This window comes from Oncorhynchus clarkii, chromosome 8 (assembly GCF_045791955.1).
Source record: "Oncorhynchus clarkii lewisi isolate Uvic-CL-2024 chromosome 8, UVic_Ocla_1.0, whole genome shotgun sequence".
Lineage (NCBI taxonomy): Eukaryota > Metazoa > Chordata > Actinopteri > Salmoniformes > Salmonidae > Oncorhynchus > Oncorhynchus clarkii.
This window is the reverse complement of record NC_092154.1, coordinates 21,720,608-21,781,555: the sequence shown is the minus strand read 5'-3', so window position 1 is coordinate 21,781,555 and position 60,948 is coordinate 21,720,608. Positions and strand designations below refer to the sequence as shown.

At 41.3% G+C, this 60,948-nt stretch overlaps 5 protein-coding genes across 5 annotated transcripts; 4 read left to right on the top strand and 1 right to left on the bottom strand.

Moving 5' to 3' along the window:
• The first annotated feature begins 4,659 nt into the window (after window positions 1–4,659).
• Window positions 4,660–6,469, top strand: LOC139415581 (gap junction Cx32.2 protein-like). Its single transcript, XM_071163692.1, has 2 exons — window positions 4,660–4,694; window positions 5,277–6,469. Exon 2 carries the CDS (start codon window positions 5,300–5,302, stop codon window positions 6,176–6,178), a length of 879 nt encoding a protein of 292 aa, XP_071019793.1. The 5' UTR covers window positions 4,660–4,694; window positions 5,277–5,299; the 3' UTR covers window positions 6,179–6,469.
• A 711-nt stretch (window positions 6,470–7,180) lies between these two features.
• On the top strand, window positions 7,181–10,457 carry LOC139415101 (gap junction Cx32.2 protein-like). The gene is made up of 2 exons (XM_071162915.1): window positions 7,181–7,330; window positions 8,458–10,457. The coding sequence occupies exon 2, from the start codon at window positions 8,472–8,474 to the stop codon at window positions 9,258–9,260; it is 789 nt and encodes a 262-aa protein (XP_071019016.1). The 5' UTR covers window positions 7,181–7,330; window positions 8,458–8,471; the 3' UTR covers window positions 9,261–10,457.
• Window positions 10,458–11,184: 727 nt separating this feature from the next.
• Window positions 11,185–12,281, bottom strand: LOC139415580 (gap junction Cx32.2 protein-like). The gene has a single exon (XM_071163691.1). The coding sequence runs from the start codon at window positions 12,279–12,281 to the stop codon at window positions 11,526–11,528; it is 756 nt and encodes a 251-aa protein (XP_071019792.1). The 3' UTR covers window positions 11,185–11,525.
• Window positions 12,282–13,890: 1,609 nt separating this feature from the next.
• On the top strand, window positions 13,891–14,784 carry LOC139415579 (gap junction Cx32.2 protein-like). Its single transcript, XM_071163690.1, has one exon. The coding sequence runs from the start codon at window positions 13,891–13,893 to the stop codon at window positions 14,734–14,736; it is 846 nt and encodes a 281-aa protein (XP_071019791.1). The 3' UTR covers window positions 14,737–14,784.
• Window positions 14,785–15,633: 849 nt separating this feature from the next.
• LOC139415100 (gap junction alpha-1 protein) lies at window positions 15,634–21,363 on the top strand. The gene is made up of 2 exons (XM_071162914.1): window positions 15,634–15,788; window positions 18,247–21,363. The coding sequence occupies exon 2, from the start codon at window positions 18,263–18,265 to the stop codon at window positions 19,412–19,414; it is 1,152 nt and encodes a 383-aa protein (XP_071019015.1). The 5' UTR covers window positions 15,634–15,788; window positions 18,247–18,262; the 3' UTR covers window positions 19,415–21,363.
• The last annotated feature ends 39,585 nt before the right edge of the window (window positions 21,364–60,948 follow it).

The window sequence follows — 60,948 nt, the reverse complement described above, 5'->3', positions numbered from 1 at the left end:
TTAACAGATAAAGAGGGTCTTTGACTGAGCGCTCATTGGTACATTTTAATTAGTACATATTAATAATGCTGTTATGAGATCTATTCATTCTCTAAAACCTTGCTTAAAAAATGCAATATCTTATACAGTTCTTGTCATAAGTAATAATCCCCCAGGTGATAAATATATACCGTTGAAGTCGGAAGTTTACATACACTTAGGTTGGAGTCATTAAAACTAGTTTTTCAACCACTCCACAAATTTCTTGTTAACAAACTATAGATTTGGCATGTCGGTTAGGACTTCTACTTTGTGCATGACACAAATAATTTTTCCAACAATTGTTTACAGATTATTTCACTTATAATTAATTGTATCACAATTCCAGTGGGTCAGAAGTTTACATACACTAAGTTGACTGGGCCTTTAAACAGCTTGGAAAAGTCCAGAAAAGGATGTCATGGCTTTAGAAGCTTCTGATAGGCTAATTGACATCATTTGAGTCAATTGGAGGTGTATCTGTGGATGTATTTCAAGGCCTCTCTTCAAACTCAGTGCCTCTTTGCTTGACATCATGGGAAAATCAAAAGAAATCTTCCAAGACCTCAGAAAAAAAACGTGTAGACCTCCACAAGTTTGGATCATCCTTAGGAGCAATTTCCAAATGCCTGAAGGTACCACGTTCATCTGTATAAACATTATTACGCAAGTATAAACACACTGGGACCACGCAGACGTCATACAGTGTTCTGTCTCCTAGAGATGACCGTACTTTGGTGCGAGTAGTGCAAATCAATCATGTTGTGGGGGTGCTTTGCTGCAGGAGGGTCTGGTGCACTTCACAAAATAGATGGCATCATGTGGCAGGAAAGTTATGTGGATATTTTTTTAGTTTTTATTTCACCTTTATTTAACCAGGTAGGCAAGTTGAGAACAAGTTCTCATTTACAATTGCGAACTAGCCAAGACAAAGCAAAGCAGTTCGACAGATACAACAACACAGAGTTACACATGGAGTAAAACAAAACATACAGTCAATAATACAGTAGAAACAAGTCTATATACAATGTGAGCAAATGAGGTGAGATAAGGGAGGTAAAGGCAAAAAAAGGCCATGGTGGCAAAGTAGATACAATATAGCAAGTAAAACACTGGAATGGTAGATTTGCAGTGGAAGAATGTGCAAAGTAGAAATAAAAATAATGGGGTGCAAAGGAGCAAAATAGTAGGGAAAGTAGGGAAAGAGGTAGTTGTTTGGGCTAAATTACAAATTGGCTATGTGCAGTAATCTGTGAGCTGCTCTTACAGCTGGTGCTTAAAGCTAGTGAGGGAAATAAGTGTTTCCAGTTTCAGAGATTTTTGTAGTTCGTTCCAGTCATTGGCAGCAGAGAACTGGAAGGAGAGGCGGCCAAAGAAAGAATTGGTTTTGGGGTTGACCAGAGAGATATACCTGCTGGAGCGCGTGCTACAGGTGGGTGATGCTATGGTGACCAGCGAGCTGAAATAAGGGGGGACTTTACCTAGCAGGGTCTCGTAGATGAAATGGAGCCAGTGGGTTTGGCGACGAGTATGAAGCGAGGGCCAGCCAACGAGAGCGTACAGGCCGCAATGGTGGTTAGTATATGGGGCTTTGGTGACAAAACGGATGGCACTGTGATAGACTGCATCCAATTTGTTGAGTAGGGTATTGCAGGCTATTTTGTAAATGACATTGCCGAAGTTGAGGATTGGTAGGATGGTCAGTTTTACAAGGGTATGTTTGGCAGCATGAGGGAAGGATGCTTTGTTGCGAAATAGGAAGCCAATTCTAGATTTAACTTTGGATTGGAGATGTTTGATGTGGGTCTGGAAGGAGAATTTACAGTCTAACCAGACACCTAGGTATTTGTAGTTGTCCACGTATTCTAAGTCAGAGCCGTCCAGAGTAGTGATGTTGGACAGGCGGGCAGGTGCAGGCAGCGATCGGTTGTAGATCATGCATTTAGTTTTACTTGTATTTAAGAGCAATTGGAGGCCACGGAAGGAGAGTTGTATGGCATTGAAGCTTGCCTGGAGGGTTGTTAACACAGTGTCCAAAGAAGGGCCAGAAGTATACAGAATGGTGTCGTCTGCATAAAGGTGGATCAGAGGCTCACCAGCAGCAAGAGCGACATCATTGATGTATACAGAGAAGAGAGTCGGTCCAAGAATTTAACCCTGTGGCACCCCCATAGAGACTGCCAGAGGTCCGGACAACAGACCCTCCGATTTGACACACTGAACTCTATCAGAGAAGTAGTTGGTGAACCAAGCGGAGTTGGTGAACCAAATGATTTGAGAAACCAAGAATGTCGAGTCTGCCGATGAGGATGTGGTGATTGACAGAGTCGAAAGCCTTGGCCAGATCAATGAATACAGCTGCACAGTCATTTTTCTTATCGATGGCGGTTAAGATATCCTTTAGGACCTTGAGCGTGGCTGAGGTGACCCATGACCAGCTCTGAAACCAGATTGCATAGCAGAGAGGGTATGGTGAGATTCGAAATTGTCGGTAATCTGTTTGTTGGCTTTCGAAGACCTTAGAAAGGCAGGGTAGGACAGATATAGGTCTGTAGCAGTTTGGGTCAAGATTGTCTCCCCCCTTTGAAGAGGGGGATGACCGCAGCTGCTTTCCAATCTTTGGGAATCTCAGACGACACAAAAGAGAGGTTGAACAGGCTAGTAAAAGGGGTGGCAACAATTTCAGCAGATCATTTTAGAAAGAAAGGGTCCAGATTGTCTAGCCCGGCTGATTTGTAGGGGTCCAGATTTTGTGGCTCTTTCAGAACATCAGCTGACTGGATTTGGGAGAAGGAGAAATGGGGAAGGCTTGGGCGCGTTGCTGTGGGGGGTGCAGTGCTGTTGACCAGGGTAGGGGTATATTGAAGCAACATCTCAAGACATCAGTCAGGAAGTAGAAGCTTGGTCGCAAATGGGTCTTCCAAATGGACAATGACCCCAAGCATACTTCCAAAGTTGTGGCAAAATGGCCTCAAGGACAACAAAGTCCAGGTATTGGAGTGGCCATCACAAAGCACTGACGTCAATCCTATAGAAAATGTGTGGGCAGAACTGAAAAGGCGTGCAAGAGCAAGGAAGCCTACAAACATGACTCAGTTGCACCAACTCTGTCAAGAGGAATGTGCCAAAATTCACCCAACTTATTGTGGGAAGCTTGTGGAAGGCTACCCAAAACGTTTGACCCAAGTTAAACAATTTAAAGGCAATGCCACCAAATACTAATTGAGTGTTTGTAAACTTCTGACCCACTGGGAATGTGATGAAAGAAATAAAAGCTGAAATAAATAATTCTGTTGTCACGTTCATCATAACAAGGAGATCAATGCACAGTGTGATAACAATACATACTTCCTTCAATGAAGAATAAAAACAGAACAAACTATACAAAACAACCGTGACACTAATAACACAAGTGCTGACAGGCAACTACACTTAGACAATAACCCACAAAACCAACATGGAAAATGGCAACCTAAATAGAGACAACGACAAACAGCTGCCTCTGATTGGGAACCAATTCAGGCCACCATAGACCAATATATACCTAGACAAACCAAAACCCCATAGATGTACAAAAAACCCTAGACAAGTAAAACACACATCACACCCTCGTCACACCCTGACCTAACCAAAATAATAAAGAAAACAAAGATGACTAAGGTCAGGGCGTGACATCTGTCTACTATTATTCTGACATGCAATGCACTGTATATTATGCACATATTGGTGAAGATCCGGTTAGAGCTGGAGTTCTTTGTGGGTCAATACCACCTTTATGGATTCACCTACCAGGCTCGCTTTGTCTGCAGCTGCTTCCCCTGGCCTCACCAGGTGAACTGCTTTCTGTCTAGACCCACAGAGAAGAGACTGTATTCATCCAGTTCATGTTCATCGAGCTCTTCTACTTGTTGGTCAAATCGGTCAAAGAGTGTGTACAGGAAGCAGGACTACACGGTGACCCTGGTCACCCCTGTCCTGGAGAGAAAGGCCTTTGAGAACAGGGACCAGATGATCCAGAACTGTAAAAAATCTGGAGTTGGAGCTGCATGGGAGGAAGCTGGGCAGTGGGGTGACGAAAAGTGTGGCTTCTGAGGACAACATTGCTAATATGGAGGAAGTCTATTTCTCATAAATATTAACTGCATTTTAAAAATGTTTTCATCGAATAGAGGATTTCTTTGAGCTTGTCCCACACATAAATAATATAAATGTATGTATTTCTTTGGGATTTGTATTATTGGTTGTGCCATTGCTTGTATGAGTTGATGTAATGTAATTCATATATCACCCTAATCTTGATTTAATAAATTACTATTTTATAAGAATCTATTCTGGCTGTTATCATTGTGTTTGGTTTGATTCATCTTTTGTTATTATAAATTAGTCTCAGAATGTCTGCCTCCATGATGCCTATTTCATGAACAACGCTGAGCTCTGTGTTATTAATTCAATGCAATATAAAATAATTTATGTAGATGTGTTCCTGTTTAATCTGTTGTTAGTATCTATCTGTCAATCATTACGCGGAACCTTCCAGTCAATCCCAAGGGTTAACTTTTAAAATCCCATTTCCCACCTGCAGATGGGTTACGCAATTCTTACCACCAGCCCTAAAATCTCAAGGTTCAACTTATGTTAACATCAGTTGGCCACAGTCTCCATAGGGTCAGGACAAGGTAAGAGGCAACATTTTCTTTTTAAATTTAACGGAAAATGAACAGAACAGCAGTTAAATTTGTAATAATGTTTGATATAAGGATTCCACTGTAGATATTGTCTTTGAAGTTTACTGAATAACAGGCATTATCATCAAATGTTTAAATATAAATGATTCCAAAGTTATACCAACATTTTATATCAGAATGATTATGTTTACATTTAATACTATACATTTACTATCAAATAGACTGTCAATCAGTGGTTTCTCTACATTTGACGAACTGCTTACATTTTATTTATTTTTGGTTTTAATAGTTTTTGGATACACACTGAATTAGAAGACAATGTTTCGTAACAATCCTTTTCTTATTAAAGGTAAATTATAGCGATTGAAGGGATATCAGTTTTAGGCACTTGGCTTGAGGCTATTGTGTGCATTTCCCAATAGTCAGATTAATGATTAAGGCTGAAAACTGGGTGAAAAACATTGAAAACCTGACTCATTGATAAGATGGCCCTTGTGTACTGAGCCCCTCGTGCCCATTCTGCCCTCATATTCATCGACAGTAACTTGTTTCATGTCTTCTTCTTTACTCTAGATAGCCATTGAACATCAGCAAACATGGGGGACTGGGGTTTTCTTTCCAAGTTACTGGACAAGGTGCAGTCTCACTCAACAGTCATCGGAAAGATATGGATGAGTGTCCTGTTCCTGTTCAGAATCATGGTCTTGGGTGCCGGAGCAGAGAGCGTGTGGGGCGATGAACAGTCTGGTTTCATATGCAATACGCAACAACCTGGTTGTGAGAATGTGTGCTACGACCATATCTTCCCCATCTCACACATCCGCTTCTGGGTCATGCAGATCATCTTTGTCTCCACCCCAACTCTTCTATATCTGGGCCATGCCATGCATGTCATCAGCCAGGAGAACAAACTGAGAGCCATACTGCAGAGCCAAGTTGACAATGGCACATTGAAGAAGCCCAAATACAGCAACGAAGCAGGGAAGATCAAAATTAAGGGGAATTTACTAGGTAGTTACACGACCCAGCTGTTCTTTAAGATCATTATAGAGATCACTTTCATCGTGGGTCAGTACTACCTGTATGGGTTTGTCATGGTCCCCATGATCCCCTGCTCAAGATCTCCCTGCCCCTTCACTGTCGAATGCTACATGTCCCGTCCTACAGAGAAGACCATCTTCATCATCTTCATGCTGGTGGTGGCCTGTGTGTCTCTGGCTCTGAATGTGATTGAGGTGTTCTATCTGCTTTGTACAAGATTAAGATGCAGTGGCTCCAAAGGCCGCAGTTATCACACTACCTCAACAGCAAACCCAGCCACCCTCCCGGCTCCTGGGTGGTCTGGTCGCGTAGATACTGAAATGGACACCCTGAGACAGAACAAGATGAATCTGGAGTTTGAGAGTGGCCAGAGTTTAGGGGGTAGTCTGGATAGAGCTAAGGAAGATAAACATTTGCTGGGTGACAACCACTAAAACACTTGAAAGTTCATTTTCCTTGAATGTATCTTAATCTTTTGTATTGTTGAAAATCTGAATGAATACACTACCTTGTTTGTCTTTTTATTTGTATTTGTTTTAGGCACAGTGCACTAGTAGTGCGTATTACGTTTCTAAAATTGTCCTTACGTTATGGCAACTACCAGCTGGGGTCTTGAATTGAGTTGTAAACTCACACTTGAATGCCTACAGTTGACATATTTTCTGTCATGTGATACAATAAATGTGTCAAGATATACAAGTGTATTAAAAAAAGAATAATCCAAAGTTAGTAGTGTTTTATTTGTATCAATGCTGCCTGAATGAAAATAAGAGACTGAAAACCCATCAATAAAATCACTGAAACATAACAACATAACACACATTAGGAAATAGTTGATTATCTTAGGACACCATTTATGGAAATATGTCTATCAAATTAACATCACTGAACATAAGACATCTGGTCTCCAAATGCTAAAATAAAGGGGCTTGTAAATAAACTCTCATTTTTTTTACCAGAACTTTGTCAAACTACCAATCAAGACAAATGTTCTAGAAGTGAGAGTATGAAAATATGTCTATATTTGAAATTAAGGATCGCCCCGTCCTCCAACCCCTCACAATAAAGAGGCATAGAAGAGTGGTATGTCTCCCAACCCGTCACAATAAAGGGGCTTACAGGTATAATATAACAGAAATATCCTTATTGTTTTGCCAGAACTGGATTACCTACAGCACCAACCCAGGCACATATTCTGAAAGAGTATATTGTATTAAAAAAAAATGATTTCAGATTTCAAGACCTCATATTACCTTCTACCTACCTGGACCACCCACTTTTTCAATTAGAAATCCTTAGCACAGAACATGGCTTAGACTACAATGCTCTTTCATGGTTATTACTGATTCAATTGGAAATACTGATACATAATTCACTTTATCATTGTGTTGCCAATTATTAACCTACAGCCAAATTCTAAACAGCAGACTTCTCATTTCAAGATGTCATGCACAACGTGCCACCTTGCACAACAGGCTAATTGTGCAACTTCAAGGTAGACGGTTGTAGGCTACTACGCAGAATTTTATAATTTGTCTCTACAGCTGGTGGCTGTTGTGTTCTGGCCAGAAACGGTCTCTTTAAAGGTAAAGCATTTTTTAAACTTATCTTTCTACTTCTTTTTATGTTGCCTATAATTATGAATAATTGTATTGTTTTCATCTAACATGAATAGACATAAGAATGAAAATCTAATATCATCAAAAAATGATTTATTGATAAGCTTGAACCATTCTAAGATGGACAACCTAAGTGAAACATAACCTACAAATTATTATCTGAAACAAGTGTAATAGTTTTTATTTAGATATTGATTCTGTGGTATTTGGGACATTTTACTTTGATAGCCTCGTGCCGTCTGTGTCCATTACTTGAAGCAAGTAAATCATTGATGCAGACTAAACACACAGACCACCTTTACTGGTATACTGACCTCATAAGAGCCCCGTGAGGCTTACAGCATGGAAAAAATATCACATTTACTCACTTTCCCAATGTTTTTGGGCATATCATAAAACTAAATTAATAGAATTTGTAACAAAATGTTATCACATCGAAATAGAATACATACTGTAGGTATAAATAAGTGATATACACTGAGTGTAAAAAACATTAGGAACACCTCTTTCCATGACATAGACTGACCAGGTGAATCCAGGTGGAAGCTATGATCCCTTATTGACGTTACTTGTTAAATGCACTTCAATCAGTGTAGATGAAGGGGAGGAGACAGGTTAAAGAAGGGTTTTTAAGCCTTGACCAATTGAGACATGGATTGTGTATGTGTGCCGTTCAGAGAGTTAATGGAAAAACAAAAGATGTAAGTGCCTTTGAATGGGGCATAGTAGTAGGTGCCAGGCTCACCAGTTTGAGTGTGTCAATAATTTTTTTTCACATTCAAAAGTTTCCCGTGTGTATTAAGAATGGTCCACAGACAGCATGGGATATCTCTCCTGTTATGCGATATGTTTTATAGCTCACTTGGCTATAGGAAATAGCCTTACTATCCCATACACAGCTTGTGTTCTTATCTCCACAACAAGGACTGTTCTCTGTTGAGCTACTTACTGTGTGTGATTCTGCTTTAGTCATTTGATATTTCATCATTTAATTTTATCATAGATTTTTCAACTTGTACTCAACTTGTACATTTGTTTTCCCAAACATCAGCATCACATTTGTCGTTCCTATGTTCGTATTTCTTTCCAACCAGAACAATCCGCAAATATGGGAGAGTGGGGATTCCTGTCATCACTGCTGGACAAGGTGCAGTCACACTCCACGGTCGTGGGTAAAGTTTGGATGACCGTCCTGTTTATCTTTAGGATCATGGTCCTGGGTGCCGGGGCAGAGAAGGTGTGGAGCGATGAGCAGTCTAATATGATATGCAATACCAAACAGCCCGGCTGTAAGACCGTGTGCTACGACCACGCCTTCCCCATCTCCCACATCCGCTTCTGGGTCCTTCAGATCATCTTCGTCTCCACCCCAACTTTGGTGTATCTGGGACATGTCATGCACGTCATCCACAAGGAGAACAAACTGAGGCAACGGCTAAGTCAGGCAGGCAAGGAGATGGGGAAAATGCCTAAGTATTCTGATGAGAAGGGTCATGTCAAAATCAAAGGTGACTTGTTGGCCAGTTACATGGTCAATATCTTCTTCAGGATTTTGCTGGAGATAGCATTTATAGTGGGTCAGTATTACTTGTATGGGTTTGTGCTGGACCCCAAGATTGAATGCAGCAGAGCTCCCTGTCCGTTCACTGTAGAATGCTTCATGTCACGACCAACAGAGAAGACCATCTTCATCATCTTCATGCTGGTGGTGGCGTGCGCATCTCTGCTGTTGAATGTGGTGGAGATATTCTATCTGATCTGCTCCAAGTGTGGTTCTGGCTCAAGAAGACGAGCCAAAGCAGTTCCAGCCATCGCAGTCCACAGCTGTCTGGATGGAGGCAGTATAATGCAGAACGAGAAGATGAGTCTTCATGCAACTGGTCACAGCACAGCCTGAAGTCACTGATCACCAATCAACTATTGTAAACACTATTGACATTTCTGTTGATATACAGAGGAAGAATGCCACTAAAACTGTCAGCCCTACAACAATGCAGGGTCTTAAAGTCCCAGTAAAGTAAAACATGTGAATTTCCTGTGTTTTATATGTATTTTCACACTATGAGGTTTGACTAATGCAGTGAACTTGTGAGAATAATGATATGCCCTTTCAGTGTAAGAGCTGTTTGAAATGGCTGCCTGAAATTGGAGTTCGGATGGAGTTTTGACCTTCCACAGTGACATCACCATGCGGTAATTAGTTAAATAGACCAATAAGAAAGAGAGTTCCAAACGTCGCTAACAGCTATTTTTCAGTTTTTCCCTCCCTACTCAGACCACACCCAGACAGTCCTAGCAAAATTATTGCTTGAGAAATTGCTCTTTGCTAAGAAGTTATTTTTGTTTCTTTTTGACCATTTACATTGAAAACAATCACAGTAAGGTACCTCATTGAAGTTATTGAGATAAATAAATAATTAGATAAAAACAAATGCATTGGACCTTTAAGATTATTTTTAGGCTTGGCTTGATTCCGTAAGTTAATTTATGTTGACCTTTATTTTACTAGGCCAGTCAGTTAAGAACTAATTCTTATTTTCAATGACGGCCTAGGAACAGTTGATGACAAGTAAGGGTTAATACAGTAGGTGTAGCAGGACTGATGCATTGAGCTTTGCTTCATTGTCTTGTATTTGTTCATGATGTGCCCTAGGAGCAGCCTAATTTTCAGCAGTCTTGCTGTCACTCCTCAGTGAGCTAGTCACCGCAGGGTCGTTCTCTAATGAGGTGTGAACCTTGATGTAATTTGTATTTATTTTACCTTTATTTAACTAGGCAAGTCAGTTAAAAACAAATTCTTATTTTCAATGACAGCCTAGGAACAGTGGGTTAACTGCTTGTTCAGGGGCAGAACGACAGACCTTGTCAGCTTGGGGGTTTGAACTTGCAACCTTCCAGTTACTAGTCCAACGCTCTAATCACTAGGCTACCCTGCCGATTCAGCATACATTGTTTTGGTTATTGAACCCACACTGTCCTAAAGTGACACAGAAAATGGTTTCAGAAAATATTTGTAATTTCATCATGTGAATATGTCAATTTGATTTTGTAATTTATTTATGTTTTTATAAAATAAAAAAAATGTGAGCATTGACTTGAGTGTATTTTATGTTATAAGATGAGGAAAGATGATAAATAATATAAACAGGGGACTGGTGAGATGTTTTTTTCTCTATATGTACATCATATATAAAAAAGTAAATTGTGCAGCAAAACAGGACTTTATGTGTACTGTATATTATATCAGTGATTTAATTGACTCAGACCAAGACATAAAACATATACACAGCATAGTCTTCATGAGTCAAGAGGTCAAACAAACTTGTCATGGTAATTAACCATAACAAATATGTGTACAATGAGGCTGTCCACTTGGCATACACTGGTTGAATCAACATTGTTTCCACGTCATTTCAATTAAATTACGCTGAATTGATGTCTGTGCCCAGTGGCTGTAGTCTACACACTGTATTTATATCTGCAGGAATGTACAATAATATTGAGTCAAGTATGGTTGAATTGTAGGAGATGCAATTATAAGTACTTCATCAGTTAGATTTCAATGAGGTGGCATTTTCAAAAGTGAATCATCTATGTACCAATCAGTGAAGCTTTTACTACATCATGAAAAAATTTTAGTCTACAGCTGCATATGTGAAGAGAAATTATGTAACATTATAAAACTCAGTGAACTCAAATTTGATGCTTGATATATGACTGCATGGATCCAGACAAGATAATCGGTGTATGCAACAAATAGACTTTGATTTGATTTGTTGTATTTGTTGAAAAGGCACGTCCTTATCAAATGCACAGCACTATTTCATGATTCATATCCCAAACAAAAAATGCACAAAAATAACCAATTCGGTTGTCAGTAGTGCCTATGCATCTAGTCTCCTCTAGTAATCGTCAGACATCAGAGATCTTTTAGTCACAACTCAGCAATGTCTTAGAATTTGTTAGAACATCCCAGTTTTTACTGCACATTAAACATATAGGCAGTACATTCAATCAATTTTGCACAACAGAGTCACAGAGCAGCGGTAAAAACAACAACATATTGTATTGGGGATTTCTTGTTATAATTGTGAGGTCAATGGCTCTCGTCATACTGTACATGAGAAAACAAATTAAGATAGACAGTGATTCAACTGAATATTCAGCGGAATGACTCTTTATCAAACTGCTTGTGTTTATCATGGAGTGCATACCTCTCAGCTGCAGGAGGTTGTCTGTTACACCTCTGCCTAACCTTTGATCCAATCAGGTGGAACATCTCCACCACATTGAGCAGCAGAGACACACAGGCCATCACCAGCATGAAGATGATAAAGATAGTCTTCTCAGTGGGACGTGATATGAAGCACTCTACATGGTCTCCCTTACATGGGTATCCACTGCATTTAATCTTACTGGGCAGCACAAAGCCATACAGGTAATACTGGCCCACTATGAATCCAACCTCAAATAGAATCTTAAAAAACACATTGGACATGTAACTGACAAGCAAGGTCCCCTTTATGTGAACTTTGCCATTGTCATCAGTGTATTTGGGCACTTTCACGATTCCATTCTTTCCTTTTGATTGTTGTCTTCTCAGTTTGTTCTCCTTGTGGATGATGTGCATGACGTGTGCCAGATAAACCAGAGTTGGGACGGAGACGAAGATGATCTGAAGGACCCAGAAGCGGATGTGGGAGATGGGGAAAGCCCGGTCGTAGCACAGATTCTTACAACCTGGTGACAGTGTGTTGCAGACCAGACGTGATTGCTCATCCCCCCATACTTTTTCTATCCCTGCCACCAGAACCAGCAGTCTGAACACAAACAGGACTGTCAGCCAAACCTTCCCAACAACTGTAGAGTGGGATTGTACTTTGTCCAACAGGGAAGCAAGAAAGGACCAGTCCCCCATTTTTCAGGTATGGCTAGATGTTCAAAGATAGACAGGATAATAGGAGATAAAACACGATTAGTGTTGTTAGTACTGTATATACTACATATGAATCTTAGTTTGATCACTCTGTTGTTGCTGAGAATGTTTCTGCACCAAAGGATATGCAAATAAGCTTTGTGATTTACATAAATCCACTGACACACGGTGCAGTAACTAACCACGCTAACACACGGTTATATTAACAGAGCTTTTCATGTAGCCTACTTTTGGACAGCTAATAGCCTAACCACTGATCAAGCAACATTATGGACTAAACGTTAAAATCCCTTTGCTGCAGGATTGTTTTGCTGTGAAAACATCGGTCAAATTAAGATCATACATCTGTATACTCTATGAAGATGCAGTAGTCAGCCAATGTTCCATGTAACACGTTTTGCTGCAGCGTAAACTAAATTACATGGCAGTTTGCTGAAATGTTGAGTATATAAAGCAGCTTTCTTACCTCAGAGGTGAGCACAATCTCCCCACACCAGTTCTTCTCTACTGTGGGGAATTCTCTCTTAATGAATTGAACTCTCCCCTCTTATAGTTTGACATCAGTTTGAATCATCCGGTCAACCCCATCCAGCCCCATACTCTCTGACAACTTGCACGTCGTTCATTCCTCTTTACAATTGTTTAAACCAAGGAAGGCAGAAACTCATGACTGCCCCCCCCCCCCCCCCCCCCCCCCCCCCCACAATATGTCATCATTGGTCAGTCACCACCCAATGCCTCATCCTTGTGAAGCAATCAAATGACTGTAAAAGGTCATGGTGGATTCAGGGATGTTATCAAACATGATCCATGGCAATTGGTCCCTACCTAGAGGGGTAGGCTACTATTCATCTCTATGTTTGTGTTGATGTCTCCTTTGAGACTTTCCAAAGATGCTTTACTTTAACAGATGAGTTTACTCATGGAGAATCTCAGCTGTGTACAATCATTTAAAGTACTGACACAAAAATCCAGTAAGAAACAAACTTTCTGTAGAAAATATGTCAGAGAGGGTTGAATGACTCTGCAAAATGTGTTTGTGATAGTTCACATTTTTAGATTGGGAGTTCAAGCACATCTTTTGTGCTGACAATAACGTGAGGAGGGGGTGGGATGTCAAAAGGTCAACCCACTTTAGAGGAAGAGAGAAATTATGAAATTGTTGCATGGAAGTCTGATTGGTGTATAAGTGTTACTACAAGCACTTTGTATAACTGTGAGTCAGGCTGACCAAACCCATCAGGTTTATAAGAATGGGCTGCTCTGAGTATTTCAATATCCTAATCCCATGTTCACGAACGCTATTCCTTGCCTCTGGTTTATTGATGAAAAAAAAATCTGATCTGAGCAACATAACAAGTGAGTAAATGTGTTTTGTACAAACTGAAGATAATATCTCATGGATATGTAGAAATAACTAGTATTTCATTTTGAAATAGTGCTGTGAAGCCTATTTACTTTCCCAGTCTTTTCACAGCTCACTACTATCAAAGGCAATTAATTATCTCAGTATGTTGTCATTTTTTCTCTAAAATGGTATTCATGAATGATATCTGACCTATGTTTTCAACAGAGATAATAATCAGTGACAATGGGGGACTGGTCATATCTTTCCAAGTTACTGGACAAGGTGCAGTCCCACTCAACGGCCATCGGAAAGACATGGATGAGTGTCCTGTTTATCTTCAGGATCCTGGTTCTGGGTGCAGCAGCAGATAGCGTGTGGGGAGACGAACAGTCTGATTTCTACTGCAACAACAAAGAACCTGGGTGTGAGAACGTGTGCTATGACTGGGCCTTCCCCATCTCACACATCCGTTTCTGGGTCATGCAGATCATCTTTGTCTCCACCCCAACTCTTCTATATCTGGGCCATGCCATGCATGTCATCCAACAGGAGGATAAAATGAGGGAGGCACTGCAGAGCCAGGTTGACAATGGCATGTTGAAGAGGCCCAAATACACAGATGACCGGGGGAAAATCAAAATCAAGGGAATTCTGCTACGTAGCTATATGACCCAGTTGTTCTTTAAGATAGTGTTGGAGCTCGCTTTTATTGTGGGACAGTACTACTTATATGGGTTTGTCATGAAACCCATGTTCCTCTGTCAACAACAGCCCTGTTCCAGACTGGGTGCTGAGTGCTTCATGTCCCGTCCCACAGAGAAGACCATCTTTATCATCTTCATGCTGGTGGTGGGCTGTGTTTCCCTGCTTTTGAATGTGGTCGAGGTGTTTTATTTGATTTGCACCAGAGTAAAATGTGGAAACAAGAAACAATACCCACTGCATATCATCTCAACTGAGAACCCAACCACACTTTACTGTCCTGCATCAGAATGGAAAGGTCACCTGGATGGACATGCAAATTGCTCACCCCTTCACAACATCCAAAGAGAAGCTGAACTAATGGAGGAAAAGAAAAACACTCCTTAGGTTTGCAATAGATTTCATGTGATGATATTCTGACATGAGAATTGATGTAATCATATCCAATATGTTGGCTACACTTCCAGTAAATTAGGGAAACAAAACAATCCAGAGTGTATTGAGTTTTGTTTGTCAAATAGACTACCTTGTTACTGAATGTTGTAAATATTACAGTTTGTTTCTATGCTGACACTGTGATGACTAATGTTTTGTAGGATATGCATATCTTTGTTCAAAATAAAAGTACTGGAAAAAGAAACGTGAAAAATAACTCACGGCCGCACATTCCCAGGGCTTACACTAGATGGCAGCATAAACTTGGTGATTTCAATCACATTTTTACCAGCACCAGTGGTCCGACTTTGTTCTGCAGAATAGGCTGTAGTCTTATCTAAATGTCTTGCTCTATGCTAGTAAACACATGCAACACAAGTTACCTTTCATGTCAAAGCTTCATATTATCAGCGCAACATTAAATCGTTAGGCGTCTTGATGAGTTATTCTCATCATGATTAATGCTTGACACTTTTGGTCTGTCATTACAACTAACAAGAAAAGGTGTCTGTCACACATGTTAAGCAACTATCTGTGGGCTTTGATCTACATACAATGGATATTATCTTAAACAATTAAAACATACTCCTCAACTAGGCTACTGGTTTACGGATTGGCGCACAGGACCTATCAACGGAGCGCTCTGATCTATCATATGGCGTAGACTTGGTCTCGGTGAAGCTTTGAATTCACAGTGATCTGAAAAAGTTGTTATTTAAATAAAAAGTTTTTATTTATTTATTTATTTTTTAAGTACAGAAACCGAGCGTAAGGAGGTCTAAGGCTTGACGTAGGGGTCAGGTGACTCCAAACTTTTCTCTGCATCGTTTTTTTCTCTCCCCCCAGCCTGTAGGTGGACTCTTATAAGGCAAGCAAAGTTTGACAAGTCAGTCTAAGTTTCTCCCTGGTCCCAAACTTGGATTTCAAGAAAGTGGTGACTGTTTTCAAGAAGTGACAGGGAAAGTCCCTAAGGGCTCTCTTCTTACTTCTGAGTAACTTTCCAGGTAAGCGTTGCGTTAAATTCCAGTGCCAATATTGATCTGAAGAAGTATCTGGATTCACTGCATCTGGATTCTGAGCAAATTAGTTTCTATATATATATATATATTTGCCGAGAAACTAATTTGCTCAGAATCCAGATGCACTGTGCCAATACAGACGCATTGTATTAATATAGGCTATCTATCTGCTATAGTATGATCCATAATATATACTTTAAAAAAAAATATATATATGTGTTTAACAAGGAGAAGTGTAAATGATCCTCCAGGAAAGATTGAGACATTAATTCATCTGTTACTTTGATGTTTTCCTTTTATAATTTGGTGTGACCATTGCTTATGAGATACACGAGTAACCTGGGTCCAATTACTCTAAAAGCAGCATGCGATGTCAAGCTTAGAGAATTGCAACTGAACAGCTTATAAACTGTAGACTGGAGATAGATTTGTTTTCTAAACTTAATCCTAACCAAGCATATTGACATGCTTATTTATACTATTTTTAAAATAAATATTGTCGAATTTTGCTACTCAGATTTGTGAAGTTCTTCCTTGCATCTGGGAAGCGCAGTTTAAAATACGCTTCCCCTGTAAGGAAACATTGAGGTTGAACTGATGTACTTATTACAATCTCATACATTGTGATATTCGCTCAACGTTTAATTTAATTGATGTAATAACATCATTACAAGATCAGAGATCTTAAGCTTTAGTGGGTTTCTTACTCTAGATCAGAATTGTCCCTATGGACGTTTTTCTTCTTCCTCAAATCACGAAATGAACCTGTTAAATTAAATAGGCCTATAAATTACCCAGTGAAATTGATTTTAAAATTTTTTTAAATTACAAATTATTTATTTGAAAAGGCTTTTATCATGGTACCATCATTGTTGAGTAAGAAGCAGTCCTTAGATTGATGTGTTATTTTTCACTTTACTGCAGTGCTTTAAGAAGTGGGGCCACGAGTGAGAATAATTTTGAGGTTTGGCGGGAGTTTAGAAGTTTTCCTTTATGCTAAACATCTAAATTGAATGACAGTTACATATTGAAGGACAATGTTGATGTTCCTCAAGGTTAGGGTTAGGCATTAGGGCTCATGCATGTGAAACCTGCATGTGAAAGGTTGTTTGTGATGTGAAGTTGCAGACTCTAGTACAGTATGTCTACAGTATATGCAGTACATTATTAGCTAATTGAAGACACATGCTTTTGGTACACCCTCCTAACAGATGGCTTCTACTTATCCATGTTTGTTCATTGTGTAGTCATTCTCGGGAGTTTATTTGCGTACTGGCATCGTTCAGAACCTTTATTCAAATGGTATTCGTGTTTACAAACTTGAATCTCATATGACATGCAGTGTGAGTTTAGTATATGTGAGAGTTGTGTCTCTGTAGCGGAGCAGGCAGGTAGGCAGGGTACTAATAAGCGCACAATGTGCTGTAGTCTCAGAGCGCAGACGGACTGTCTGAGTGCGCTCCAGACACTCTTGCTATTGGCCCCAGCAGGAGAGCCATTGTTCCCCAATCTGAGGCATGCTCTGAGAGCAGAGAGCTATTAGGCCTTAGTAAAGTAAAGTTTGTACCTGGATGTGGAAGTTGTTTCAATTCCATCTTCAGCTTTTAGGAACAATATTTACTGAAGATGATACTTAAAAAGAATAAAAATGATATATCCAGGATAGTCAGAATGCAAATAGATCTTGCATTCTAAAGATCTTATAGTTATTTTCTCAGCTGACTAGTGGATGTATTTTGTGAAGAACAGTAACTTTGTCTGAAACTGTGTGTGACATTTATTTGAGACTTGGGGGTATTTGCATAACAATCCTTCAATTACACTGTACAACACAAGTTAACATTGAGAAATGCTCACACACACCCTACTTGACATCTTTTTAACATCTTTTTAACAACCCTAATAAACATGAAACAATGTAGAAATAAGGCATGCGGACCAAATTAACAAACAATGGTTTGATGAGAAACAGGTCATGTTTTTTATAGCCTGCCGATGAAGGGGAAACAAATGTTTGTGCTTGTGTTTCAAAAACCTGGGCTCTATCATCTACCATTACACTATTCACTTACTCAGTTTTTTAAGAAGTACCATCAACACTTGTAGGACCACACAAAGTGACTTTCCTCTCATCACTTCCAGTAGGAAGACAATATCAATCAAATTCACTTTCTGGATTGAAGATTCATTAAGCATAACATAAGGGATTGACATATTGGGGTCAATAAGACATTGGTCTAGTCCATACAGGAAGTGGATTTCACTCCAGAGCCATGAAAGAGCTATCACGAGACTTGTGGTCATTCCACTTTTTCATAGAACGTTGAGATGTGTTTGATTATAATCAAAAATGTTACTTGAGAAAGTGATATATAAGCATGTTTACTGTATATAGGAATGTTTATTTATATATTGCATTCAATTGTTTTCTGTCTAATTGCAGCTAAAGCTCCTTCATCATGGGTGACTGGAGTGCTTTGGGGAGGCTCCTGGACAAGGTACAGGCTTACTCCACGGCTGGAGGGAAGGTGTGGCTCTCTGTCCTCTTCATCTTCAGGATCCTGGTGTTGGGAACGGCTGTGGAGTCTGCCTGGGGGGACGAGCAGTCCGCCTTCAAGTGCAACACCCAGCAACCTGGTTGTGAGAATGTGTGTTATGACAAATCTTTTCCTATATCACATGTACGGTTCTGGGTGCTACAGATTATCTTTGTCTCGACGCCGACTCTTCTCTACCTTGCCCATGTGTTCTACCTGTTGCGAATAGAGCAGAAGATTAACCGCAAAGAGGAAGGACTGAAAACCATCCAGAACGACGGAGGCGACGTGGACGTACCTCTAAAGAAGATTGAGTTAAAAAAGCTCAAGCATGGGCTGGAGGAGCATGGGAAGGTTAAGATGAAGGGAGCCCTCTTGAGAACCTACATATTCAGCATTTTTTTCAAGTCCATTTTTGAGGTGGGCTTCCTGGTCATACAGTGGTACATTTACGGCTTCAGCTTGGCTGCTGTCTACACCTGTGAGAGGTCCCCCTGCCCCCACAGAGTAGATTGTTTCCTCTCCAGACCTACTGAAAAAACCGTCTTCATCATCTTCATGCTGGTGGTCTCTCTGGTCTCCCTGCTTCTGAACGTCATTGAGCTCTTCTACGTGATGTTCAAGAGGATCAAGGACCGCGTGAAGGGGAAACAACCTCCCATCCACTACCCTGGCACTGGGACGTTAAGCCCCACTCCCAAGGATCTGTCCACCACTAAGTATGCCTACTATAATGGCTGTTCCTCTCCCACTGCCCCCCTGTCCCCCATGTCACCCCCGGGGTACAAGCTGGCCACTGGGGAGAGAACCAACTCCGTTCGCAACTACAATAAGCAAGCCAATGAGCAAAACTGGGCCAACTATAGCACGGAGCAGAACCGCCTGGGCCAGAATGGCAGCACCATCTCCAACTCCCATGCACAGGCCTTTGACTTTCCTGACGACACCCAGGAGAGTAAGAAACTGACCCCAGGGCACGAGCTGCAGCCGTTGGCCTTGATGGACCCCAGGCCCTGCAGTCGGGCCAGCAGTCGCATGAGCAGTCGGCCGAGGCCAGATGATCTAGATGTCTAGCCCCCCCCCCCCCCCCCCCCCCCCCCCCATTGGTGCCAGAGAACATAGAAACAGGAAGCATTCTCAAAGTGCTGAAGTGGGCTGGGCATAGCCCATTCACTGTCCTCACCAGAGAATCTATTCAATAAAGAGACATTCAAATACTTACACTGTTGGAGGTACTATACATTTATTGATGACTTTCAAACTAGTGGAGCTAACAAGCTTTAAAAAGAAAACAACTAGTTGGTGAAGAACATGTGACCGTCTTCCGATAACTGTGCCCAACAGTCCCTCATTTCACTTCAGAAGAATATGCCTTGGTGATGTGTTTGGTTTAGTTATTATGTTTTTACCTGTAGGTTTCATTACGCAGGATGGCATTTATTGTCATGAATCTTGCCCTGGAGGCAGCTCTGCTGAGTGGTCACTAGCTGGTACAGCCACAAAGTCATACAATTTAAGTTTGAACTTCTTACCTTACCTTACCTGCTAACCCTAATGTCTAACCCTAACCTTAAATTAAGACCAAAAAGCACTTACATTTTAATTTTTTTATGATATAACCAATTTTGACTTTGCAGCTGCTGGCCCATCTAGCAGAAATTGCTCAGTTCTGTCTCCAGTGCAAGATTTATGACAATAAACTTCAACCTGCTTCCACCATATGGCCACACACAATGACATTACATCTAGAAAGATGACTCTTCAATATAATAGCAATGTGTATTTTTCCAGGCCTTGGAAGTAGTTTGAAAAACACTTGGCTTTTAAGTCTCCGTCACACTCATTGTCTGTATGACTTCCAAGTATGTCTTGTCAAACTGGGTTGTGAGAAGGATGCTCAAATTCATGAATAAATATTTATTTATTAGTATGCAGGACATCCACCACTAGAAAAAGATTGACTACTATCCAAGGTCATGTCCATACACCCAACTGCATATTTATTGATAATAATCCAAATTACAGCAGTACAATTTGTTCAACAAATAAGAGGTTGATTTTTATTATTGTGGACTGTCATTTCCTGATAAACTTTGAATTTATGTGGTGTCAGTTGATTTATTTTATGTTTGTTGTTTTGGGTTTTTTGGGGAAGAGGTTGTTGTCAGATGGTGGACTCAAGCTGCTGGAAGAGAAATACAGAGCAACAGTTTTGTATTGCAATGTGTCTCGGAAGCATCTTTGAACGAAAGGCTTTATATTTTTCTCATTTTAAAGAGTGTGTTTGTTTTTTTTATGTTGTTTCCTGTTGGATGGTAGAGGAGGGCAATATAATTATTTTTTTGTTTTGCCTTTTGAGTGAATGATTTTTTTTCCCAAACTCAATGTAATCATTGCTGCTTGAGAGATAGATATTTAGTACTGTAAATCAAGCTAACTGTGTCACAAATGTGAGTTTTTAGAAGACTGCTTATAGAGCCGGACTAATATTTAGTCAAATATATTAAAAGGTATATGCCAATGTAGCTCCACACCTACCATACACTTGTAAATGGATTTTCAATTGGAAATGTTCATGTTTTCTTTCCGTTTTTTTTCTCCAATTTTGCATTTATAGTATTTCGGTACTCAAATAGAGAGTTTCATGGGTTTTTCAGCTACGATGGTGTTTGCACTGAGATCTTGACTAGGGTTTAATAGGATTAAAAAAGTGGCAAGTGTTTTCGGATATGCATGTTACTAATTTATTTTACAACACCAGGCAGAAATCACTTCAGTACATACATTCAGACAGTGCTTTTGTTTGACCACTGGTTTCAATGATCTTGCAAGGCTAAAGCAAAGGGCCTCCATACAGAGTACAAGACAAACTTGGGGGTACATTTGTTTGATAACGTGATCAAATAACGCCATTCCATGGAAATCCACTGTTGTACAGTGTGTAAGTGCATGATAGCAAAAAACCTCATTAATCATATCTGTGAAAAGCTATTTTAACCCAATAAAGATTTTTTCTTTCTTAAGATTGTTTTCTTTACAAGTCTGTTATCATTTGCACCTCATTTTGCCTTTGTCCATCTTGATACAGGCTATGTGTCTAGTCCAGCCTCCTCAGTGAAGGACCTACTGTTTAATAGGTATCAAATAGATCAATGTTATGGTTAAAAGATACATTTGTCATGTTTTGAGACTACAGTAGCTCACACTTTCCTCTTTTATAGGAAACGAACCCTAAACAATGAATCATTTATGTTAAAGTCAGCTTGGGGATATTGAGAGAATGACAAGAGTTATTCAGTATTATGTACTGAAAATGCCTCGGAGACTTTGAAAATGTCATAATATGAAAAGACTCAGCGCTTTTCTCTTATCCAAGTTTCCTATTTAACCTTTCCACAAAGCTAAATAAAACCACATGTTTGGACCCAATCTGTAGCCCACATGTGGCTGAAGCAGAAAGGAAAAAAGCGATACTTTGATCCAATGCTAATTCATCTAGATTTTTAATTTAACGATGAGTTTTTATCAGGACTTTTAAACAAGACGTTACTGTAAGTACAACTGTCAACACAAAAATGGTTAAAACACATACCATTTCTACGAAAAATCTGTATTACATAATGTATTTACATAACAGAAGATATCATAAAAATTAAGAACTGTTCTGAGTGTGAAAACTAACAACACAGCAGTTCACCTAATTAAGATAAAGTTTTCTTAAATATGTTTTAAATGTTGATTCTCTGTGTGAGTGAAGCAAAGACATGACCCCTGATACTGTGGAATACTAAATGGTAGAAATTGTTCAAAGTCCATTAGCAAAACTATATCACAGAATTGTCCAATTTAAAATGGTAGTCCTAGTACATTTTAAAGCATTCAGAAGGTGACGGAAAACAAAATGCGATACTACAACTTCTGTCTCTCTAGTGCAGATGTTAACCACATGAATACTTGATAAATGTCAAATAAAGGAACTGTACTTGGTGCAGTGGTTAGGTTAGAGTTTTACTGTGTTTGTGCATGCTTATTTTTAGACAACGAGGATTCAAATGAGTACAGCTTTAATTTCTCCCGAAGACTACTGGAAACCTCAATGTCTGAGTTACATTTCCGCTGTCTGTACAACCACTCAGACCACAAGGCCAGGGCGGTGCTACCAATGCATGGTAAATCTGGTAAATCTAACTAAAAATCCTAGATGAACTTTTCATCATGACGTCACCACAGAGTTAACAGAAACAGCTGGTGCTTGGTGTAGACTTCTCATCACAGAATAAGCTTTTAAGTTATTTATTCATTTTATCATGTCAGTGGGGTGGGAAATAGTTTTATTAGGCATCTTTGACAGATTAGCCATTCCCTGTCCTCTAAAGGAAAGACATCTTGCAAAACTACAGATAAATGAGTAGCACAACACATCAAAAGTGAATTAAACTATGGACTGTACATGGTAGATATATCATTCACCTCTCTCTGCAGAGTTTATTATTAACTGAACTGTCCCATGGAGTCTATAGCGAGACCATTAGCGTCACTAACTTGGACCTAATTTCTTTTTTTTATTTTTATATGCTCTTCAGTTTCCCACCTCTTGTTAGGGCAAACCTGTGGATTCATAAGACAGACTTGACCCTATTTACTTTGTGGTCACCATTACTGGGTCAGCTAACCAGTGGTGACCCGCCATTCAGGGCAGAGCCCCGACTGTTTAGAGCCGCATATTTTTAGCTATCATTTTTTTTATAAAAACATTTTTTTAAATTCTGGGTTGCCTGTTTTGCATGTTATTTTGCCATTAATACATGTCACATATCAGTTTGCAAACAATGTAAAAAATATATCCTATGGGTGCCAGGTAGCCTAGTGGTTAGAGTGTTGGGCCAGTAACCAAAAGGCTGCTAGATCAAATCCCTCAGCTGACAGGGTAAATAAACTGTAATTCTGTCCCTGAACAAGGCAGATAACCCACTGTAGTCTGTCATTAGAAATAAGAATTTGTTTCTAACTGACTTGCCTAGTTAAATAAAAAATTAAGCTGCATATAAACATGGTTGCCTTCTTGAATAAGGCAGCTCCAAATTGCAGATATTTCAGTCTAGCTCAGTGCTTTCTGTGGTGGTGGGGCAGCCAGCAGAAAATACGGAGCGTAGGGGTTGGTAATGTATTTGCGCCGTGATTGGTTCAGTGTTCTGTCACTCATGGGGACACTACGTCACCGCCAAATCTAAGGGTAGAGCTGGGAAATTCAAGCCCCTTGGGTGCTGCCATAGAGTTACATTAGAAGTGCCAATCCAAGAAGGCTCAAGGTCATTGGCCACAGATAAAATTACGTCAAATCACGTTATATCTACAGTAGCTTTGATTGGACTGATCATGTCAACATCATACTTTCAAAATAGCTAGCAGTCATCATCATGAATCAAGTCAACAATCTACTGGCAAATCATTTGAAATCCTTGTCATATGTAGATAAATAATTAAGAGACATTATAGATAAAACGTATCGGTGCTCATCGGCCATCGGACATTACAGAACAAGTTAGAAATTGCAAATTCAACAATGAGTGGTTAGGAAGGAATCAGTGGCTAACTGCAAGCATTGCAAAGCAGGCACTGGTCTGATATTCAGTGGTGTGGCTCTGTGGTCCCAAGTCTGGTTTTAAGGGTCTCTTTTCCAAGCTTAAAATGATAAACATTCAACATTGGTCGTGCTGTCAATCCAGCATAATTTCTGCCACGCTCAAAACAACTGAGTTCAAGACAACTGGGAACTCGGAAGTAGCCTATATCTGCTGAACAATTAATCAAATGGCCACTGGAATATTTACATTGACAACCCCCCCCCCCCCCCCCAACCCCCCTCCATTTGTTTTGTACACTGCTGCTACTCGCTGTTTATTATCTATGCATAGTCACTTCACCCTTACCGACTGGGAAAATACATTTTGAACGGTCATCCAACTAAGTCGGGAACTCAAGCCTCTTTCTAAAGCTCTGACCTGAAGATCACTAACGTCATCATGATTCGATCTTGTTTTTTTCCCGAGATCCCAGTTGTCTTGAAAACACCATAAATCCAGAGAATGTCAGACTTTGATGACAAAGATTGATGACAAAATTTGCCCACGAAGGACCGCCGGGCCACCTTCCTGTTCAAGTGAGCACAGCACAACAAGGTGAGTCCAAGAATGTCTTGTATGCTGCTGCATAAATTATGTAATATGCCAGGGAGATATGTATACTGTAGCTAAGAAAGTAATACTAAGTGTATGTTGTGTATTAAGCTGTTAGAAGCCCATATGCCTAACCCTAATAATTGTATCTATTTTCCCCTCTTCATTTCACCTACTGTTCTGACTTGGTGGTGCACATGTAGCCTATAACCTGTTTTAGAGAAATGTAATCATTGAATATTGAAAGCGCTTTCATTGTCTGCTTATATGTTAAATAATCTTACAGTTCTGACTTGATGCACAGGGAGAATACTGTAAGATGTTCTGGCCCATGTTCTGAATTCTGCCGCTGTACTGTGCTGAACAAATAGTTATATTGACTATGTCCATCCTAGCTCGCTCATTAATGTCTTAATCGAAATTACGGATTGTCTCTTATCCGCTTGTCGTCCCTTTATGCCATAGTTTGTACATCTCAATTGTCAGTAGAAACCACATTTGTTTAAGCAAGTCAGCCATATCAGCTATGTTTTTTTAAAAGGCAGTAAATGAGGTTGAATGAACTGTTTCACTGCCAGACAAGGCTCCGCTGATAGCCAGGTGTAGCAGTAGTAAGGTGTTGGGAGTGCTGTTTGGACTCTGCTGTTGGGACAGCTTTATGTAGGCCCTAACAGTTTATGGGAACCATTTGTCACCGGTTTAGTACAATTAATGTATTTTTTAGTGTTGTGTTGTGTAATGGCTATGCTGGCATGCCTCCCCCCAAAAATGTTGGGCTTTGCCCCACCAAGATTTACCTGCTAAAATCGCTGCTGCAGCTAACCAACTTTGACAAGCAGTTCTGGCAAAATCACTGCATGGAAATATCCCACCTGTTGCTAGCTGGCAGCGGCCAGGGTTATTGGTGAAACAGAACATCATATTTCATCCCTTCAAACAGATCAGACTCAAATAGAGCATGGAGAGTAAGGGTAAACCCAGCCATCCCACATGTGTGTGGGAAAACATGTGGGAGATCTCATATGATTCAGTGGAAACTAAAGTCAGTATGTGTGCTACATGTGAATTGTATCCACAGTTGTTCTTTAACGTGCAGCTCCACAGTGAGTGCAGATATCATGCTCAGTCATGTTTCCTGAGCTGTCTACCTGCTCCCAACTGTGTATATAAGCAGAAGTAAAGGAAAACAATCGGATACTTCCAATTTTAAATGGCAAGAGTAGCAGATCTTAAAAAAAAAGAGTAGAAGATTTCAAAAGGTGTCTCAGCTTTCTTTGCGGTTACAATTAGATTCCTACCCAATCCATTTTCTTCGAATTTTGCCACTGCTGGACAGAGGCCGTCGAACTGTGGTTATATTAAACACGGGAAAGTGCCTCTAAGCATGTCTAATGAACATGAGGACTTGCGCTGAGTCAAAGTAGGTTTGTGCTAATGTACTTTTACTGTCAGTTAGACAAGCACACAGCACCATGCCCAATCTATTAGGGAAGTGCCCTGGAAGTGTCCACCATAACTGAAGCTATAGCAGGATGTCTGTGCTGAAATGTGGGGTGCCAGAGCATGGGAGCATATGACCCCAGGGTTTCCTCCCATGGAAAAGGACACAAAAACACAAGGTAAACAGAAATGTATCTGAACTATGTGTTAATATTGGTAAATTGTTTAATGAACTGACATAATAAGAAAAGTTAAATTATTGTTGAAACTTTTAACCAGATTACCAATCACTGAAAGCTAAAAGCATTCTTGGGGAGTTCTTACCATAATATCAGCCATAAAACATCACTTAATTAAATGTTAAGGCCCAGTGCAGTAAAACATTAGATTTTTCTGTGTTTTATACATTTATATATATATTTCCACACTATGAGGTTGGAATAATACTGTGAAATTGTGAAAATGATGATAATACCCTTTTAGTGTAAGAGCTTTCAAAAAAGAGCGCCTGAAATTTCAGCCTGTTTTGGTGGGATGCTTTGGCCTGCTTGGTGACATCACCAGTTGGTAAATTAAATTAGAGACCAATAATAATTACAGACCAAACCTCTCTGCCAATAACAGCTTGTTTTCAGTATTCCCATCCCCACTCAGACCACTCCTAGCTAAATTCTTGCTTGAGAAATTTCTCTTTGCTAAGAAGTTATTTTAGTTTCTTTTGACCATTTTCAAATGACTGAATTGGTCCTTAAACTCATACTTTTTTACATTTTCATTACACACACACACACACACACACACACACACACACACACACATACACACACACACACACACACACACACACACACACACACACACACACACACACGCACACGCACGCACACACACACACACACACACACACACACACACACGCACACACGCACGCACGCACGCGCACACACGCACGCACGCACACGCACACGCACAAAGAGAGTCAATTCATATTTGTACGTGCCTTTATTTCAAGGCACATAAACCACTGATTGCAAAAAGCTGTGTCCCAGACATTTTTGCTTTTGAAGTCTGTGAGCAGCACATTAGGCATATGGTTCATGAGCTTCCTTGTCCCAAACAACTGGAGCCTGAGGCAGGGAGAGACACAGAGAAGGAAGCACTAAGCAGAAAAACAGGGTCTCAGAACAGATTATGGTAAAGTGCAGGGGCAGGTAACTACAGTACAGTGGTTTCTGCAACATGAAAGGTGTCCAAGTTCATTTAAGTATTATAAGCCAGTTCAAGCCACTGCCTATGAAACAAGACACTTGGATTTAGATGGATGGGACTGGAACTGTTATCATAAAACTGGTGAGGCTAAAATGACAGTTTTTGACAGCTTTTTATTCTCTGAAAGGTCATAATAAAGAAACTACGTAGCAGGCATAGAAATGTAATAGCTAATTGTACTGGCACACTAATTATTTCCACATCTCGCTAAATAATGTTCTGTGTATTTTCTTCCACATCAGCATCCACTAACAATGCAGCCTGGTCGGTGCGTTGGCAATCCAGTTAGTCTCTATTTGGTCAGTTGGGTCCTGGTTTACCATGACAAGATCCAAATCTCGAAAATCAAGCCAGGAGTATTCTAAGAATGGCGAGTCCTACATTATTTTTCAGATACCTAATATGCTTGCGATTGAATCACTTGCGCAAGATTATTTTAGCAATGCTGTACATATTTGCCATAGCAGTAATTTCATCGGGAAAGGTCTGTATGCAGTTATACACTTGCTCTTGCAGAGGGAAAGAGGGAACAGAGTGAAATAACCAGAGGTAATGTGTGATGAATGGCTCAGACAGTCACTGGGTAAGGCCCAAAGTCAACCTCTCTCTTGCGTAACAAAATGAATGTAGCCATTTGGTTCAAGATCCACCTGTACATACACCACCTGGCTTCTTGTGCAAATGAAAAGAAACAAGACCCCCCAAATCATAATAACATATTATTTGTATTCCCAAAGCAAGTGATAAGTTGGATGGCTGTAGTGTAGACAGTAGGAGGACAGAGCAGAACAGACTGCCAAGTGGAAACTGTTACTCACTGGTAACTGATTCAAATCTACTTTAGGAAAAAAATGGCTTCTGATTATCATTACCCACTTGGCACACACTAGTTGAATCAACGTTGTTTCCATGTCATTCCAATTCAATTACGCTGAACCAATGTGAGAAACATGTTGAGTTGACATCTGTGCCGAGTGGGTATGTTGTGATTGATGATCAGAACCAGTTAAATCTGGTGTTTAAGCTAGATCTGGATTTGCACTCGTAGCAATAGCTAAAGCTTACCTGACCATAATGACTACAGTCCTCAGTTTGCCCCAGTATCCATCACCACAGTAGCCTATATCTGCTGAACATTTAATCAAATGGACACCGGACTATTTACATTGACAACCCTCCCCTTCCATTTGTTTGTACACTGCTGCAACTCACTGTTTATTATCTATGCATAGTCATTTCACCCCTACATACATACAAATGACCTCAACTAACCTGTACCCCCGCACGCTGACTCGGTACCGGTACCCCCTGTATATAGCCTCGTTATTGTTATGTTATTGTGTTAATTTTATTGTTTTTTACTTGAGTTTATTTGGTAAATATTTTATCAACTCTTCTTGAACTGCACTGTTGGTTAAGGGCTTGTAAGTAAGCATTTCACGGTAAGGTCTACACTTGGTGTATTCAATGCATGTGACAAATAAAGTTTGATTTGATTTGATCACAAGATACAATTCACAAGAAATTACACCAATATGGGCCAACCAGAATGCAAACCTTTAAACCCTTGACATGTTTGTTTCATATTACGCTTTGAATATTTTACAGAACATGTTTGTTAGTTACTAGATCCAGTAGATCAGTGTGAAATGTAGGCTACAAATTACTTTCAGAGGCCATTACAACACGCTGGGTATAACATCCCTTTAACAGCTGTGGACTTATTCAACAAACACGTTGAAGAACACATCCACCAATTTCAAAATATAGCCTGTTTTCATTGGTGAGCTATTTTCGCAATATAAGGCTATGTACATGAGACACCGATTATGTCAAAGATTTTTGATGCAGGGAGGACTGTGTGGTGTGTGATTACTTACTAAACTATTCCGTATGTCGAAACATATACAGTAACATTGTCTGACAAATGGTTGTTTTAAAGTTAAAAATACTTAAAGTTTCATTACTTTGCCTCAAAATCTTAGGCTCCCGTCTCTTACTGGGCATCTGAAACACACACGAGGGATGCAGTCTACTTTTTCTTCTCTCTGAATAGGTCGATTGAAATGTAAAGATGAAAGGCTACTGTCTTAGCCTGATGAATACCTCTCGAGACATTTGAGATCATAGAGAGATATTGTGAGTTGTAGTAGATTTATCGGGGGCAGTGTCACGGTTACTGGTAATGAGTCTAGCATGCTTAGAGGGTACTGCTTTTCCCATTAGTGTACAAACCTGCGCAGTGGGAGCTTGGGCGTTTAGCTGAATAAAGCAGAATGAAGCAGAATGAAAAGTAGCATATGCAGCTTATGTAGAAAAGGAGACAGGCCACTGAGGAAATTGAACAGGAAGTGGAGGTATGTGTGCTTACCAACAATAGGGACTGGACAGGTTTTTGCAAAGCTGAGGATGTTGATCCTGCTTGTTCCTGGATACCATCCAGACCCTCAACATTAATTTCCCCCTTTGTTCAGTAAAAAGGGATTCTCAAAATGTTCACATTGTGATAGAAAGGAGACAATCACAAGTTTCTTTGGACAGAACAAAAATACCCAGTGTGGAACAAACTATTATGTTCAAGAGGTAGGGAAGGAGGGAAGGACGTAGCTGCACAAATGACTAGGATTGAATGGCATTTATAATAAAGGACAAAAGGTAATGTGCTGTTGCCACTACTTTGTGCCAGTGGTGGTGATGAGATTTCCAAACATCAGAGATACTGACATATTTCCTCTCCATTGTCCCAGACAAATGGTAATTGTACTCAGGACTAATGTCATAATCCTTTTGGTTTATGTCCTTAACGAACTCTAAGCCATTTTCGAATATACAGCACATGTTTTGTGTACTAAAACAGATACAAATACCAAATGTTTCAATAGACAATTTGTAATCTTTTCCACAGCATCTTGATGTGGAAGTACTAAATCACTCTCATGCATCTTTGCTCGCTCCTTGTAGCATAGCGCCTCAACAAATGGATCTCCACGGTGTTGAGTCCCAGGTTGTGTAGGTCGTCCTCCAACTGGTTGGACCATTTGGCTCTCAGTCTTCCTCCTGTGCATGTCCAGTTGGGGGATGGCTCCTTGAGGATAAGGGCAGGCTCCAAAGGTGGGTTTGATCTGACCAGGTGACCAAACAGTTGGAGTCAGGAGGCTCTGACCAGGGAGGAGACAGGAGGTTGGTCCGTATTGGGGAGTCAAAGGCGTCCAGATGACATGTAAGGTCTAGGGTGAGGGTCCAATCTAGAGGGGGCAAAGGTACAGGTCGGCAGGCAGGCTCAGGGTCAGGGGCAGGCAGAGTGGTCAGGCAGGCGGCTCAGAGTCAGGACAGGCAAGGGTCAAAACCAGGAGGGTGAGAAAAGAGAGACTGGAAAGAGCAGGAGCTGAGACACAAAACACTGGTTGACTCGAACAAACAAGACGAACTGGCAACAGACAAACAGAGAACACAGGTATAAATACAGAGGGGATAATGGGGAAGATGGGCGACACCTGGATGGGGGGTGGAGACAATCACAAAGACAGGTGAAACAGATCAGGGTGTGACAGAAGGGCTGGATCTTAGTTTTGTCCCAGCTGATCATGAGGCCAAGTGGCTGGGTCTCCTCATTCAACAGCAAGGTGTATGATGTCCAAGAGCTCGGCAAGGATTGCCACATCGTCCGCATATTCCAGGTCTGTGAAGCTGAGGCTGCTATAACTGGTACCACACATGCTTCGGGTAACAGTCCTTCCCATTACGAAGTTGATGGTCGTGTTAAAGGTGGTAGGTGCCAGAACACAGCGCTGTCTAACTCCACTGTTGATATTAAAGGTGGAGGAGTTTCGCCCGCTGACCCGAACTCAAGAGATGGTGTTCCTGTACAGCAAGGAAAGCAGACCGGTCAGCTTCCCTGAAACTCCTAGTATCCTTAGGAATTTCCAGAGGGCTTCCCTGTGCATCCTGCCAAAAGCCTGCTTTAGGTCAACTTAGGCAATGTATAGTGGCTTCCTGAACTCTCTTTTCTGCGGAGGAAGTCTGTGGGAGAAGACCCGGTCGGTAGTGGAAAGACTAGGGGTGAATCCGCTTTGTTCACAGCTCTGTTTTTGCAGAAGTAGGGGGTGTATGCATTTGAGGAGTATGTGAGTGAGTGATTTTCCTGCGACGCTGAGGAATATGATGCCTCTGTTGTTGTTGCACTGGTTCTTGGGACCCTTCTTTCAGGAAGGTAGAATGACTCCCAGGAGCCAGTCTTTGGGGATTGGTATGGTCTGCCAGATAGAGTTGATAAAGCAGTGCAGCCAGGTGACTACGTGGGGCTCCCCTTTCACCAGAAACTCTGGGGGGATATAGTCAGAACCTGTTGTTCGGCCTAGCTTCAGTTTCCCTATGGCCTCGTCAACCTCTGCCTCCGAGGGAGGCTCTGACATGATGGTAGAGTCTTCCGCTGAGGAGGACGCCAGCTCATCTGGGATTAGAGAGGGAGGTAGAGGAGGGAGGTTAAGAAGTTTGGAGAAGTGTTTACTCCAGCACTCAAGTTGCTGTTCTGAGGTCTCTAGACCGATTGAGTGTCATATACTGACACTGTGCGGGGTGTATTCTTCACAGTGAGAGTCCAGAGGGTTTTGTAAAAGGCTCCATGGTTCCTACCTTAGAAGTAGCCTTGGCTTTATCAGCAATGGTGTCATGCCACTTCTATTTGTCCTTGTGGAGTTCAACCTTCATAACTCGCTCCTGAGTCCTTTGAGTCTGGCCGCTCTTCTGGCCCCGATTATATTAAAGGTTGCCTCTGAGATGAAGTCCTTCTTTGTGTCTTTTCAGCTGCTTCAGTGAAGTTGTTCTTAAAGGCAGTCCAGATCTCTTCTGGATTGGCTGGGATATTGTGGGCGAGAGCAGAGAAGTGGTTCTGCGACTTAAGTTGGAACGTGGGTGCTGCTTCAAGATGTCCACAGCAACCGCAGGGCTCTCCAGAGGATTGTGCGTTCAGCCCAACATGTTACCGGGGCACACTGCCTGCCCCCCAGAACATCTAAAGCACCCAGTGTCACAGGAAAGCCATGCAAATCATCAAGGACCTCAGCCACTTGAGCCACGGCCTGTTCATCCGCTAATATCTAGAAGACAGAGACATTACAGGTGCATTAAACCTGGGACTGAGAGACTGAAAAACAGCTTCTATCTCCAGGCCATCAGGCTGTTAAATAGACACCACTAGCTGGCCTCCACCCAGTACTATGCCTAGGGCGGTTGCGGTGACCATATTACCGCCACACCAGCAGTCATGTGTCATGACCGCAGTAAAATTCCATGTGCACGGTAAACTCCACAACACAACACAATGGACAGTGCTATCTAAGGTGATGATTAATTCCAAACACCCATACTCATACTAGACTTTATGCATACACATAGGCCTATATATGAGACCAAGTCTGAAAAAAAAACACAAATTAAAATATTGATTGTGCCTTTAAACAATACGTAGCCTACCGCATATTACGCATGGCAGAAAACCATGACAAAAAACGGATTTTAAATGTCTTTGGTACATAATTGGTCTAGTCTGTACTCCAAAATGAAACTAATTCTAGTAATCACTTTTGACTGTGGACTGTATTATTATGCATACTGGATGGACTGGTTATCTTATGCTATGCTCCAAACGTTCTATCCGTGAGTCTGGGATAGAACATATAGGCCTAGGCGATGGTTTTGGTTCACTGACTGTGCTGGGTGGCGTACAGAGTAGTTTACAATTATAGTGAATTTGTACATTATGTTGAATAGCCTAGTAATAACACATCACCTTTAGCTACACCACCGTGCGTTTCCGTCTCCTCCCCTCTCTCCTTCATTTCTTTAGCTAGAGAATATCTCACCACCATGCGTTTCTGTCTCCTCCCCTCTCTCCTTCATTCCTTTCAAGCCCGCAGAGAGAGGGGCTGTCAACAGTTTAATGAAATATGTTTAGTTGTGAAAACGTTGATGTTCTCGAACAGATCTCTCCTGGTTTTGCAAATGAAACACTTGGTAGCTGCAGGAAAAGGGTTGGAGAGCCCATGGCATACAGAGTACTGGGTAGCTGCAGGAAATGTGTTGGAGAGCCCCTGGCATACAGAGTACTGGGTAGCTGCAGGAAAAGGGTTGGAGAGCCCACGGCATACAGAGTACTGGGTAGCTGCAGGAAAGGGGTTGGAGAGCCCATGGCATACAGAGTACTGGGTAGCTGCAGGAAAGGGGTTGGAGAGCCCATGGCATACAGAGTACTGGGTAGCTGCAGGAAATGTGTTGGAGAGCCCATGGCATACAGAGTACTGGGTAGCTGCAGGAAAGGGGTTGGAGAGCCCATGGCATACAGAGTACTGGGTAGCTGCAGGAAATGTGTTGGAGAGCCCATGGCATACAGAGTACTGGGTAGCTGCAGGAAATGTGTTGGAGAGCCCATGGCATACAGAGTACTGGGTAGCTGCAGGAAATGTGTTGGAGAGCCCATGGCATACAGAGTACTGGGTAGCTGCAGGAAATGTGTTGGAGAGCCCATGGCATACAGAGTACTGGGTAGCTGCAGGAAATGTGTTGGAGAGCCCATGGCATACAGAGTACTGGGTAGCTGCAGGAAAAGGGTTGGAGAGCCCATGGCATACAGAGTACTGGGTAGCTGCAGGAAAAGGGTTGGAGAGCCCATGGCATACAGAGTACTGGGTAGCTGCAGGAAAGGGGTTGGAGAGCCCATGGCATACAGAGTACTGGGTAGCTGCAGGAAAAGGGTTGGAGAGCCCATGGCATACAGAGTACTGGGTAGCTGCAGGAAATGTGTTGGAGAGCCCATGGCATACAGAGTACTGGGTAGCTGCAGGAAAAGGGTTGGAGAGCCCATGGCATACAGAGTACTGGGTAGCTGCAGGAAATGTGTTGGAGAGCCCATGGCATACAGAGTACTGGGTAGCTGCAGGAAATGTGTTGGAGAGCCCATGGCATACAGAGTACTGGGTAGCTGCAGGAAAAGGGTTGGAGAGCCCATGGCATACAGAGTACTGGGTAGCTGCAGGAAATGTGTTGGAGAGCCCATGGCATACAGAGTACTGGGTAGCTGCAGGAAATGTGTTGGAGAGCCCATGGCATACAGAGTACTGGGTAGCTGCAGGAAAAGGGTTGGAGAGCCCATGGCATACAGAGTACTGGGTAGCTGCAGGAAAGGGGTTGGAGAGCCCATGGCATACAGAGTACTGGGTAGCTGCAGGAAAAGGGTTGGAGAGCCCATGGCATACAGAGTACTGGGTAGCTGCAGGAAATGTGTTGGAGAGCCCATGGCATACAGAGTACTGGGTAGCTGCAGGAAAAGGGTTGGAGAGCCCATGGCATACAGAGTACTGGGTAGCTGCAGGAAATGTGTTGGAGAGCCCATGGCATACAGAGTACTGGGTAGCTGCAGGAAATGTGTTGGAGAGCCCATGGCATACAGAGTACTGGGTAGCTGCAGGAAAAGGGTTGGAGAGCCCATGGCATACAGAGTACTGGGTAGCTGCAGGAAATGTGTTGGAGAGCCCATGGCATACAGAGTACTGGGTAGCTGCAGGAAATGTGTTGGAGAGCCCATGGCATACAGAGTACTGGGTAGCTGCAGGAAATGTGTTGGAGAGCCCATGGCATACAGAGTACTGGGTAGCTGCAGGAAAGGGGTTGGAGAGCCCATGGCATACAGAGTACTGGGTAGCTGCAGGAAAGGGGTTGGAGAGCCCATGGCATACAGAGTACTGGGTAGCTGCAGGAAAAGGGTTGGAGAGCCCATGGCATACAGAGTACTGGGTAGCTGCAGGAAAAGGGTTGGAGAGCCCATGGCATACAGAGTTTTGGTGGAATATCACCTGTCATGCAGAGAGAGGCTGCATGCTCCTCAAACAATGGTTGATGCTTGGAGTGAAAGAGCTGGAGTAGCATACTCAAATCATCAATAGCCTATAGTCACATCATGCAGCCCATATACATTATGATTTCTAAAACATTCTCATATTGGCTGCTAAATGAACAAACCTACAGTCTATGGCAGGTTTCCCCAACTGGCGACCCAAGGGTGGTTTTATTTGGCCTCCCAAGTTTTCTGAGCATAAATAAATACATGTAAAAAAATAAATAAATAAGAAGAATTAATTGGGGCGGCAGGTAGCCTAGTGGTTAGAGTGTTGGGCCAGTAACCAAAAGCTTGCTGGATCGAATCCTCGAGCTGACAAGGTAAAAGTCTGCTGTTCTGTGCAAGGCAATTAACCCACTGTTCCGTGGATGTCAATTAAGGCAGCCCCCCGCACTCTGATTCAGAGGGGTTGGGTTAAATGCAGGAGACACATTTCAGTTGAAGGCATTCAGTTGTACAACTGACTAGGTATCCCGCCCTCCCATTGTTGGACATAAAATACAACACCAGGAAATCAGCTCCAAGTGATTTTCCTTTTGAAAATCTGTTCCCAAGTATTTCCACGCATAATAGGTTTGAAATTATATATTTTTTTGTCAAATATTATAAATGTTCGATCTTCTTGTGGTCAATTTGCAGTCTACAAATTATTTGTAATTATGATCTGGCCCCCCAACCATCTGCTCAAGAAAATATCTGCATAAAATAAATAATGGATTTATTGTGATGGTGTATATTAAATGGATTTATTAGGCTAGACTTATTTTAAATGTAGGCTAGATGTTCCAAAGGTGCGCATTAGCAGCGCATGAGGCTTGTATGAGGTCTGTATGTGTGGAGGCCTAGAGACACTAAACATGCTTATGCTACTTAACGGTCAATTTCCATTGGGCTGACAGTATTTTCCATGAGAATAACCAGCCCTAACCCTGCCTCAGTGGTGTATTGGTGCCTGAAGAAGTAGGTATACTTTAATTTTGCAAAACAATAATCTAAATGGCCCGCCCGCAGAAAGAAAGGTGCCTTATGTGAAATATTCTATGAGAAACAGTGACATACACTATGAATGACCTAAAATGACACATCTCATATTGGTCTTCACAGTCAGGCCAACCCGAGCTGCACTCTGCAGTAGGTTAATAGTAGGTCTACTATTGAAACAGAAAAACTGGGTCAGAAATGTTCGAGATTTCTTTTCAGGTTCTAGTTCAGTCACACTTTTTTAATATACGTATAGATACGTATATATATATATTGGGGGGGGGCAAAAAAATTGTGCATTCTATGTCCATAACAATGCTTAAACCACATCAGGAGACCACTTTTGAGGCCTGGGAAAAACATAAGACCTTGACTTTTGAGAGTAGTTACCTTTTAATTCAAGTGTGCAGGCACCTAGCACTACTGTTTGATTAGCAGTGTTTCTGTAGCACATGAGATGGAGTTTGCAAAATAAATGGCCACTGGACTGATGCAAATAATCACCATGATATAGTTCTGACAGGTAGGCATGGGCTACTTGTAGCTAGTTAACATTTAATAGAGATGGTTTTGGGGAAAGCCTTTCCATCTACCAGAAGATGGCTAGGCTATCATTAGCATTGCTAAATTGTTCCTGTTTCTTTATTGTTTGAAACCTGGACGTTTTACTTCATGTGAAGCAATGCACCTAACTCCTATTACAGGATTCAGCGGAGACCTCAAATCCTTCACTTAGACTTGAGTACAGCCAGAGAGATATACTTTCTCACCCAAAGAGAATTGGCACATTTCTATGTTCCACCTCAATCCCACTGCCAGAGCTAATCAACTGAAAATGCTGACAGATTCTAAATTATGCTGACAAATAAAACCAAGTCCTTAGTGAAGGGGTGGTCCATTCAAATTCTATTTACTAACTGTTTATCCAGGCACACACTCAGGATTTATACCTCACTTACATGAGCTCTCATTGCCCTTTGACAGTAGCATGTAAAGTAACAGACCTAATTTATAAAATAAATGCAAGTAGTTAGTCTCAATGTTTTTGACAGAAACACAACTGCAAAGACACCCTCCCACACATGCAACTAAATGTGTTTTGCTTTTTAAAAATGTCACTGCATGAGCCCAATTAAGGAATGTAGTTCCTACGCAACCACGCCTCTGCTTCACACGCCTCCGAATGCTTGGCTGTCGGTCTTTGTGATATTGGAAACAAAGAGTTACGACACATACTTAAATGCAGTGCCATGCTCTGGAAGCTTTTAAAAGAAACAGTCCAAAAGTACTGAATGTATTTAATCAGTGTTGCCTATTTGTACAGCAATTATTATTTCTGTGGGTTGATTTAAGATATGCACAGCAGAAGCAATGATCTCACCTCATCTAGAGAAGTGGATATAATTAGGGCATGACCACATCTTTATGCTTCAGTCATTGTTATGGTCAACAATCAGCTGTAGTACTACATACACTCTTAGAAAAAAGGTTTCCAAACGGGTTATTCGGCTGTCCCCATATGAAAACTATTTTTGGTTCCAGGTAGAACTATTTTTGGTTCCATGTAGAACCCTCTGGGGAAGGGGTTTTACATGGAACCAAAAGGATTTCTTCAAAGCGTTTTTCTATGGGGACAGCTGAAGAACCCTTTAAGGTTTTAGATAGCACCTTTCTCAGAAGAAAAAAATCATTTAGGATATGGTTATGTGAGAGTAAGATTAAACAGTGGTGGACAAAGTACCCAACTGTCATCCTTGAGTAAAAGTAAAGATACCTTAATAGAAGATGCCTCAAGTAAAAGTAAAAGGCACCCAGTAAAATTCTACTTGAGTAAAAGTCTAAACATTTTTGGTTTAAAATATACTTATCAAAAGTATAAGTATAAATCATAAAAAATTTGGTATATTATGCAAACTAGATGGCATCATTTTTTATTTTTTATTTACAGAAAGCCACGGGCACATTCCAACAGTCAGACATAATTTACAAATGAAGCATGTGTGTTTAGTGAGTCTGCCAGATCAGAGTTTTTGGGATAAGGATAGGGATAGGGATGTCCGGTTGATAAGTGTGTGAATTTGACTTCTTTCCTGTCCTGCTACACGTTCAAAATGTAACGAGTACCTTTGGGTGTCAAGGAAAATGTACGGAGTAAAAAGTACAATATTTTCTTAAGGAATGTAGCGAAGTAAAAGTAAAAATAGTCAAAAATATAATTAGTAAAGTACAGATACCCCTAAAAACTACTTAAGTAGTACTTTAAAGTATTTTTACTTAAGTACGTTACACCACTGAGATGAAGTACTATTTAACTAACAGGTAATGGACTGAAAGTTCACCCCAGGTCACTGGGTGGGTTCATCTCCCCCACATTCTGGAGTGCAATACGCTCCTGATGTCTGCACCTCTTTGTACCAATATAGTCCACATGCAATAGAAAAGTGTGAAGAATGGTAACCATAGCAAAGCTGAGCAGCAACAGACAAGTGTTTAATTTGGCTCTCTGTCCCTTTCACCAAACGTTATGTCCTTCCTTCCTGTCTGTACAAGCACTCTTCTCAATGTTCTGATAGCCTCTAGGCTTAGCCTAGAGAAATTCCTGTCCATCTTTTTCTGATTTACTTCAGATCATAAAAATACTATTTCTCGTTAGACTGGTGAATAAGAAAGTGCACAGAGGGTGAAAATAGGATATAGCTTATATTTAGAAAATATAATACATTTATAAGAGAGTATTATGAGAATGTATTGCAATTGCAATTTAAAAAACCTATATGATCTGGTCTTAATCAGAAAATAAACACTGTATCTTGGAAAATAGGATTACTCTGCTCACACTTCACGTAATTATCTGAAATTCAAATCCCACATGAAACCTCGGGGATTCTTGAGATTTGCTGATCTTTTGTTTTTCAAGGAGACTAAGCCCATTTTTTTGCCCACAACATTTGTTTCTAATGAAAATAGTATGGCATTGCACTATGATGTTATGTTCATGAACTTGCTACCCAGACAAAGTTTACTCCATGATTATGAAATCATACGTTATGCTGCCAATACATCATGTGTTTCTATGTATGGTTACGGTCTGTTTTGTCTAAACATAATTATTGAGGAAATGATTATTTACACCTTTTCAGTTTAAATGTTCCCACCATTATGTTCCCATGGTGTTTCAGATGAAGTCAGTCAGGTGGGCTTGGCCAAGTCTCTTGTAAACACATTCTGTCATGTTTTGGGGGGAAATAATGTCACCCTGTCACAGTATCCTGGTTCAGTATTATACATTATTGGTTTGGAAAACCTTTTTGAACCTCTAGCATCCCTGTCACCAACATTGGAGCTGTATCAGACAGTCAGTTGAGTCGAGCAAGATGGAGGACAACCATACAGTAATTTGCATACTAGATATGTTTGTCCAACAATCTTTCGTTTTTGCTGGTCTCAGCGATAAGTAATGAAAATTAAAGCAGTTCAGCATTTATATGCTGTAATTAGGCGTGCTGAACTGTTTGGACTGGGTCTCTCAGACATAGACAGGGCCTAATAACCCTCTTCTTGGGTTTTACTGCCCACAAAACAGCTTCATTAACAGTAGCTACCAGTATCACCTGCTGGGTGTGTTTGGCCCGTGGACAGTGGGGCCAGCCAGGGGCAGTGTGGCTACGCCACAAGGGGAGCTCCCTGTGGGTCCCCTCCAACCCCCCATCACCATCACCACAGGCCCTAGATGAGTCTCACATTTCAACCTTTTTTATTGGACCAATACGCCTGGGTGATGGTACATTGTTTATGGCGCAGCTGCGTCACTTTCTTCAAAATGGAGTGGTTGTAAAGTTGTAATAAAATCTCAAATGTATTAATAACCCATTATTAACAACTTGAAAAAAGATGTGATGATTTAGAAGTAGATTTAGTGGAAAACTATGAACTTGTAAAACGGATGTACTAAAAATACAGTAGGCGTGCTTTGCACTGTGTCCCTCCCATTCAAAATGGCTTATAAGGTAGAGTAAGCACCAGTAACAGTTTTGCTTTTTTAAGTTAGTCTTCATTTTAGGAGGGTTGTATTGGCTACCTGAATACTTCTAGTGATGTGTCCCCTAAGGGGACACAAAAAGGGGATTGACATTTGGGCTATTCCTTTCCTTCTGCAGTCTCTTGGTTGACCAAACAGACACAACGATTACTCTCTCAGAACTACTCCTTCTGAATGACATTCTACTCTACAATGTAACGTTTAAGCCATTTTCACCATACAGAAAAGAGCTCACATCCAAAATATGCCTATATGACATGACTCAGCTGCTGTAGAAGGGTGATATACTGTAGAGCTGTTGGACTTGTTCACTTCCTGCCTCTTATAGAGGAGTGTGTCAGTGAGCTCAGTTTACTAAAATAGTCTTTGGTGTAAAGTTTACATGGCTTTAAATTAGGGCTCAACCTACAGTATATGCATGTTTGCTCCTCATGTAGTGAGTTATCAAGTCTGTGAAAGGAAGAAAACCCTAGCAAGTGTATCTGTGATTGCATCATTAATATACAGATACATAGAGAGCTAAAGGTGACATTTAAACGTCCCTGCATACTGCTAACTAAGTAACTATTCTTCACTGTAAGTATATTTGACAAACTTTATAATAGAAAGTTGGTACTCTGAAGGCATCTTTTTATATTTTGTATCCAGTACGTCTTTCTCTGAGACAGAAGAACAGATCTGTTATTCGGTCCTTGGACATGTTTCCAGGAAACCAGAGTAGGCAGAGTAGGCAGGTCATCAATGAAGGGCCGGTGTTAGCTTTTCACTGTTCCTTGTAGTTAGTGATGTCAATGGGTAAATCTAGTGATTGCAACTACCATGAAATCCTTATAAAGTATAAGCTTACTTCACAATAAATGATTTATACCTTGAATTGAATAGTTAATTATATGGTCATTAAAGCCTGTTGATGTAAAAAATGAAACCCCCAAAACTAAAGCCTGTGTTCATAACAAATGCTATATTATTTGGTGACTGAACCTGTAAAAAAGGTCACAATGCACTGTGGGGTCCTATATACTATAGCTGTGAAATTCACCCTGTATGCCTTGTGAGATCTTTGTCTTCTGTTCTTACATAGCATTTGCCCGAGCCACTTATGTATCAGCTGGTTTTGGGACTGCTGCATCAGTTTAACATGGTTTAATACGACTATCATGAGAAAGCAGGCGGTCACACAGAGGAGATGGGCTTTTTGGTTAGCACATCAAACAGCACAGTAACTCTCATGAGTGGCCAAAGCAATCAGGCCCTGATTGCCTAAGCCATCTGAGCTCTTATTATGTGCAATCTTTTGGTAATGTTGCAGACAACCAAGAGATCTGACGTCTTCATTTTGTCCTTTCCAGCCTGGCATTAAGGAGGGTGATGGTAAAGGCCCATTCACACGCACTACGCCACACTACAATGCTGGTTCGCCAAGTGCTCATATCAGATCTACACAAAACAGATTATCGTCATTAGTCATCTGTTATATTTGAGCTAATTGAATCCTCAAAAAATTTAACTGCTTCTGAGAAATCAGACTCAACTTCACTTATCGAGACAGTGTCTGAGACTGAGTTTGTTACTTTCACTGGGGTGAATCCCATCTATGTCCGAGACTGCTTCATGCTCTCTGGTTATGTGCAGTTCACATCTTGGGTCTCTCTGATGAAGTCTGAATTATGTTTAAAATAGTTGTTTTTTTGTTTCCACTGAGTGCAGCCAGCATGAAGCTGAAACAAAAAAGTATCCCTTTAACACTAAGTGCTCTTGGCTGTTGTGTCCATAAAGCTTTCTCCCAATGTTACTGGTTTTCAAAGAGCTGCTTCTAAAGACATACAAACCATCCATCACTCTGTCAGAAGGGTTTATCTTCACACCTAAGGAAGGACACTTATCTGAAGGGTGCTACATTAGCATGGTTGCTCTGCACATACTGCTCAGAATAGAGGGACATACAAGTCTTTTGAAGGGAAATCAAGTGTTGAAGACACTGTAAATGGATGCTTATTGCAATTTCTGAACTGTTTTAAGTATGCACTGAAATATCTCTAGCATGGCACTAACATATTTGCCTTCACCTGGAGGCTGGAGGAGTAAGGGACAGTATGAAACTTCCATCTCCCATTCTTGGTTGGTACATAGACCTCCACCACACCAGCTTAATTCCTACTGAAGGAAAGCACTCTCTAACATTTCATCTACCATTAAGTCAAAAAGTATACTTTAAAGGATGACCTAGATTGTTTTACATCTTTAATAGTGATATTTAGACTTGCATTGAACTTGCCAGTGCAAATAGATATTTTATAAATAGTTCAAAGGGCATTTGGGAACAGACCACAGGCATTATGGAACCTTTCGTAATTGATGCTGGAAAGACTTTGAAAGCTAAGCTACACAGACAGCTCTTCTCAGTGCAACGACACAAAAGCTCAAACAGGTCCTATTTGGATAGTGCGGCCCTCAGAAGCGTTATTGAATAACATGACAATTAAGATTTGAGGAGAACGTATGACTATATTTTGCCGAACTTCATGAGTTGAGGAATGGTCACAGTGTTTTACATAAGCTCAGAAAAGCAGCCTTTTTTTCAGGTCAGGGGCAGAAAGCCCACGTGACATAATTGTGGCCGTGTATGGCTCCAAGAGAGCCCCACCTAGTGCACTCTATCACCCACAGACCATAAACAAGTCGTCTCAGGGTCTTGTAAAGTGTTCTGTCACAGCCATTAAAAAAGCTTTAACTTGAAGGTGTTATCCTAATTCTGTTTGGTCTCCCTTGTGGAGGAAAGAAAGAAGCTGAGGCAGAAGAAGAAGTATGTCAGGAGGAGATAATTCACCCCTCCAACCCTCCAGCGTGTAAGTATAGCATGGAACTGGACTTTCACTCTCCACAGCTGACCACCTGACCACACTCCCGTGCTATTTCAGCTAAGTTAACATCAGACCTCTGAGAAAGAGGTTATCACCTATTATTATCACCTACCTATCGCGCTTACTGAAGATTTGTGTAGAATACCTGAACAGTAAACTAAATGTTACAATAGATTAATCTGAAAACATTTGTATATTTCAAAACATTATTTTAGCTGTGGATGTTGGGGGGGGGGGCTTTCTCTGGCTTCATTTTATATCAGGGCATTGTTTGGCCTAAATAAAAATAAAAAGTTATTGATTCTGGTTTCAAAGCCTTAAACAGAGGAAAGAAAAGGCAGAGACCACATCAGACACAACAAACTATGCCTGCAACTTGTAATTATGTTTGAAATGCGGTAACTAGAAATCGGGATTTCCAATTATTTGCAAACTCTTTTGAGATATACGTCTGCTTCACATGGTTCCACTTTACAAGCTTGAGGAGAAACAAACAAATTGCACCTCATTTGGTTCACTAGGGTATTTTTAACTGCCTTTGGCTAGCGCGGCTGCAGGACAATCAATAACGTGCTGGAGACAAAAAGTGACTCTGCAGAAAGCTTGATACCGTGTACAGTATGTAGTTGTTAAACATCATGCAGCTAACCCACTGAGGGAGAATAGAGAGACACCATAGGCTTACCCTGACATGCCAAATGAAGACCTTGTCATCCATGACAGAGAAAGGAATGATTCATGTCTTTGAGATGATAAGCACAACTATAGTTTTAGCTCTCTTAGCTCAAGAGAGTTTGGCTCATGTCTTTACTTCATAAGTGTCCTGCTGCAGCAGCTAAGGTGTTCTTGAACCCCACATTACATTGTTCTCATTTTGGCATGGACTTCAGAAGATGTGTAGGATTTCAGAAAGCAAAGTGCTTTGTTCTTTTCATTGCTTAGAAGCATCCTCCAATAGTTCAGCTTTTATAGTGTAGCATAGTGTGGTGTTTGTTCGTTTGCTCCTCACAAGCAGAGCCAAGCTGGCGGCGTGAAGAGAGGAACCCATAAAAGGCTGCTAGCCTGGGTACAGAAAGCATGATGTTAGTGCTCCTCTGTAAAAGGAGGCTGTGGTTCATACAGAGAGATTTGGAGAGCTGCAGACTACACTCACCCCCCCCCCCCCCCCCCCCCCCCACACCCTCTGCTAGCAGTTGAGGTGGACTTCAGACAGACACACACGCGCACACACACACACGCACGCACAAACACACACACACACACACACACACACACACACACACACACACACACACACACACACACACACACACACACACACACACACACACACACACACACACACACTGGAGAATGAGGTTTTCAATAAGAATACATTTATCACATGAATAAACAATTTATTCTTTGTCACCAAGAGGACAAGTAAAAAGTGTCATCCCTGAAAATATAATTTGCAATACTGCTATGAGAGCTGGTAGATAAGATGTTATGTCAAACAGGCAGTGTCTCAGCACAAGTCACTGATTCAGTTATGTTTGAGAAAATGTACAGTATTCCGAAATGCTACCAGGAGTCAACAAATGAACAACAGAACACAATACAGTGACTGCATTATTAACCAAAGGATATAACTCATACGACTGAGATTACACATTGTTATTTCACTCCCATAAAACTGTATTAGTTTTACACAATAAATGGCCCAGTTATGCTGAAGTTTTTCATGAAAACAGAAGAGGCCTCTGCCGCCCTCTTAAAAGAAACGGTAGACACTAAGCAATTATGAAAGCAAGTGGTGGGAGGAGGAGGGGAGGGGGAGGGGGATGTGGGTAGTGATGGCGAAAGAGCTTTATCCCTCTTTAAAACAAACTGGCAATAACTCTCCCGTGTTATAATGGACACTTCATGAACTGTTCACTGTATTCATTTATGTTTAAAAGCTCCTTTGTAAACAGGAGAAATGGTCGACTTCACACCAAAAACTGTCCCATCCATTTTAATTGGAGAAAAGAGTCCCCGTCAGACAAGTCAATGCCTGCCGCTCCGTTTTTGAACTAATCCCCTCTAATTAACACGTGATTCGCCAGTGAGGGAGCGTCAGGCAGACAAAGTAGTTCCGTCATTTGGAAAACTATTTGATGGTAGAAAGGAAGAAAGAAAAGTTAGACATAGACCTGTGGTGCATGTTAATAATCTAGGATGCTTGTTTATTTGTAATCTAACTGTTGATGCTGAGCATAATGAGGTACTGAGGTACTGTTTGTAACTATATATCAATCTCATAAATATAGGAATGATTAAGGAAACCTAGAGCGAACAATAGAATAATAGAAAGTTTAAAACTTGGAGAAATTCAAACAAACAGCTCCATCTCTATAAGCATACTATCTCGGTGTGTTTGAATTGGAATTCCTCTTGACAAAGTTGGCTCTGTTGACATTCTGTGGTCACACCATGCAGAAGCAGCAGCTGACTGGTCTGATAGAGAATAGAGGGAAGAATAGATGGAGAGGAGAAAGAGAAGAGAGGGAACAGCTGTTTTTTCCATAGGGATCTCAGGGCTAAGCCCTCTCATAACCACGCTTCTTGCTGGATTGTGGCCTTAAACAATTATTTCCACAAAGGCCATTCTGCTGATGGCTTGGGCGCATTGTTCCCATACTGGTGGCGTCGTGTCTAATTTGGAGGGAATGTATGGTTACAGATGCTAAGTGCTGACCCAGTGCAGTGAAGGAGAAACAGGGCCGGCCACAGACAGTAGCTGTATAGTCCCCCTTCTTGGCCAATCAGAGGAAAGGAGGTAGAGTATCCAAACCCCCACCCGCGCCCCCTCCATCTACCCACCATCCCCTATCCATGTTACCTTAACTGTGACCTTAATTAGGAAAACAACACACATTCAGTTAGAGAGTATGTGTCACATATGGTATTTAGCACAATTAGTATGCAACGCGGTCACTCACACAAGGAGAAGCATGTCTCTCCCTGTAAACAAACAGGATGCTGAATGGGACGCAGCGTGTCAGTCCAAAGTGTATTTTTTATTTTTGACAAATGTCATGGAATTTATAAATGGAAACAGTTGCAGACAACATTTTCTGCACATGTGCTGAACCTCCACCAATAACCATGAGCTTGTGTTTTCGCTGGGGACCAGCCTTCGCTGTGTTTTGGGCACTGGTGACCAGCAACGTACTGTACCAGCATATGTTGGTCATCTGCAAAAGCAGCAATAAGTCACATTATGCTGGTTTACGAAGTGATGTCTAATTCCTATTGGAATTAGGGATATCCAACAATTTGAACTTTTATTCAGCCACAAAATGCATTCAGAATGACTGCCAGGGTTAAAAAGAAAAATGAACAAAACTGACTAAACCATCTCAACTGGAACAACCATTTCAGTAACGGGAGCAATAAGTCCAACTAACAGATTGGATTAGTTTAGAAAAATGTATGTTATTTATCTTTGTGATGAATTAATCAATCAATGTACATGCAAATATATAGATATTGAAACAACTCTACAAATCAGACTGCAATAGAGCATGCTGGGAAATATGATAATGATGAGCATGGTTTTGCAGACTAGCTGGACCAGCATACACTAAAGGTGAGGGTGATATGTGTAACCAACCATCAGGAAGGGTTCTTTACTGGTGTGATAGTTATTTCCCTCTCCACCATGTTTTCCTTTTATGCCATGAAATGCTACACTGTTAAAACGTTCCTGTAATTTTATGGTACACAACAACAAGTGACTTAATTTATACTGATGAATTAAGGTATTATTGCTGTAAAAGAACAGTATGCTGATGAATGCTGGTACTTGAGATTGTACCACACTTGGGGTTTGACTCACAACCTAATGACCTGAATGTCCTGCTACACCACCAGGTCTGTGGGCATGACAGAGATTGGCACAGATTTAATGTCAATAATACATTTTTGCACTATGGAAAAGGTTGATTAAGAATCAAGTCAACAATTGTCAGATTATCTGACAACACCAACATAAAAATAGCAGTGCTCAGCGACTTGATATTTTTTCATTTTTTTTCATTTTTTTTTTAACCTTTTTTAAGTAGGCAAGTCAGTAGGCAAGTATGTAAAGTGTGCATGAATGCTTTGCAGATTTGACCTTGCAGATTTGACCTTGTGGAAGTGCATTAACGTTACAGCAGTGCTAACAGACTAATCTTTATTTCCAACAACATACTGTGGGGTCTGAAATGATTGACACCCTTGATAAAGATGAGCAATAAAGACTGTATAAAATAATTCAAATACTGAGCTATATTGTATGCTCCACAATTGCTCAGAGAAAGTGATTTTGTTTAACAAGTAATGCATTTTTTTATCAAAAAGGTAGGAGAAACACATTTTGAAGAGTCCACAAAAAATGCTGAAAAGGGGTATTTCAGAATGCTCTCCAGAGTATCCCCACCCTGCTGGGAAAAAAACCCATACAGTAAAAAAGAGAAATTGAATTGAATAAATGGTGAATTTTTATCTGAACAGAGTTCCAGTAATAGCTAGTAGCAGGACTGAAATCATATAAAACTGCCTCACGTCAATGGTCGCACGAGTTAGTTCCTGCCTTAAGATAATCATCCACACCATTAAGAGTTTCATAGGTACTGCCAAGACATTTATTCTGCAGAGTTGAGAGAGAAAAAAGTCAGCCAACGCTATAAACAAATCAAGTATAAGCCTGCTCATCTTGGCAAGTCTAGGAGAAATAGTTAATTACTTAGGAGAAAGACTAATGTCTGCCGAACCATAACTGTTCAGGCTCAACACTGTTATTGAAAACACTGTTGGATGATTGCGCAATGCTGTAACCAGCTCTAAGGGGGTTTATGATAACCATGACGTAGCAGACCCAGCCATTTTTCCAAACAATGTTACATAATCTACTCTAGGATGCATTTCATGGAGGCATGAAAATAGCTCCAATGGTGCCATGTATTGATTAGGATGCTAAAATATGGCACACATACAATACTATCCATTTAGTCATTCAATTTAGTCATAGTGTATAAACTGCTTTACAATTCAGCTCTTAGAGTTCATGCATATGTTTATGAGCTGAAGTTGTGTGATTATATACATCCAGATTCCACACCCCGGTCTGAAATAACTCTCCATATAATGCATAGAGCTACAGTATTAGATAGCAAACCTGGCCAGCGATGTCAGAAGTGTAACACCAGTGCACTGTGTTCTTGGACACAAGTTCCCATGTGTTGAAGTATGTGTCCATCACCGGAGGTTATTGGCACCTTAATTGGGGAGGACAGGCTCGTGGAAATGGCTGGAGCGGAAGTTGTGGGATTGTATGTTCTTGGTTTCACATTGGTTGGGTGAACAAAGCCATACATTTTCCGACCGTTTAAAAAAGAATTCTGAGAACAGAAGTGAACCTTTTGCCTGTTCTGGGAACATTTATTTTTAGGTTGCGAAGCTGTTAATTTCAGTCTATTCAAACAGAGCCCATTTCAATGGAAACAAGCAGTCAATAAGGTCAGGTGTGGCCAATTAGTGGATGCGGCCAAGGCACCTGAATACACTTTACAAGATAGAGGATAGAGAGAGTTTTGTTGATGCTGTGAACGGAGACACCCATCTGTCAGAACCTTCCCCCCACTCAATCACAACAAATAAACCTCCTGCAGGTTGAGTTTAATCACTACTGTACATGCAGATGTATGGTGAGATGCCAGAGGAAGCTTTGAATAGGTCAGTAGCCTACAGAGTAATATGAGAATACAATTGCTGAATTAATGTAGATATTCTAAACTAAAGGTTGAGAGCCATGCGTCCTCCGATACACAACCCAACCAGGCCACACTGCTTCTTAACACAGCACGCATCCAACCCAGAAGCCAGCTGCACCAATGTGTCAGAGGAAACAATGTGCACCTAGCAACCTGGTCAGCGTGCACTGTGCCCGGCACGCAACAGGAGTCGCTAGTGCGAGATCAGACAAGGATATCCCTTCCGGCCAAACCCTCCCTAACCCGGACGACGCTAGGCCAATTGTGCATCGCCCCATGGACCTCCCGGTCCTGGCCGGCTACGACAGAGCCTGGGCTCAAACACAGAGCCTCTGGTGGCACAGCTAGCACTGCGATGCAGTGCCTTAGACCACTGCGCCACCCGAGAGGCCATTTTGATAACTTTTAAATGTAGTAACAGGTCCACGTAGAATAAAAAAAATGTTACATAATACCATAGAAGAAGTGTTCTGCTAATATAACAATGTGCATCTTTTTATTTTCATTGTCATTCCTACTGTGCAAATTGGAATTTTATCAGGTGGTAATGGGGCTGACTTGGAAAACATGTCAGAGTGGTCATACCTTCCTTTATGGTGTCCCATATACAACAGGAGTTCCCTGATCCTGGTGCAGAATACAAAGAGTTTCTCCCTCCCCATATTGACTGATACCATTTAATTCAAGAATAAAAAAGACAATACAAGTAAAAGTTGTCTATTCCCAATGTCAAACCAGTTGGAGAACGTTCCTAGAACATTACCAACATATAAAATTCAGTGTAGCCGTTTGAACTTTTAGGAAACGTTCTGTTAAAGTAATGAAATACCCCAAAATACGGCCCTGTGTTAAATGCTTAGCGAGTAGTGCGTAGTGAGTGACTGACTCCATTGCTCAAACTGCTTGGCTCCCACCTCCGGCAGTAATGGGTGGCTGTTAATAAAACCGCAGTCACAGAATTGAAGTGGAACGTTAATAAAGCCACAGCCACACTGAGACAGAGTTGAGTGCGACTGGAACTGAATAGGGGGAATAATTTCATTTGGATCTCAGTTTACAGCTTGTCAACACGTACGTAGGACCCTATTTCACATCCAGTATAAAAGTCAGCCAGGCACTGGAAGGGGGACTCCTATACACATCCCTTCAATGCATTAACACTTGACTGTCGGCTTAAAGTGCTGGCCTCTCCCCTGCCACGACCTGCTTGGCTTCAGCGTGTGACATTCCCGTTGTGACGTCTTTGAGCATAGCAGCAGCCACCTCTATCTAGTAAGATCATAGGGGAAACACATGGGTTGCAATACAGTGTTGACAACAGTTACTGAGGGGTAGGAGTGTGAAAACTGCAGCAATTAGTGGGCAGAACTGATATGTTGGCACTTTTAAGTACAGTATTTACCATTGATTTAATAACCGAGACTGTGATGAATATAAAGGCAATGACTGCCTGTTGTCATTGTGTCTGAAAAGAGATGTTCCCCACTCCCAAGCATGTTTTGTTTTTTGTTTTTTCTGGACCCGTTCAATGTGTTTTCCATTTGCTTACGTTGCAGAAAGCCAGTCATTAAATATTTTGTGCTGAACTGCCCATTCACCCACACAGTTAAGGTTCTTGTTCACAAACTGACTCACCCTATTCCAATGTAGTGCAATTCTACAGTATGACTGAGTTGTTATGGTCCCTACAGGATGTCCTGTTCTTACGCTGTGAAATTCTGCCTTTCTTCACGTGATCTAAATAGTCAAATGTATGAAAAAGTAATGCCTCTGTTACTTTGGTAACTAATCTGTGTGACACAGAAGAAAAAAGAGACTGCATAGGACATGCACATTAGGCCTGTATTTTTGTTTTCAAGCACTCAACAAGCAATTAGTTATGATTCCCAAACTTTATGGTGAGAAAAGAAAAAGTTGTCATAAAAAGCACTGGTCACTTTCATTTAAATCTGGAGCGGCCAAACAAATATTTTAATTACATTTCCATCGCTTGTAAAAGAAGCCAAATACAGAGACAATACTTTTTGGTGGGGAAACATAATGTTTAGAATGTGCTTTGCTTGGACTTGATGGCTGTAAAACAGTAAACACACATTTTTTTTCTCCAGAAAGTCTGGTCTGACCTCTCTAATTCCTCAATGTTAGGGAGCTTCTCCCATGGCCTTTGATCAGCCCAGAGCTCTTTTTCTTCCCATAGCCATGCCACTGACGGAAGTGGAGCCATTTGAGGACATTGGGGACAAAGGAGCAACGTGCAGGGATTTAGGGAGATGTCGCAGACACACAGGGGGACATGCACGGTCACTCACACACAGGCACACAGACACACAGTTTCAATTTCATGGTTCAAGTTGTAATGTCACATGCACAAGTATAGGGAAATGCCTTTCTTGCAAACCCAAAACCCAACAATGCAATAATCAATAATGTAATACTAGAAAAAAACACGTGAGAAATAAGAAATATGAACACACACACACCAGTGGAGACTGGTGACTTGAAAAATTGAGGAGGATGGGAGACCCGCGGTATAGGTGTAGAAGGCATGGAGACGACAAAGTGTGTTTCAAAAATCGTCAAAAATTATTTTAACCTAAAGCATTTAATAAAGACATTTATAGTACAATAGTATGGCGAATTGGAATGAGAGGGCTACTAACAGTGTAGGAAAGGGATCATAGCAGTAATTGAACGAGGGTATGAGGCATGAGTTGAGGTGTTCAGAGGCTTGACCAGTGGAGGACAGGATTTTACTGAGAATACAAAAAACAATCATGATGTATAATAACATGATTGTTTTTGTGTATGTGATTGACTCTACATACAGTAATGAGAGAAAATTGATAGGGCTACTGCCAGTGCTTGGAGAGGAAACATGCAATGTGCCAGTGGATGAGAGGGCACATGAGACATGGCTTCAGTTCATGTCAGGAGAGAGTTGACAATGATAGTGGAGTGGAGTGGTCATTACCTCTTAATCAGGGAACAGGAGAGCAGATACATTCCATTACAGCTGCACCATCGTAGGTTTGAACATGATGTTAAACTCAGACAACTCAAAATTCATGAAGTCAAACACAGTCAAACACTGCGCATCTCGCCCACTTGACACATCAAAGTAGCTCAAGGAACGTTCCTGAATAAAGCCCTAATCATCCACACTCCTGATGATAACTAACACCTGCAATGCAAGCAGTCTGGTGGCACCAAAGGTCCCAAAGTGGTGGGGAATTTTTTACCTCCTGGTGCCTGGAGTTCTCCCTTATCTGTTAACCTGACCAGGAAAACTCTGGACCCTATAAGGTATGACAGTGATTGATCAGTTGTTAAAATGGTTTATAGGGGCTATGATGGGACCAGTTTTTCCTAATCAGGTCACATGGTTTAAAAAAACTCCTGGCCCTGGAGGGATGAATACCCTGTCAAACTGCAGCTACCTTATATTTGTTCATATACAATTTATTTAGACTAGAATAGTAGGGGGATTTCCTCTACCCAGCCACATAGACAACAACTGATAGACAATAGAGCTCACAGGGCTGAGCTTGTTTTTTGCATGTTTGCAACTGTAGGCCTTATAAAAATGTACTCACATCTGTCCACATCTGTATTATGTTGGACTGATTAATTCCAGCTCATAATTTTGGATTAAAAACATATACGCAGCCTAGCCAGCCCAATCTTGAATATAAACAACATTTTATCACATTCACATTCTCTCCTGACACACAAATGGACTATAAATACATAACATTACCAATTAGTTACCCTGAACAGATGGACAGAGCACATAGGCTGTATACAGCTGCCCTTGTTAGTAGTCTTCAGTTGATCAGACGGAAATTTTTTCTCATTTTCATCCCACACAGCATGTCAGATTTCTAATGTTTAGGTGTAACCTAGGCTACTACAACATTTAAGTCATGAGTTGTTGCTTGTGTCTGTCTGGAGTGACTATGTGTCATCATCTTTGATAAATAAATACCGGAGGAAATGCGCTGTGTCAACCTCTCTTTTTAATAAAACATTTAATGGATGATGCAATGGAAGCTATCAAATCATTCGGAATTGTTTTCTACATCCTAGAAAAGACATTTGAAAGTTCGATATGTTCAGTAAGTAAAGCATAGTAACATGCAATAACCTCTGCAAGCTCCTTGTAGTTGCCCTTGTTGGCGGAACTTTCCCTACCAAACCAACTTGTCCTACCAATGCAGCTTTTTCCCAGAATCTTGAATCTGATGTGGGCATTTATATGCTCCCTTCTTTTGTTTTGCCGTTTATCTGAACGATCGATGTTCTTCAGGTCACTGTACCCACCAAGGCTCAGACTTTCCAAAAGGCAGGCAGGGCCAGCAATACAGGCGGCTTGATGAAAGGCTCCCTGTTAACCAGCTATACTTTTTTTTTAATATCAGTTGGTATTGAACGTCCTCACCTTTCCATCCTTCTACTTGAAACTGATGTCAGGCAAAGGTCGACTCTTGCTTTTAATTCGCACCTTTTCCGTGTACCTCAGAGAATGCAAGGCTAACTTAGATTTTTTAAAATAAATTGCCCTAACTGGATACAATTTATTTATTCTAAAACCAGGGTATATACCTACTTTCATCTCCTGTAATGTGAAAAAAACTATTTGAATTGAATAATATCCCAAAAATGCTCAACTATCACTCTTCACTCTTAATACAACAATGTCATCAAGCTTCTCGACAGATAGAACCCCCATAATGCTCTGTGGCACAGTCCCAATACAACACACTAGGATCGTTCTCTGATCCTAAATCTATGATTAGATGAACAACATGTTAGTTCTTACTGCAAAAGCTTTGATTGGTTGGAGGACGTCCTCTGGAAGTGTTCATAATTACCATGTATGTCTATGGAAGGGGGAGGCCTACAAGCCTCTTAGGTTTTGTATTGAAGTCAATGTAGCCAGAGGAGGACGGAAGCTATCTGTCCTTCTGCTACACCATGGTGCTACCCCAGAAGTTACTGTAGACCTTCATTGCAAAACAATCAGTTACAGTGCCTTGCGAAAGTATTCGGCCCCCTTGAACTTTGCGACCTTTTGCCACATTTCAGGCTTCAAACATAAAGATATAAAACTGTATTTTTTTGTGAATAATCAACAACAAGTGGGACACAATCATGAAGTGGAACGACATTTATTGGATATTTCAAACTTTTTTAACAAATCAAAAACTGAAAAATTGGACGTGCAAAATTATTCAGCCCCTTTACTTTCAGTGCAGCAAACTCTTTCCAGAAGTTCAGTGAGGATCTCTGAATGATCCAATGTTGACCTAAATGACTAATGATGATAAATACAATCCACCTGTGTGTAATCAAGTCTCCGTATGAATGCACCTGCACTGTGATAGTCTCAGAGGTCCGTTAAAAGCGCAGAGAGCATCATGAAGAACAAGAAACACACCAGGCAGGTCCGAGATACTGTTGTGAAGAAGTTTAAAGCCGGATTTGGATACAAAAAGATTTCCCAAGCTTTAAACATCCCAAGGAGCACTGTGCAAGCGATAATATTGAAATGGAAGGAGTATCAGACCACTGCAAATCTACCAAGACCTGGCCGTCCCTCTAAACTTTCAGCTCATACAAGGAGAAGGCTGATCAGAGATGCAGCCAAGAGGCCCATGATCACTCTGGATGAACTGCAGAGATCTACAGCTGAGGTGGGAGACTCTGTCCATAGGACAACAATCAGTCGTATATTACACAAATCTGGCCTTTATGGAAGAGTGGCAAGAAGAAAGCCATTTCTTAAAGATATCCATAAAAAGTGTTGTTTAAAGTTTGCCACAAGCCACCTGGGAGACACACCAAACATGTGGAAGAAGGTGCTCTGGTCAGATGAAACCAAAATTGAACTTTTTGGCAACAATGCAAGACGTTATGTTTGGCGTAAAAGCAACACAGCTCATCACCCTGAACACACCATCCCCACTGTCAAACATGGTGGTGGCAGCATCATGGTTTGGGCCTGCTTTTCTTCAGCAGGGACAGGGAAGATGGTTAAAATTGATGGGAAGATGGATGGAGCCAAATACAGGACCATTCTGGAAGAAAACCTGATGGAGTCTGCAAAAGACCTGAGACTGGGACGGAGATTTGTCTTCCAACAAGACAATGATCCAAAACATAAAGCAAAATCTACAATGGAATGGTTCAAAAATAAACATATCCAGGTGTTAGAATGGCCAAGTCAAAGTCCAGACCTGAATCCAATCGAGAATCTGTGGAAAGAACTGAAAACTGCTGTTCACAAATGCTCTCCATCCAACCTCACTGAGCTCGAGCTGTTTTGCAAGGAGGAATGGGAAAAAATTTCAGTCTCTCGATGTGCAAAACTGATAGAGACATACCCCAAGCGACTTACAGCTGTAATCGCAGCAAAAGGTGGCGCTACAAAGTATTAACTTAAAGGGGCTGAATAATTTTGCACGCCCAATTTTTCAGTTTTTGATTTGTTAAAAAAGTTTGAAATATCCAATAGATGTCGTTCCACTTCATGATTGTGTCCCACTTGTTGTTGATTCTTCACAAAAAAATACAGTTTTATATCTTTATGTTTGATGCCTGAAATGTGGCAAAAGGTCGCAAAGTTCAAGGGGGCCGAATACTTTCGCAAGGCACTGTATTTGGTGACATACAAATATATTTAGTATAGTTTTATAGAAAAATGATAACTTTGTTAATGTTTCTAATGTTTTTATTTTTATGAAATTTAACTGATGTGGATGGTCCTCCCCTTCCTTCTCTGAGGAGCCTCCACTGACACACGCACACACACACACACACACACACACACACACACACACACACACACACACACACACACACACACACACACACACACACACACACACACACACAGAGCACAGATTACAGACACAGAGCTAAGCTCTGTCTTACTACACAAGGCTCTAAGAGGCAGACGGATAATTATGATTCCAAACGTCCACCTTGCAATTGAAACTTGTCTGGAGTAGCTCCAGAAGACAGTGCTGAAGCGCACAGCTGAGGAACTGCTGAGGCAGACTAAATAACTTTTTTGCCCGCTTTGAGGACAATACAGTGCCACTGACACGGCCTGCAACGAAAACATGAAGACTCTCCTTCATTGCAGCCGAGGTGAGTAAAACATTTAAACGTGTTAACCCTCGCAAGGCTGCAGGCCCAGACGGCATCCCCAGCCGCGCCCTCAGAGCATGCGCAGACCAGCTGGCCGGTGTGTTTACGGACATATTCAATCAATCCCTATCCAAGTCTGCTGTTCCCACATGCTTCAAGAGGGTCACCATTGTTCCTGTTCCCAAGAAAGCTAAGGTAACTGAGCTAAACGACTACCGCCCCGTAGCACTCACTTCCGTCTTCATGAAGTGCTTTGAGAGACTAGTCAATTCAACACCATAGTACCCTCCAAGCTCGTCATCAAGCTCGAGACCCTGGGTCTCGACCCCGCCCTGTGCAACTGGGTACTGGACTTCCTGACGGGCCGCCCCCAGGTGGTGAGGGTAGGCAACAACATCTCCACCCCGCTGATCCTCAACACTGGGGCCCCACAAGGGTGCGTTCTGAGCCCTCTCCTGTACTCCCTGTTCACCCATGTCTGCGTGGCCACGCACGCCTCCAACTCAATCATCAAGTTTGCGGACGACACAACAGTGGTAGGCTTGATTACCAACAACGACGAGACGGCCTACAGGGAGGAGGTGAGGGCCCTCGGAGTGTGGTGTCAGGAAAATAACCTCACACTCAACGTCAACAAAACTAAGGAGATGATTGTGGACTTCAGGAAACAGCAGAGGGAACACCCCCCTATCCACATCGATGGAACAGTAGTGGAGAGGGTAGTAAGTTTTAAGTTCCTCGGCATACACATCACAGACAAACTGAATTGGTCCACTCACACAGACAGCATCGTGAAAAAGGCGCAGCAGCGCCTCTTCAACCCCAGGAGGCTGAAGAAATTTGGCTTGTCACCAAAAGCACTCACAAACTTCTACAGATGCACAATCGAGAGCATCCTGGCGGGCTGTATCACCGCCTGGTACGGCAACTGCTCCGCCCACAACCGTAAGGCTCTCCAGAGGGTAGTGAGGTCTGCACAACGCATCACCGGGGACAAACTACCTGCCCTCCAGGACACCTACACCACCCGATGTTACAGGAAGGCCATAAAGATCATCAAGGACAACAACCACCCGAGCCACTGCCTGTTCACCCCGCTATCATCCAGAAGGCGAGGTCAGTACAGGTGCATCAAAGCTGGGACCGAGAGACTGAAAAACAGCTTCTATCTCAAGGCCATCAGACTGTTAAACAGCCACCACTAACATTGAGTGGCTGCTGCCAACACACTGACTCAACTCCAGCCACTTTAATAATGGGAATTGATGGGAAATGATGTAAAATATATCACTAGCCACTTTAAACAATGCTACCTAATATAATGTTTACATACCCTACATTATTCATCTCATAGATATATACTGTACTCTCTATCATCTACTGCATCCTTATGTAATACATGTATCACTAGCCACTTTAACTATGCCACTTTGTTTACATACTCATCTCATATGTATATACTGTACTCGATACCATCTACTGTATCTTGCCTATGCTGCTCTGTACCATCACTCATTTATATATCTTTATGTACATATTCTTTATCCCCTTACACTGTGTATAAGACAGTAGTTTTGGAATTGTTAGTTAGATTACTTGTTGGTTATTACTGCATTGTCGGAACTAGAAGCACAAGCATTTCGCTACACTCGCATTAACATCTGCTAACCATGTGTATGTGACAAATAAAATTTGATTTGATTTGATTTGATGGACAGTGCACACTCCCCAAAGGCTTTCACAGACACGTTACGTACGTCAGCACTCAGTCACAACCAGAGACGCAGGAAATCAGACACATGATTGCCATGTCTGGCGTGTTCACAGGCTGCAAAGATACCACCTGTAACGCTGGAAGAGTGATGGGTGTGGAGTCAGGCGCAGAGAGCAGAGGATTCGTGAAAACGCTTTATTGTCCGGATAGTAACAGCGCACAAACGGTAATGCCGAACACAGGTGTAAAACAACCTAATCAAGTACAAAACTGGTACATACGCTGGACAGCGATAATCCCAACAAAAACAGGAAAACTCTTAGACAAAACAGCAAACAAGCCCGCACGAACACAGGCGGGCTAATAGAACTTAAATTACCCCAACCCAAAAAAAACAACAAGGAACAGGTGAAACCAATTAGACAAAACAAAACGAAAAGGGGAAAAAGGGATCGGTAGCAGCTAGTAGACCGGCGACGACGACCGACAGGAAGGGGAGCCACCTTCGGTGATATTCGTGACACCACCTCACTTTTCTCTTTTCTGAAGTACCACCTCACTTTTCTCTTTTCTGAAGTACCACCTCACTTTTCTCTTTTCTTTGCATCTCACAGACTAAAAAAACCCACGAGATGATATATTGTATAAGTACATCCACAGTCGGTGTATCAGAAAGCAATCCTCTCAGCGTGCTACTGTAACCGTTTCGGTGACCTATGCAGCAGCCCTGGAATATGTTGAGCCACAGTGAAGCCATGAAACATCCCAAATCCCATTAATATTTCATTTTGCTGTAATAATGCTTCTATTTCATAGAAGTATCATTGTGAATGGCCTCCCAGGGAACTATGCAAGCCAGGAATGTTGGGAGAGTTATGACCGAGACAGAGTAAGGGTGAGAAGGTGCTCTCCTCTCCTGATAAGATCTCATGGAAATTAGTTATCAATAGTGTATACTTTCAACAGAAATATGTCATTGTCCAATTTGGTAATGCACAAAATGTCTCAACCCTCATAGAGTTATTGCAATGGTGGTGACATGTATTGTGCTAGATATTAATGCAATTAATTAAAAGCACAATGTTGTCACTAGTAAACACCATTACACATAATAACAATTCAATTCTAATACACATAGTGTGGCATATTGTTTTTACAATCATAAAATGACAGAAAATTGCTACAAAACACATCGCCGGCTTCCAAAAGTAGTTTTACAGGCACAGTAAACACATATGATTTGAATTTATCTGGTTATTTACAGCCCAAATAATCCATTAGGGAATGAATCTCATTCTGATCTGATTTGGACTGCTAGAGACCGAAGGAGAGTTGTTGTAACAAAGACACCCAACACACAGAGTAAAAAGGTGCAATATCAGCCTATGTTTATGAAACAGACTACCCTGCTGTAGGATAACTGTTTTCACAGTGATATAACAGCAGACGGGTGGATCCCACCCTCTCTTAGGCCGTACCAGGATGACTGGGGTTAGTGTTATCATGTTGATTCACATTTCTCCCTGTTATTTCATATCCCTGATGCCTGTTGGCTGCAGCACCAGGGGGCAGGGATACTGAGGGACAGATCTGCCATGCCCAGTAATATGAAACAATATTATTCAACCACATATTTCTTTTTAGAACACCATCCATTGTTCAGTCATGAGTAGGGCCAGGAGTTTTGCTGTCCACGTAACATGTAACCTGAGGACATACGCACTTTGAAAAAAAGCTGCTATCTAGAACCTAAAAGGGTTCTTCAGCTGGCACACATGTAGAACCTTTTCCCAAAAGGGTTCTACCTGGAACCAAAAAGAGTTCTACCGGGAACCTAAAAGGGTTCTGCTATGAGGACAGTTGAAGAACCCTTTTGGAAACCTTTTTGTTGAAGAGTGTTGCCAATAGCTAATGCCCATTCTGGTCAGCTCACATGGTCAGGAAGAACTCTTTCAGTTCTGGATACTATAAAGTGACAATTAGTGGCATTGGCTGAACGTGGATGAATGTGTTCTTTTCTAGTTGCTGTTGGTCTTGTTTTGTTGTTGTTTATCTGCGTGGTTTATGCTTTGCTTCTTTTAGAAGCGATGTCCACTTCATAATCACGTTTCTCTCCCATCAAATGAGAACATGGAGCCTCCGCATCTGTCGCACCCTCCTCTTAATGTCTCCTGATCTGTTATTTGTGGCATTTCTATCTTCCGCAGGATAATTGCATCTTATGATATGGGTGACTTTGCAAAGCTTTATTTATTATTTTAAGTCCAAAATTGTCCACATGCTTTAGATTTGCTATTTATGCAATTTTGGGGCTGGGTTTTGTCTCAGTGATTTGGTAAATACCATAGTCTTAGCCTTTCTGACTCTCAGACCTCACTTAGAGGGCCAGAGAATAATGATAATCATTGTGACACTCATGACAGTAATAAGTGTTTTGTACTAACATTTCAAATGACTTGGCATGTGCAGGTATTGTGGTAATTGTCGGTTTGAGTCTGAGGAAGGTAATTCATATCAAACTAGCTCTCTGGAGAGTATCACGGCCACCCATAGCTGATTTAACTGTGTTATTACTGACAGCTAGCAGACACAAACACAGACACAGAGCTCAGCTTAAACACACCCTGAGCATGGGATATGTCACCAAGAGCTTTCAACACCCTTCTGAAAGGCCATTTTCAGTACCTTGTGTTGTGACAATTTACAAGAAAACGTAGAAATTATGGCACCTACCCTGAAAACCAAAATGAGTCATTAGGACTCCCCCGGAACATCTCCGAGGACATTTTTAGGATGTCCCCGAGGACATTTTTAGGATGTTCTTGGGACATTGTGTCATAGTCCCCTGGAAGTTTTTGTGTAGTTCCCAGGTTGTCCCGTGGACGTCACCTGATGATCGCAAACAAACTTCATTACACATCATCCCTTGTAACTGTTGCCAACCCCATCAAGGCCATGATTGGTGAAACACTGAGCCATTCACACAGCTCTTTGTCTTTTAGCAATGCTAGGCACACACAAACAGTGCTTTACACATAGTGATTTCAACGTACATATTTTACTTACTTTGATATACAATTACAGTCCTCACCTGGGATTTGAACTCACAATCTCTCAGTTCACGGCATTCCAAACGTTCTGCTACACCACCATGTCTGTATCAATGACTGATTTCACCTGTAGGCCTATTCCTACTCTTTGCACTTCAAAGTAAATCTCAACTCTGTTAAAAATACATTCAAGAAAAACTATTATATTTATCATAGTGATTCAGGAGCAACGTTAAAACAGAATAATATGCCCCA

What these genes read in the sequence shown, in the direction of transcription:
- LOC139415581 (XM_071163692.1), top strand. Translation starts at nt 5,300, where the DNA reads ATGGGGGACTGGGGTTTTCTTTCCAAGTTACTGGACAAGGTGCAGTCT.
- LOC139415101 (XM_071162915.1), top strand. Translation starts at nt 8,472, where the DNA reads ATGGGAGAGTGGGGATTCCTGTCATCACTGCTGGACAAGGTGCAGTCA.
- LOC139415580 (XM_071163691.1), bottom strand. Translation starts at nt 12,281, where the DNA reads ATGGGGGACTGGTCCTTTCTTGCTTCCCTGTTGGACAAAGTACAATCC.
- LOC139415579 (XM_071163690.1), top strand. Translation starts at nt 13,891, where the DNA reads ATGGGGGACTGGTCATATCTTTCCAAGTTACTGGACAAGGTGCAGTCC.
- LOC139415100 (XM_071162914.1), top strand. Translation starts at nt 18,263, where the DNA reads ATGGGTGACTGGAGTGCTTTGGGGAGGCTCCTGGACAAGGTACAGGCT.